Raw genomic sequence first — 72,089 nt, 5'->3', positions numbered from 1 at the left:
TAGTTAATGGTGTTGCTAATATCTAGCCTGCAAAGAGATATAATATTATTCAGTGCACAGGAAGTGATTAAATTAAAGGTAGAAGGTATTGATGTCTCCAGGCTCTCAGCTGGTACTGCAGGTTAGAAATAAAGCATGAAATGTTTGAGGCTGATAATTGTAACCCAGATAGTTTTACAGATTTTTATCCTCCTCTATGGCCTCTGTTTTTCAGCATGTTTTCTGATGGTTGCCTGAAGAATGTAAACACAAATGTGAAGGTTGTCATGAGTCAGTACGAGAGTGGGCTCCTGTCTTTTACAGAAAGACACTTCCCAAGCAGGCAAACATATCAGCAAGATCTCACAGCCTTGAATTTGTGAGTTTTTCAAGTAAATAGCAGGTAGTGACCAATTCAGTACCAAAATGATACAGCTCTGGGGAATATGATAAAACAGCATTCATGATGCAGATGATGTGTGATTACAGTTATGGTGATTACATTGACCTCTCCTGTATCTCATCCTGTGAGATGAAAATGTCTGTGTCACAATTCAAGGGAACATTTCTTTGCCAGAACCCAATGATTGCAGCCCTGGCACAGGGATCAGCTCTGCCCCAGCACTCCCAAACAGTGACTGCTTTGGCTGGCATTGACTGAAATGAGGCTGGGAAGAAAAGGGTGAGAGGATTATTCTGTTCACAGACATGTAACAGTAGACATTTAAATTACTATGGCTCTTCAACTCCCTTCCAGAGTTCGTTTTTGGGTATTGGGATGGTCTTTGTGGATGCAAAGGGAGTCAAGATGTGATGCAAGGAACCAGGTTAATTAATACATCTGTATTTCAAAGGCATCTATTGCCACTTTAAAATTTAATGGAGCCCAGATTCTTAAAGATCGAGGTATTCTTATTTATTCTTATTTTCCAGAATACAGGTTGAAGATTAAGTCTTATCTTGATTTGTAAAAACACATATGGATAACACAAACTTCACATACACACTTGACCTCTTTCAAAATAAGATATTTTATGAGTCTACCTGCAATATAGATGTGGTGTGTTTATGAAAACCAGATGTGGTGCATGTGTATGAGATGAAACCTTCAGTTATGCATTTATAGGCACCAGCAAAGATTGAACACTTTGTCACTGATGTCAATAGTACACTTTTGCAGCTTACTTGAGATTCAGGCTTTCCTGCTTGTGAGTTTCTACCAACTGAAGATTTTCCATGTTTCTGATTCCATGATTTACTAATGCCTGTGGGTGATGCTGAACCTGTTGCACTGTACCTGTAAAATATATGGCTGCTTGTACACACAAAATATCTGTTTCTTTACATGCTTTTTCAGTCTCATTTTCAAATTATGTCACATTGCAGAGTGGCTTAGAAAAACAGCCAAAATTCTGTAATTACTGTTTGCACCTCATAGTTTTGTTACTGGGGAAACTGGGGACTTTTACTATGCAAATGATGCTTTCAGACTTTGAGATATTTATTGTCAGTGCTGCACAAACTTATTTCAATTCCTTAATTTTTAAAGATGAAACTGGAATTTGAAAAAAATTAAAAAAAACCCCAGTAATGGGTATGCTGTGACAGAGGGCTGAAATACCTTGATGTAAAAAGCTAGAGTAACTACAGCAGGAAATTAACAAAAAGGCAGTAAAATGAACTTCAAAACATTTCAACATCAATAAGACTAACTGTCAGAAGGGAGAAAATCTGCATTAGCAATTTGCTGGACCAAGGCTTCAAATACAAATTGATATCTTGAAACTGATGGCTCCTGAAAGACAATGTGGACACTGAAAGAAAATGCTGAATGCCACCTTGATCAAGACCTGCACTAATCTTTCCTGATCCTCTCTTTTATGCTTCCCTCCCCACATTTTCTTTTTTTGCCTGCTACTGATTTCTTACACACCATGATGTGTTAGGAATCAAATCTCAAAGCTCAGCTTCTCTCTGATGTGTTTGATTGTGTGACAGAACAGGAACAGCAGTTTCAGAGCATCAAAGCTGGAGCCCTAACTTGCTGGTATCACTGAAGTCCAGGCAGACCCCCCTGCTGTCCTCCTTCAGCTGCTGTTAGAGGTCTGCAAAGGGCCATGTGCCAGTCAGACAGAGCAGAACTGGCTGTGGTCCTCCTAGATCTTACTGGGCTGACAAAATCTTTCCCAGGATGCTGACTTGACCCACAGCACAGTTTTCTGCTGATATTTGCTGGTACTCCTATTGCTGTCTACAGTGGCTTCTCCTTCTCCTCTGGAGGACTGAACAGAGGTGAGGGCTTTCACATTTTTTTCCCACATCCTTTTCTCAATATGTTCCCACAAAAAAGGTGTCTTGACTTTAATGCAAATCCCTTCCTAAGCCACTGCTCAAAGTGAGCTAAGTCATGGGTATTTGAGGGGATAAAAGAAAATAAGGAGTCATCTCATCTGGAATTATTATCAAAAGCAATGTGATTAGTATCCTCTTACCCTTGTTGTCTTCAGTATGGCTGCTTCCATCACAGCTAATCACCCTTGGAGTTCCTGCAAAAACCAAACCAGGAAAATAGGCATCTTTAAAGCTGTCACCTGGCTTATTTTATCTTTATTAGACTGCTTCAAAATTGATTCTTTCTCTCCATGAACTAAACAGCCTAAATGACTGGCTCTGTGCCTGGGATGCCTGCATTTAATGAGACGAATTCCGGTGTTTCTGACATTTTTTTGCCACGTAATGAAGACTCTCCTGACGGAGCAGAGACACCAGTACCTGTTTGTCACCCACACTGCCGTGAAGCACTGTGAGCAGGCAGTGGGAGGAAGTGATCACTCTCCATGCTATTTCTGGACCAAAAAGGCATGCCTTACTAGGAAAAGTGTAATGGGATTTTTATCTTATTAAGGGTGGATAGAAAGGGGTGACAGTCAGCCAGCAATGCCTAAACAGAGGATTTATATCTCTGTCAGCATCAGTCTGACATTTCTCACCTTCTATGCTCATCAGAAAAACACACATGCAGAGAAGTCAAAATTGTAGAAAATTTAAAACACAGCATGAAAAGAAACTGAATGCTTATGAGAATTTCTCAGAAACATGGTTTCTAGAATTACGATGCCTGTTGTTACCTATTCTTCCCTGTATCTGATGCAGTTCTCTGAAATATGGAATTACACTGTTTTTCACTAGATTTTCTCTCATATTTGCTGATTACTCATCAACAAAATTCCATTTCTGAGTGTAAGTAACAGGAAAAAAAGGTTTCCTTGAGGCTTTTGTGTTGCAGCTCACAAGCTGGTCCCAGCTGCTTGTGAATCATCACCCCCTGGCTGGACACAGCCCATCCCTGGCTCTTTGAGGAAGGCTTTGTAATTCCTTTGGGGAGGCAGATAGGAGAGAGCCTGCCACCTACCTGTAGGCAGGGATTTTCCTGGGATTTAGTCAGCCTGACAAATGGGACTTATAGGTTTTGTTATGTCCAATGCAAAATGTGCCCAAGAGGCTGCAGAGAGCTGCTGCACTACCTAATTAACACTAAGTGGAGTATTTTCCATGGATGGTCAGAGAATAATCACTCCCACAGTTTGTTCACAGGGAAAAGTCCTTAATGTTAGTGGTCTTGATTCCCAGCAGGCTCTGACTTTAGGTTGCCACAGTGAAAGGGAATGCTCTCGGTGTACTGGAATCAGTAGGTTTTAATAACATTCCAATTTTTAGGGACTTTTTTATTCCCAAAGTTTTTCAATCAGCCCCACATTCCAGTTTCACTAGTGCCTTATTGTGAATCAAGTGAAGTTTTCCTTCAGTGGAAAATGTCTCCTGGGTTTCAAATGAGGTATTCAAAAACAAGGAAGGTGAAATAGAAGCTTGGAAAAAATGTCATTTTACAAAAATATTTCTCTTTAGTGTCCTGAAAGTTGCAGCCAAAACCTAACTTGACAGAGAAATATATGACTGGATGTTTGATCAATAGCCTGAAGATGCTTTTCCTGAAGTTAATTCACCCAGACAGATTCTTTAGGGAATTCTCACACTCTGAAAGCTCCTGGGAGGTAAATTGTATTGATGAATCTTCAAATGCTAGTCACATTAAAATTATTTAGTTTAAATTTGTCCTCTCTCTTGTACCTTCTCTAATTGCCTACAGAGAGTAAATTGGATGCCATATCTGAGCATTGGTATGGTGAATGTCTGTGATGTAGATAATACAGAACAGATAGCATGGAAAACTCAGCCTGTGATTGGCACCCACATTCCAAGGCTAGAAGTACAGGGCTTAATTTAATAGGAATTGTGACACTAGATTAGTGACAGCAGGGATATTGTTCTGTTTCACATGTAGGAATTCCTGGCCTGCTACCAAAGGACAAATTAATATTCAGGAAAAACAACTGAGAAAGGAAGTGGTTGTTGCCTTTTGTTATTCCTGATTCCCTCAGTGTGTAAATGCAAAAGAGGAGAACCCTGCAGGTCCCTCTCACAGATGCTGAGTTCTGCTCTGGCTCTTGCTCCAGGATGGGGTCATTAACATGGGGAGGCAAGAGGAGCCATCAGGGAGCTCAGACATTCAGCCCCAAGATGTGCTCAGTGGTGAGGCAGGAAGAGCTATCTGAGCTAAAAGGTTTCTCAGATCAGATGAGTCAGACAACTAAAACTGAAATCTATCTGGAAGTGTGTCTGCTTCTGTTGATCACAGGAGAACATGTGCTGAAGCAAGTATTTTCAGTTCTGTGTCTAGACCAGCCATAGGTAACCAGTCATGATGAAAGGAACTCGAATCTCTCAATCTCAGAGGTAGTCTCCCATTTAAAAAAGTTGTTAGGCTCTGGCTCTTAAGGTTCCCTGATGCACCAGCAGGGAATAAAACCTTGCCACATGCAAGTGCAAGCCTCAAGGAATGCCAAGATGAGCTTCCCCAAACCAGAGGAGCAATGTGAGGTGAGGGACTTGGCAGGGCAGTAGTGGCTGAAAATAAAACCCCTGAAAGTGAGTTATGATCAGCTCCTGTTGTACTTTAGTTAGGCTTTTAATGGGAGTGTGTTGTTGCCTGTGTGTTGTTTTAGAACCTAGGAGTGCTAATCCTAGTGCTTTGTTCAGGGAATTCAAGTCACTCATAAAGGATTTAAAATATTGGAGTAGAAGATCTGTAGAGGATATTTTTGTAGTGATATATGTAAGTTGATAAAGGATGTTGTCATTTCAGGTAAATTCCCATTTGCATTTCCTTTATGACTGAGCATAACCTGTGGAGGAAGACAGATCTGGAAAGTTTTATAATTAGGGATCCCAAGCAAACTGGCACCCTCTCCATCCCCTGGGCAATCCCCTGGGGCTCACTCTCAAAAGTGAATATCCCACAGGATAGATTATTTCAGTGCTCCTTTGCAAGCTTTTCCTCACTGTGTGGACTTGGGAGCCTGGAAAGTAAAGAAATTGAAGGGTGGGAGGGACTCAGTGAGTGGAGCAGAGGAACCAAATTTAAAACATTAGGTCTTAAATTTACCTCTTGACAACCATGGCCACATCTGAGGGCAGGAAGCAGAGCCTTCAGCCCTGGTATAAGTATTTAATTTTCACATGCTCTCACATGGTGAATTTTGTTCCTCAGCAGATATCCAGAGGGAGATCTGGTTATTTATACATTTCAGTGAGGGTGTAGTGAACATGTGAAGTGCTTGGTGTGATATCCAGACAGCAAACTTTGGAAGCTGATGTGCAGTGGGGACAGTTGGCTTCAAAAATAATTGTGTCAACACCTGCTGTCATTTCTGTTGTGCAGCATGTATAGGGCTTGGACCTACACTGGCCCTCTTTTTGAGCCCTAAAGACAAGGCTGATGTGCAGAAACAGTTCACAGTCCCTGCCTGCCAAAAGATGTAGTCAAAAAGCCTTTGTTATAATTTTTGTCTGATTTTCCTCAGAAAAAGAAGCCAAATTTAGTAATGATAATTATTTTTGAGATTCTAACATTTTTGGACCCTGAATTTCAAAATGGGTAGGAAAGGAGATGTTGCTGACTGTATAAAGTGATGTACAAGGATAATATATAAAGATTGTCATGAGCCTGAAGATGAAATTTATCACAATTTAAATTCCTTTGCAGTTTATGTATACCACACTGCTGATAAGAAAGACCTATTTCCTCTCTGTTTTTACATATCAGTAACATTCAAGCATCAAGCATCTTTCAATTTTCTTGTTCAACTAACCATTAATATGGAATATGCTACTCAAGAAATTTGAAAGGATTCCCAAAGCCACCTGTAGGTGTGCTGTAATACAGTACCAAAATCCAAATGAATGGTTCCTACAGCAACTGCTGCTTGTATCACCTGTCACAACCCATTCAGTGATGCCTGAATCAGATACTGGTTACAGTTATGGCATTTTATGTTACAGCAATTTAAAATCCTAATACTTTCTCACCAAGGCTAAAATCACACACACTAAGTGGACTATTACCAGACTGTTGCTGTGCTGGGGTGCATTTAAAAGATTGTATCTGTCTGTAGCAAGGATGTTGACAATTCCTTCTAATAGCATTTGACAATTTATAATTGCTAAGTTCTTTCTGAATACCTTCTGTCATGCTCATGTAATCTCTGTCAGAGATTTCCAAACAAAATGATTCATAAAGAGCTATAATTAATTGGAAGAAAGCCAGCTATCTAAAACAAACACTTCCATTAGCATCTCCAGCAAGCCCAAAAATAGTCTCTAGAGATGCCACTGTCACAATGAAAAAGCTTTCAAAACAGTATAAAGATGTATGCTACACGTTAAAGGAATTATTCTGCCCAGTCCAAGACCTTGAGATCTCTTATTAATGAAATTTAAGGTGGACATGAACCTCTTGAGTCCAGAGGAAGTCATGAAGATGACCAGCAGGCTGGAGCACCTGTTCAAGAAGAAAGGCTGAGACAGTTGGGGTTGTTCAGCCTGGACAGGAGAAGGCTCCAGGGAGACTTTAGAGAAACTTCCAGTAACTAAAGTGGGCTACAAGAGATTTGGAGCATGTAATGATAGGGCAAGCATGTAAGCATGTTACTGGTATTAATTCAGGGTTAAAAAAACAACCTTTCAGCAATCAAAAGAATGTTTTATAGAAGAAACCCACAGGAAAACAGTACAGATAAATTAGATGGAAGATGCTCTTCAAGACTCCTTCAATTAAATCAAACATGCTTCATCAGTAAGTTTTCTAATCAATAATGATACCAAAAATGTACATAGTTCATCTTTTATTATAATGGGCCAAATTTCTACTTCATCAGCAAAAGCCATAAGCAGAAAGTTATGGCTTCCTGGTCCTTTGCCCAACAGTGGCTTGTGAGCTGGTCTGGGCAGCTTGACATTGCTCATAAGTAAGTGCATCTGCTGGCCAGAGTATCCTCTGGGAAATTCAGAGCTGTGGCTTAGCTAAGTGCACATTTTTATAACCACATTTCCTCTCTGCCCCTTCTTGCGCCCAACAGTGACCCTGCTTTTAGAGGAGATAAGAGGGAGTGGCAAAACCTCATTTATAACCTTATATATAAACTTAATAGCTTAACCTATTATACACAGAAGTGAAAAAGTCATCTTTATGTGGCTCACTTGTATTCTCCTTAGGGTAAAAGATTTTAAGTCTTTTTTTATAGTGTATTTAATCAGTTAAGATATATTAAGAGTTTTGTAATATAAACAATTAAGACAGTACTATAACACAATCTTGTACAGAGATGCTTTCATGACATGTTTTTTTGTTTTATAAAAACTTTAACAATATTTGCTACATTGAATATAAAGCAGTGAAAGGAGAACAAGCTTTATTTGTAGTGCATATGCTACCTATTAAAAATTTGAATTAAACAGATACTTTCTTCTCTGTTAGATTGAATTTGAAATTCCTCCCAAATTCTGTATGTGCATAGTGGAATTGAAGATCTATTTAAGATACTGATGGAAAATATATTACTTCTCTCCAGTTTTCTGATATACCAAAACTAATCAAGTTTTGTGGAAGATGCCTGCAGATATGTAATGTCATTTAGCATGATGCAGAAAGAATTGGATATAACTGATTGGCTAAAGAGGAAAGGTAGGTGATTATGGGAACTCTGTGAGGTGAAACATCCTGTCCTCAGTGAATTAAAAATGTGAACGCCTGTGTTGACCTGTAGGTGTGCACCTTCCTCCTGGAATGCCAAGAGGAAGTGCTAGCAGCAGTCCAGGGTGATGCTAGAGGAGACTGATTAGAAAGTCTGTTTTCACCGTTGTTGTCATTACATTACTGGGAAATGCAATCAAGCACCACCCCTTCCCATTTAAAGGGGGATGCTGGTCTGAAATGTAAGCATGGCAACCATCAAGGGCTAACACTGCTGGGGGAATGGATTTGTAGATGAGTCCTGCTGATTAGCAGGCCTGTAAACAAAGGTTCATTAAAAGTCTGTTTTGCCTCTGTGCTACTGGCAAATTCTCCTCTAGAACTAAGAAATGGAGTAAAAATCAAAGGAGATTTTAAAATTTGTAAGATCTGTGTTTCACCTCTTTCTGTACAGCTTTGAAGATACACTGTTTAGATAATGCAGGCAATAAAAACAACACAGCTTTAGCTCTGTGAACTGCTCCAAGGGAAGAGCTATACGCTATATGTTCACTCTCTCTGCATGCAATAACTCATCAGCTGCAGACTCCTTGTTTTTGCAGTCAACTTTAACCATTTCCTTGCCTGCTCCCTGCATGCAATAACACAGAACCCCTTTGGTAAAACTGTTTCTTCCTCTACAGGTACAACTGGAATATGTATGAATAATCTGTACACTGTGACCCAATTCTTTCCAATTCAAAATAAAAGCATTTCAGAGTAGGTAAACAAGATTCCTTCAGCAGCTTCAGGAGTGTTTGACTAGCTAACCTGGATGACTGTGGAAGTGTCAGAGTCCACTAGAGTATACTAAATGCATCCACCCTGATCTCTAAACTCCTCATTGCAATCCTGCACGGCAAGATGACTGATTTGCTGAGATTCATTCCCAGCCTATACTGTGCTTCCTTCTTGGTAGTAAATTAAAAGTGTCTGAAATCACTGTTGGTTTCTATGATAAGCTCTTAACTTCCATGTTGCAAAAGTTAGAAGAAGTATATTCCATTCACCTCTGGTTTTATCCTCGTGATAATACTGTCCTTTTTACCCTCTTCTGATATGGAAACCACAGACTTAGTGATATTGCCATGTGTAGTTCACTGATATGTTGGCATTGCAGCTGCCTTCCAAAAGCACAACACAGTTAGGTTTGCACTAAGCAGGGACCATCTCCCAGAGCTACTGCCAGGATGTTGTCAGATGAAATCTAAGGGATCTGTACATTTTCCTTGTGTTAGCAGGGAGAGATGGGCGCATGGAGACTGAGAACTCGTTAGCTTGATTATCTTAAATCTAAGATGCATCTTTCTCTCTTTCTCACTTTCCTGAGACCTAAGAAGGCATAGAGTGTAACTCACCCAAAGATATAAGTCCTTCGATTTTCAGAAATTTGGGATGTATCTTTGTAAGGGATCTCTGAGAGGGAGCTTCAGGTCAACATCTCTGTCCAAGGAGTACATGGTATTTCTGAGAAATGCAATGAAAATGAGAAATGGAATGAAAATGAAAAATGGAATGAGGAGGTGTCTGCAGACAGAGCAGTATTTCCCACTAGCACAAACAGTGAAACTACTCTGATGTATATTATTACACTGTTACTGTTCCTCTTCATTACCTTGTCTTCTTTAGGGTTCTTCAGGATGACTGTCTTGCAGCTGTTGCTACACTGGTATCTCCTGCCAGAGCAAAAATCCCTACTGTGCCTGAATAGACTTTCCTTTTCCAGTGAGCAATTGTGCTGAAGTGGATTATCTTTCCAACACAAGAAATGTTACAATCCATTGACTTAGTTTTGCTTTGTTCTAGACGATTTTGCTTAGTCAATAAAAACATTTAGAAACTGTGACCTTCCTCTGTAGGATACCTTGGTTAGTGTTTTGATTTTAGCCTACTGATAAGAATAAAAAAAAAGATCTCCATACTTTTATAGGGAGATGGGAAGTAAGAAACAGTTTAAATCCTGCTCTTACCAACGGAAATTGAAAAGAGTAAGAATCTGATTCTTTTTATCTCAACTGATCCACTTTGTATCTGGACTACAGCAAGCTGAAATAATCAGTATCTTATGTCATCTTTTCCCCTAGCTGAAGCTGGTGAAGAATGATAAAGCAGCTGAATTCCTGCCCTGAAAGAGGAATTCATCTCTTCAGATGGCCCTTTACATACTGGTGTACTTTCCTCCTAACAGTGCCTGCACCACAGCTTGAAATTCTGGCAGTGACTGAAAACTACACATTAATGAACCTTTGATAAAAATTGTCGCCCAGATCCTGTTATTGATATTCAAAGAGCTAAAAACATGTCATGGACTATTTAATGGCAGTAGCTCTTCAATAATTAGGAGAAAATGTTAAATACACTGTGTAAAAACTCATCTGGTAGGAAATCACAGTCATGAAAGGGTTTTTTCAATAGCAGAGTATAATAAAGATGTAAGACCTAAGTGAAATGTTACTAGAACTATGATCTCTGATCTCTGTCTCCTGTGGCATCATTCACATCATTGTAGTTATTCTACTGAAGTGTGCTTTGTTTCATTTTTCTTTCTTCTCGTCTACAAAGGGGAAAAACCTCAACTAAAGGCCTCACTTCTGTAATGAGAAATGAAGTGTGCAAGCCCTTGTACTCTGAGATCCAAATGTATCAGACTGCAAAGTGAATTCACCTTTAGAAAACCAATTTAAATTCAAATTAAGGTCATATCTTATGAATTTAATATGCAACAGTTAGACTTTCTTCCATTGAAGTCTACTAATCACTCTGTGAAGAGTGAAAACAGAACCTTCCAAATGAAAGTGGTCATATAAGAGAGAAATCTGTTCCACTTTTTTTTAACAGAAATCAGTTTAGAACTTAGTTAAATATTTATATTAGCCCAACTTGAGTCCTTTCTTTGCCTTGCCTTGCCTTGCCTTGCCTTGCCTTGCCTTGCCTTGCCTTGCCTTCCCCTTCCCCTTCCTTGTTGAGACATAACAGATAATGAGATTAGGAAGACATTCTTTATATGAACTCTACAATTCTAGGAAATGTACCACAAAAGAAAACAAAGTCCATAAAACTATTGTTTCTCTTATAAATCCATGCAGCAAGCAGATACCTGCATATAGAAATAAATATTTTCTATCTTCTCAGATACAGTATGAGTGTACAGATACAGTGTTTGATGCATACACATTTATGCTAATGAAAATTTTAATTCATATGTATATATGTATATATACACACACAGGTTAATGAGAAACATGACAGCCATAACCCATCAGACAGATATGGCAGGTATCAATTTGCATTAGACTTTGCCCTAATGGTTTCTTGTCTCTCCATTAGATCAATTCCTTGCCCAGAAACATTTTGTCTTGTGTCAGTGAGCAGGGGAATGGCACGAGGGAGCAGCAGAGGTATCACCAGCACAGCAGAGGAGCCTCAGGCATGGAACTTTTCTCAACCTGACATTAGCAGCTGAAGTCTGATTCACTGAGTTTTGGCCTGTAGGAAGGACAGCAGAGTCAGTGATTCCTGGGGGATATCTGCCCTGAGAAGGGCTGAGCTCAGCAAGGCTGGTTCCATTGACTGGACCAGGCTTCACGCTGAGAAACAGAACGGCTGCTCTGGTCTGACCAGCCTCTCTCTGAATTAGAAGCTTGACTCCAATACTAATTTTAACCTTGAGAGAAGGTCAAAAAAAAGCTATAAAGGACAACAGCAGGACTAACATAGCCCATGGCATGCTTTCTTCCAGTCTTTCATATTTGGAGCTGTCCCTAATGAGGCAGATCACAAAGTAGATTGAATCCTCTCCCAGACTATGATTGTTTGAGGTTATCTTTTAAAAATCATTAAAAAAAAAAACATACTTAAGGATATAGCTATTCAGAAAAATACAGAAATATTTTGACTTGTAATACATAGTATACAATATATACAATACTGCTTGTATGCAGCTGCAGTTCACAGAGCTCCCCCACCCATAAAACAGGCAGAAACCAATTTCAAATCTGGAAACTATGAGTAGAAATAATTTACTGAAGAGTGTGATCTAATTAGCCATGCTAGAGGGGAATTGTAGTAGGTGAATGGTGTTCATCATAACAGTCCAGAGTACAGCTTCTCCTTCTCCCTTGCACCACTCCCACACGACCTCAGGGATGTCTGTGTGACTTTTGATCTCTGAAATGGCCCATGTGCCTATATTTTTACATCATTTAAATGGTCCACTGTTTATTTTCAAATAAAGCTTTGTAAGATTTGGGAATTCCTCTGAGGACTCAAACACTCTTTTTTCCCTTCTTATAAAGCAGGCAGAGCAGTTTCCCCATTGCTGTCTGTGACCTGTGCTCTTGTGTGTGCATGTGTTTACTTATGTAGTTTGGAGGTCATGGAAAATACAAATGTGAAAAAATTCTATTATGATGTACTTTCTCTAATTCATTCTGTTCCTTTGGTTGCTAGTATTACACTCTATACAAAAGTTGTTTTGGAAACAATATTTTCAAAGAATTCTGACACAGAATTCTGACACCTCTGTGTGTTAAGGATAACAATAGTCACCAACACAGGATTTATTTTTTAAGTGCCCTGAACTGAAGTAGGGCTGGTTCACTTTTTCTGTTTCCATTGTTATTTTCTCAAGCTTCAAATACACTTAAAAAAAATACCAAAAAATCCTTTTACTCACAAAATAGCTTTCAAAGTTCTTGAGGAAAGCAAGAAATAATTCACAGAAAGTCCTTGAAGCTTACAGAAACCTCTGAAACTCCAGGATGACTGAAACTCTGAGAGCTGAAATGGAAAAACAGAGGTTAAACCTTGATCTCTACAGAAACTTGCAAAGCATTTGGTTGCTTATTTCTTTAATTTATATAAAAATATATACTTTAAAAATATTTTAAAAGTATTTCAGATAATTTTATATAAAATATTTTTTCAATTTACAGAGTGTTTTTTATTATTTTCCCTTCTTTTGTTGATTTGAAGTGATAGTGTCAGCTAATTTTTGTCTTGCAAATATGAAGTTAAACGTTTTAACTATGCTTCAAACTCATCAGAGATTATGCCTGGAAATGCATGTTTATCTATGTTTACACACGGGGGCCATCCCATGAAAATCAGTGGGAAATATGTAAATATTATGCAAAGTTTGTCACCTTTTTCAGCTTTTATCAGAAATCCATTTCCTTTACCCCTTTTTTATACTAAAGGCTAAGAACAAATCAGCAAATTCAGTGGAAGTCCAAAATAAATCCCCCAGAATCCACTGGAATCATCTGGGATTTACACCAGTCTTCAGGAAATGGCAGCACTCTGCCAATGCCCCCGGCAGGGGAGCCCACATGCAGGGCTGCAGAGAGCTCAGGGGAAATCCAGGATGGAACTGAGCAGTCAGCTGGGAACTGGGTGCTGGGATGGGTCTGTGCCTCCAGCACAACCCTGGGGGCTGCTCCTGATGAGAAAAGGCAGCAGGCTGAGCTCAGAGCATCCTCTGCCTAAGGGAAATACTGCAACAGAAAATTTCCCTGCTAAACTGCATGAAAATAAAACCATCAATAAACTTGAAATACTTTAATGCAAGGTCGGCTTCACATTTTTTCTCCAGTCTGGCTATAAAGTGACATCAGCACTGAACTCAGACTTTATAGCTGTTCATTTGTCACCATGCCCAGAATTCCCCTACTAGGCAGAGTGTTTTATGTAGCCCAAACTAGATCCCCAAGGTGATGGGTGACTACGCATCATGGGTGTCTATCTGACAAGTGATTCAGATAACAGGGTGAGATTGAGGAGAGGAAAAACAGGATCACATCCTAAAAATTTCTGCTCCAAGAAAGAATCCAGCAAATTGTAACAGAGAGAAAAAATTTGCAGTGATCTAATATTCCTATTATGTTATGATTATCTGCAGAGCTCAAGCTCTGCAGTCTTTCCCTCTTTCTCTTACTCTAATTTATGCGGGCATTTCTATTATGCCTGTCAGCACAGCGTCTGAATGTCTTCTGAGCAAGAAGAAATAGTAACTTTTTTCTCCCATCAACAAAATATGGACTTTATCTCAGCTAGCTTGAATTCTTCTAAAAATGTCAGTGTGCCAAGAAGGGGAGCATGGAAATTTATCGTGGATACAACACCTCATTCCCCAGTCTGCTTTCTGCTCTATTTATGCATTGCTTTGAGTCTCTGTGACGATGGGAACGAGCTGATGTCTGTGGTATTTATAGGGTATTTATATAAGGAATGTTTCTTTAAGTATAGCAACAAGGTTAAGTGTGATGTAGCAACTCAAGAAGTGCTTTTGACAGCTGAGTACCCCCTTCCAGAAAAACATTGTCTGCTTTATTTTTATTGCAAATGCCACTTAAATGTAAGATTCTTAGCAGTACTCTTGCAGCACTAGTTCTGTCATACACAGAAAGACTGGTGACCAGAAGTGACGGAATAATCACAAGTCATTGTGTAACAGATGTTTTAGTCACATTTTATATGATGCAAAACTCATTTAAGAACAGTTCACAATAAGTTATGCTGCCTTGACAGTGCTCTGATTAAGGTTTTACCTCAGTCAGCCCCTGCTCTGCTGCTGGCCAGGGTAACAGGGTAGAGCCCTTTTACCTCCATTCACATTTCAAAGTGAATGAAGCTACAAACCATGTTTTGTTTGCATCTTCACTGAATAGAAAGACAGATAGAGAGGTAAAGTGTAAAGGTCCTTATAATTGTAAGGAAATATATTTTACACTTATGCTTCATATTAGTAATTCAAACTGCTATACTGTACACTTTAAGAATGAGACAGGAAGGAACTTGTTCACTTTGTGAGTTTTTTCTCAGAACAGTCCTTTAAAACCTTATTTGCATTGAAAATAGTTATTGAAAAGCTGAGTGTCATGTCAGGGTTCCTATTCTACTCAGAGGATGTAATTTTGCTTTGAAAATTGGTCTCTCATCTTGAACAAGCAAATAAGCATCCTGGTGGATGCTAATTAGATGAACTTTTGTATCCCAAGTAGAACTGCTGAGAGCAATTTTGATGGACTGAATTTGCATCTGAATATGCTTTCAACTGGATCTAAAACACATTGTAAAATCAGATTGATCCAGAGTTCCTTCAATAGGAAAGATTCCAGTAATGTAATTTTATTTGGAAAGATTCAGAGAAAGACATTTGGATTTCTGTTTAGTTCCTAAGATTTTCTTTTGACTATCCAAACAATGTATCTTAAAAAGTCAGTATGAAAGTATTTCAGTTTTTCTAAAAGTAAACATTAAGAATGGTTCCAGCTTTTTGTTTCTGTGCTTTTGAGACTTATCTTCAAGGAAAAAAATCAGTAACACTGATTCCTATCAGAATAAACTCATACACTGAAATCCTGAAATTCTTTTGAAAAACAGCTTCCATTCTCAGATTTAATCTGTAGAGGGAGAAGCTTTGATTGCTTAAAATGTTTCCAGCTGCAATAGTCTAAATCAGGAATATAAAAATATTTTTGATAGATACTGCCTTTGCTAATGGCAGCACTGGGTATAATCACTGACAGGAATAGCACTGATTACTGGTATCAGGAAAAGCACTTCCAGCTCTGACTGTCTGTCTATCCTTCAGAGCCAGCTTCCATACCATTATGATTTATGCTGTGATCCCAGAACTGCTGTACCAGGGGTTTGGGGCACTAGAGTGTGTAACAGCCTGGACTTTCATTGTCTCCCTGCATCTGAGGCTGATGTTAAGGCAATTCTAAGTAGATTCAGAGAAACTATTTTTGGGAGAAGCTGTTGTTCACCATCCTTCCATGAACAGGCAGGATTGGTGTGCACTTTGAAAATCTGTTCCTCTGCATCCTAAACACCCCAGGCTACAGTAAAAGTGCATAATTACTTCATCTTGCCTTTAGACAAATGATATGCCAGTCTTTTGCAGTAAAAATACTTTTTTCTCAGCTCCATGGAGCTACAGATTGGTGCTATTGATGTACTGCTGTCATTCTTGTTCATCTGGACTCACAAAAAAAATCCAAAATTTTTTTTGAAGAGACTGTCAGGGAAGATGAAAGGAGCTGTACTGCCTCTAAAAACTCTTGTGAATTGTTGATTCTGCTTAGATTTAAAAGATTAGTTTCAACAGTGGTGGGCATTGCAATATAAGAACAGGTGGTGACCAGTGTTCTGTGGTAAGGGATCACACCAATGGAACAGAGAGTATCCAAGACATAACTCTTGTGTAGTTGTGAAGTCTAAAATAAAATCCTGTGTTAGTATGAGGCATTAATGCCAGCAATCCCTACAGGAAAGACACCTTAGTGAACATACAGAGAGTCTCCTGTACTTAAAAGCAGCAATGGTAAAATTATTGTGCTTCACTGAAATGGGGAGAATGAGCAAGAGATGCCTCCCTCCCTTGAGCAGACTCCTCTAAGTCAAAGTTATTTTTCTAAGGAATTTCCAGCATGACTGACCTTGTCCAGTGCTAGACCTGGAGGAAGCCCTGATGGAGGTATTTGGTGTCTACCCTTGTTCCATGTCTCAGAATAAACACAGCTGAATCAGTCCTTTAAAATTAGCAGCCAGAGGCCAAGGTGGAGGAGTCATTCTGTGGAAGCCTTCTCCTGTGTTGGGCTGCAAAGATCAGCTGCAGGACCGCTCTGCAACCTGGACTTTCCTGAGAGTGGCCGCCCAGAGATGGCCCATGGCCCCTGAGATGGCTCAGTTCCCAGCCCCAGCCTCCCTGCTCTGATGGAGATTTCAAGAGATGGAGTGTAACACCACTCCTGAGGAGCTGAGCTGCTTTTACTGCCTCCCACAGCACCTGTGTGAACTCCGGAGAAATGAGGAGGTAGGAGAAATGTCTTTCCTATGTTTTGGTGTTTCCTTTTGAAAGGAGATATTTCTTCAGTCACCACCTTTACTATTCCCCTGTGCTCCTGTGCTGTGAGCTGTCTCTTTGTAGCCAAAAGGATGCTGAATTTATCAGATGCTCTGTTCAGCCACTAAGTCTGTACTGTGATGAATGTTGCCGTGGGCAGACGATGTAATGGCAGGGAACCTTTGAAGAGCTTGCAAGGGACAACTGTGTCATCCTGACATCTCCAAAGCCTGTCAGTTTCCAGGAATAAAGATCACCCATATCCATTCCCCACCCTTCCAGACAAAGCTCTGGCCTGTGCTGCTTTCTGAAGGAGAGCCCCACATCTCTCACAGTGGTTACATAAAGACCTGATGCACACAAAGGCAGGCCTGTGTTTACAGCGGCAGCTAGACAAACTCATAAACAATACCTCTCCCAAAAGCACAAGTTCTTACAAAATCCCAGTCTTCAGCGAGCTGGAAGATAAACATGAATCTGTGTTTTTCTTTTAAATAGAAAATTCTAGAGCAAATGATAGCTTTATCACTTTAAATGCCTACTTCATAATTTTGGGGGATAAAGTTTGAATCCTTATTATAGGCTACTACAAGCACAAGAAACATTATGCTGCAGCTAAGAAAAGATTTCAGATGATTATGAGTTTAAAACTTCATGTTGTATATGCTGCTGCATTAGCAGCCTCCTAACTGTGCTGTATTTTTTGTAGCTGCAGAAAATGGCATGTTGCACTTGAATTGTTTGGGACAAAATATATATTGCATACAGATGGAGAGACTGGGAATTCTTACCCCCAGGAGAGCGCTGTGAAATTGAATATATCAAAAGCAACCCTTAAACTTTTCATATGCTCATAAAAAATATGCTTGCATATATGCACACATGCACATTTTGGCACATCACTGTTCTGACTTATGTCCAGTGACAGAGTTTCATCATGTAGGCCAAGAGTGCTTCAGCCATTTCTTTTCCAGAGAGACCTGGCTGAACATCTTCACCTCACTTGTAGCCAGCTAGCCTGCAGAGAGGTCAAAGTTAGGGTTACAGAATTTCCAGGGACTGTATAATCAACACTAGGTATAGCCAGCTATAATAAGATGATTGTAGTCAACAAAATTATCCAGGTCATCTTGCCCCTATGAAAAATGGGAAAATAGAAATACTCTCCAGATGGTCCAAAAGCTTTTGGATTGCTTGTCACAAGGTATGAGGGGAAACATTATCCTAATGATGTACTTGAGCTTCTTTTTGTGGTGGTCAGCTGGTGTTGGTGACCTGGCCTTCTCCTCAAATAACAAAATACAACAAAACAATACAACAAAAAGGGTTACTGGAAAATGTTCATGCAGATCTCTGGGAAAATGAACTGGAGATGTGAATCAGTCTCACTGAAGGCTGCAAGCTTCTCTGGGAAATGCTGTATTTGACAAAAGCAAATTTGACCCTCAGTACATGGCATTTTTTCCTCTCATCAAGCAAAATTGCCAAAGTATAAAAGGTTTCCCTGAAAATCATTTTCCTCAGAGGAAGAAAGTGAAGCTAATGAACCTGGGAAAGGAAAACTCAGTGTTAGCATTACAGAATCTCTCCTATTTATGAGGAGCCCTCTGTTTCAGCCTGCCAGATTGAACAGTCATTATTAATCCCATTTCACAGTACTGATTACATTAAAATTATTCTTTTGTATTGTACAATACTATATAACAGTGAAACCTTGAGGTGGTAGAAGCTAAACAGGGGGACTAACAGGAAGAATCTATTACTCTATAAGCTAAAAATATCTGGCTTGTGGCAGCTTCCACCTGAGCAGGAAAGATCCACTTGCTAATAAGCTATCCAGAGAGAGGGAGGAGGAGAGAGAGAACAGGCTGAACCTTCTACAAGATGCCAAGTGGAAGTTTTTTTCCTGGCTAACATATTTTCAGTCATGACAACTCTCACTCAATTCCAGATGAAAGCAGCTGCTTCCCTAGAATGGGCTGCAGCTTTCCCAACTTTCCTCTCTTGGTCTCACGTCTGTCAGAATTAGCCATAAAAACTTGCATTGAAAACATTTATGTAAACCTTTTTTGGTTGGCTATGAAATATTCTTGCAATAATCTTTAAAGATAGCCCACAGTTTTTTTGCCTCAGAAATGTGTTCTCTGTAATCCCTCCTTTTTCAATATTGTCTTGACCACCACCAGGGTGCAGCTCTTTTACTTATTTTGATTGTATATATAAATTCCAAGATACTGTTGTTATTCTCTTCCATTAAGTGTATGTTATTTGATTTTAGCATTCAGTTAATGGAAATGGGAACCCATGAGGTATATTCAGACTCTTGGCAATTTTTCTTATTTTCACAAATTCTATTATTTACCATTCTTGTTGCAGAACCCATTTATGAAGAAAGTAACATTTCACATTCCAGTTCTATCAAGTACTAAATACTCCCAGCAAAGTGCTCGAGTCCTTCCACAGAGGACCAAATAGCAAGGTCTCTTTGGGTATCAGATTCTCCTTGAAGGAGGTGTCTGGATTCTCACTTATGTTTAGGAAAGTCAATCTCTGCAGCAAAACCTTTGCTGCAGGATTTCCTATTGACTGCCCTGAGCTCCTTCTGCTGCATGCTGGCTCTTGGTAGCTCATGCTCACTTGCTGAGCTGAACTTTTCCCTCTTACTTTGTAGGGAACTTCACCACTATCCTCAGGGGAGTGAATTTTACTTCAAAAGCTACTTCTCTGTATCTAAATCCCTTTACCTTGTGTTAACTGCAGCATTCCCCAGCACCCAGGTCTGGGTGTCTGTCTGAACTACCTGGATATGAGAGCCCTCACCTTACTTGGTTTCTTAAGAACCAAGAAATCAAAAAGCAAGGGCTACCTTTGAATATGCCATATTTTAAAATCAATGAGTCTCTTTGCATTTTGCTTTCTGCTTCTTACTCCTTCTCAATCCATCTGCTGGATCTGTACCAGCAGACAGAACCACATGACTTGCACTACAGGATGAAATGACTTTAAATGGCAATGTGGCACTAGTACAGCAATAACATCTCAGCAGCAGACAGTGTGAGATTAATGTCACAATTAGCAAGTGGATGTTTGATATCTTAACCTCAAGGATTCACTAGGCTTGTAAATCTGTAGGGGCTCAGCTGGGTTCTCAGTTACAGACCACAGAAATAATGTAAACAGGCATTTACTGAGGCCTCGTGGAACTAGAAAGTCTGTGTTTGCTGGAACAGTCTTCATAAAAAACAGAAATCCTGTTATAATATAAACACGAATGTATATGTATATAAACATTGTTTTATGGAATAAAACTTAAGAAACCTAAATTCAGTAAGCAGAAGTTAAAAGCAACTGCATATTAAATATTGAAAGGAGAAAGCAGCAGCTCCTTCATAGTTGTGAACATATAGATGGCAAGCAAATATTTTGGGCATAATTCTTCACTGTTCTTGTCAACCTGAACAAAAATATAAAGGAGAACATCAAAATACCTGCACCTGTACAGCCTCTGAGCTGGGAGAGCTGAGGCATGGCAAGCAGACCAGACTCTGAGAGTTTTCTGGGTGCCACTTGTCAGCTGGTGCCCACAGAGCCCACTGTGTCCCTAAATCAAACAAAACCCAGACATCTGGCAGGGTCTAGCCCTTAATGATGGGGTTACTACTGCTCTCTGCTGGTGCAGAGTCACACAGGGAAACTGCTGAACCAAACCAGCTCTGAAAACGAGTGCTGCTGCCTAGAGCTGTGAAAAGAGTGGGCATTCCCCTTCAGGCAGGTTCTGACATTTTCAGCCTTTGTTTTTCTTTCTGATTTTAATTCTCAAAGAGCCAATATAAAAACTACTAATTGCTGTTCTATTATAACGTACAATGAGAATCAATTTTAAGAAGAACTCCTAAACAAGGTTATATTGGCTTTTCAAAAATAGCACAATAAGGAATATAAAAAATTGTTAAATCAAAGTAATCATGAGGAAATGTATCACCTATAGTACACCATGTTGTTGATATTATGCAGAAAAATCCACTAACATTTAATTCTGACCAAAACTCAGTATCGTGACATCTATATGGTGGGTGTATCTTGCAAGCCAAATAACTGCCTATTTTACAGGGGAAAAAACTCACTTAAGAGAGACATTAAGGCTTCATTTTAGCAAATTTCTACTTCTAATTGGAATGAACATGATGTCCCCTTAAGCTGCAGCTCTTTAACACAGCCTCAATCGACATATACAACTTGTAAAACTTGCAAAAATATCCTCAGATTTACTGTGTTCTTTGCTCTCATAAACTAAATAGAGTGTCAGTCTATCTCATTCCTCCTTAAACGTCTTGCTATCACAAAACCACCCACTGAACAGTCCTGCTAGGTAGAAAATTGTAGGTTAGTGTCTTTTGAGTAAGATCTCATGTGAATGCCTCTCATAGCTGAATGTTTTCATTTTACAGTTCCCTGCTCCTGTGTGGACAGAATTTTCACTCAAGGGTAAACAGAGCCAACAGGTTTGATAAATGCATGTTCAGCATGTAAGTGCCCTTTGATCTTAGGCCTCAGAGGATCCTCATATGAGCTACTTCAGAATTTGTGATTTGTTTTTAATGGGTTGTAGCAAGGATAAGAAGCTTTCACAATGCTCATCCTCAGAGTGTCAGTGTCTTGTGATTTATGTGCCATTCCTATGTTTTTAATGTTACAGAAAAGGTCTATATTTATGACAGATTTCCTATGATATTACAGAAAGTGGTTTCAGAGCATGTACTGCATCACATAGGCACACATTGTAAGAAGGGTATGGTACCTGAGTGTCTTGCTATTCTCTTTCACATTAATCAGATTTAAATGTCCCAGTGGATGAAAGAATGGACTGAAGAGATTTTAACTCCATCTGTTAGGATAAGTGGCTGACTCAGAGTTGAGAATGAGCATGACCTTTCCTCATCAGTATTCTCTTAGGGCCAATGTAGAGAATCTTGTAATCCTCAGTGAGGAAAAGTAAACCTTTGGTGTTTCTTGAGTGGCCATTCTGGCCACTTGGTCACCAGTACAGCTGTAGTGCATGGAGCAGGTTTCACACAGTTGGAGACACCTTTTCTTCATCATTCTCAGCTTATGGGATCAACTTAGGTCCTAGCTAAGGCAAAAATTGCAGTTAGGTTTAGCATTGGAATGGCTTCTATTATTTCTAGGGCAGACACATTCCTGGGAAAAAATTCAGAAACCTCTGGCTATCTTTTCTCTGGAAGTCATGTTTCATGTTCCATCTAATCTCAAAAATTTGTTTTCCTTGTGAAGAATTCTTTTCAACCACAAAGTGTGTACATAGCAAAAAAAGGATAAAAAGTCACTATGTACTAAACTCACATGGCAGATATCACAGTCTTCACTCTTCCTGTCCTCCACTACAGCCTGTTCACCATGATCCTCCTCACCCCTCACTTTTTGGCCCTTCCAGGGAATTCAGGCCAAGTTCAGGTTGCTGCAGGGCTATGCAGGGTCAGGCTTCAGTGCAGGTTTGGCCCTGCTGACCACGGGTGGGTGTCTGAATCCAGGAGCTCACTGACTCCACAGGGTACGTTCAGAAATACTTAATGACCTTAAAGGATTAGCCAGGATCGAGAGGGAAGTGATCCTGCTTGGTCTCTGGGGCAGCTCAGCCCAAGCAGGTGCAGGTGAGCTGGGTTTTACCCCATACAGTAAGAGCTGCCACCCTTGGGCCCTTCCTCCCTGTGTGTGTCTGGAGGAAGGAATTGTGAGCCTGCACATCTGGGGATGGCTTGGCTGCTGCTCCTGCCTGTCCTGGGGCTGTGGGTGACAGCAGCAGCCCCTGGAATGGGATTATTTGGGATACAGGCACAGGGTGAGATGCCTGCAGCACGGCTGCACACAGCACTGGGTGCAGGCACCCATCCCAGCCCAGCTCACTGTGGTGTCACGGGGTCACAGAGCTGCTGACCGGGCTGCAGGAGATCCGAGCTCCCCGACCTGTGCTGCTCCCCCAGCGTGTCCCCCAGTGTCCTGGGGACCTGGTGGCACTGCCTGCAGCCTCTTCTCTCCGAGGATCACGAGCTGAAAGCTCACTCCTGTCACGGGGCACACTTAGGCCTCCCAAACCTCGTCCACATGAGCTGGAAACCCAATCTGAGCAGTCTTAGCTGTATGAGCTTTGTGGCTGTGGTGTAAAACCTGCTTGATTTCTCAGGCTTTTGATGAAGAATATGTTTGACATTTACTTACTCATGGATTTTTTCTTAGAGACCTTGGCTTTTATTATGCCATCAAGGGATCAGGAATTAATGTTGATGTCACCATAGTTCAACTTATTCATTTCAAATTAGATTTATTGCTGGAAATGAATCCAGAATCCTTACCACTGGAAACAAACAAGGAATTAATCAAGTGAAGCGCTACAAATGAGGCTGCAGTAGAAATCCCAGCAATGCAAAATGTATTTTGGCTCTTCACATCCCACTTCTTTTGGGAGACCTAGAGACCCTGATGGCCCTGCTCATGCAGACAGCTTGCAGGATGCTGCTGTTCAGTGGCCAAGTTCCCTGTTCTAATTAAATTAACTAAAACACAGGGAGTTTATGGTGAAAATTATGTTGAAATATATTAAAAAATAAAAAAGACAAAGGCAGAAAGAAACCCTTTATCAAGGATTCTGTTTTAAAAGTAGGTGTTATTTCAAGGCCAAATTTCAAGTTTCAGTTGAATATTTTTAGAACTCTGTCATGCTCTAACTTCAGCTGGCAAATAAGTGTCACACAGCTGCTTGCTCTCACACACACCAAAACCTGCATTGAGATGGGGAAGAGAATGAGGAAAAGGTAAAGTCTGTGGGTTGATACTAGAACAGTTTAATAACTGAAAGTAAAATATAATAATAATAATAGCAATAATAGTAACAATAATAATAATAAGGAGAATGATAAAGAGAGAGAGGAATAAAACCTAATAAAACCAAGGGATGCTCAGTGTGGATGCTCACTACCTGCTAACCCATTCCCTGTCTGTCCCTGAGCATCATCAAACCCTCCTGGCCAATCACCCCCAGTCACTTTCCTGGGCATGATGTTCTGTGCTATGGAATGTCCCTCTGGCCAGTTCAGGTCAGCTGTCCTCGTGTCCATGTGTGCATCTTGTGGCATCTCTCACTGGCAGAGATGCTGAAAAGTCTTGGATGCAGGATCAGCGCTACTGAGCAAAAACTAAACCATCAACGTGCTATCATTATTCTTGCACTAAATGCAACACTCAGCACTGTGGCAGCTACTTGGAAGAAAATTAACTCTATCCAGGCTGAAACCAGGAAAAAGTCCCATTCTATTTAAAATAGTTTAATATTTCCTGTAGTTAGTCACAATGAACCAACAGGAGTTAAGGGAGAGCAGTTCTGCATTAGCAAGATCTTTGTGTAGAGAGAGGTGCTCTGTGCCAGAATCCCAAGGATGTGCTTTTGCCATGAGAACTTTGGGTTTACATCTGCTCTGCAGTGGTAGAAGTTACTGCTGCCATTCCTGCTGAGTAGCAAGATTATTAATCACATTTTAAGAAAGTCTGATATTTAATTATAAACCAAAAATGTTTCAACTTGCCTTTGTGACTTATGCAGAAACTGACAGTCATATAATTTTTATTTTTTTTTCTCCTTAGGGATTTACAAAACTTGCCTCCATCTTACTGTGTTTAATTTTTCTCAAATTGGGAATTTTGTCACTTTTGTATGTGTGCAGTTTTTATGCATATGTCCCTTAGCTCTCCTAACAAAACAGTATAATTAAACATTCAGATTTGCACTGCTTTTCATCACCCACCATCTAAATATGGGGAGGTTTGCTTTTGTTGAATAAATGGCATGTCACCTTCAGTTGTTTGTGTAACACAAATACAAAACAGATTGTAAATTATGTATTGATATTGTGTAAAGGTATAGTTTTCTTTAGGCTTCAATTACAAATAGGTCAGTTATATATTAACTTTTTTCATCCTATCACTAGAAGACTCAGGATACTGAGGTGTCCCCAGTTTCCTGAGAAGTGCTGATTTCTTGCTCTGGTGGAAGATTTTGCTGCCTATGGCATCAGGGATGGAACTAGGTGTTCTTTAGGGTCTCTTCCAAAGAATTCTATGAGTCTATGATATTGATTTAAGTAGGAATGCAACTTTGATTCCAATAGGATTTATCAGCAGCTGTCATCTTTGTAGAGCAGGAACAACTTTTTTTAATCTTCTTGTATCTGGAAGGTCTGTGTTGCTCTGCAATGCTTAGGCTGTACCCAACTAATGGTAGAGCCAATGGTAATGATGCTAATGGGTGCCTAACTGATATTGATTCTTACCTAGAGGGGCTTTTTTATTTCAGCCAGCACATCAGATGAAGAGAGGAAAGTGGAGTGAAGCTCTGAGCAAGGGAATTAAGGGTTAGAAAAGCCCACAGTCTTTCAGATTTTCTTTGATTATTATGTCTGTGACTGCATCAAAAACAAATTTGACATTCTGGGTGTCTGTGGCACAGGTCAAGTGACAATATATCTCTTTATCTTGTTTCCTTATGTTCAAGTCTAGAAATTGTTTCTTGATGTAATTTGCAGCATCTTCAAATGTGTTTTGTCCTAGTGGAAAGAAAAGTAAAAGCAAAAGAAGACACATTTTGACTGGCAGGTCCTCACAACTGCAAAGAGACAAGAAATATTTTCTGCTTTTTTTTTTCTTTTCTTTTCTTTCTATTATAATTAACTTCATGCATTAGGTATGAATTTTTTTATCTAAACTAGTTTTTCTCTTGCAATTTCTGACACATATTCTCTTGCATATGAGATGAGTTGAATTCTGGCCATGTCTGTCTCATACCATTCTTTCATGAGAAGATGCTTGGATAAGAGGCTTAATATTTAAAAGCTTATATATTGATGACCTGAGTCAAAGTCTCAGTCTTTAATGCATGGACTACACTAAACATCTAAATGTGCTTTCTCCCAGACACTCCAAACTTACCATTATACTCAGGAAAGCAGATATTCAGGTGAACTTTTGTTATTTTCTCTTGAAAGAGGTCTTTTTTGTTTAGGAACAGCACAATGGAAGTGGCTGCAAAGCACTTATGGTTGCAGATGCTGTTGAACAGATGAAGGCTTTCATGCATTCTGTTCTGTTGAGGTGCAAAAGATAAACATAAGACTGACAAATCTCATCCCCATATGTCATTTTACTGCAATGTTCTTTACTGGAAAGAACCAATACAGTGTAAAAGCCTTTAAATGGTTATCAGAGAATGGGAATGTACCATCAGAGAGTACATTAAAACTTAGAAGCAAAAAGGGCTTTTTGTCTGTTCTGACTCACCACTTCTTTATCTTCCACCAGAACCATGTCATAGGCACTGAGTGCAGCACAGAATATGATGCAAGTAACTCCTTCAAAGCAGTGAATCCACTTTTTCCTCTCTGATCGTTGTCCACCCACATCAAACATCCTTTGCAGAAAAAATAACATATGTACAGTGTAAAGCACTAATAAGGATGTAGTCATGCTTTTAATGCACAGAGTTCAAATGGAGATGAAAAATACCCAGTTTTCCCAAATATTGGTCTGTTTCTACCCCAAGAGGTCAAGGAGTGCTTTGTTACTCATGGTTTCGTAGTGGGTATAAAATGAAATAAAAAGGCTTAAATACCTGCATTTAGGATTAATTGTACTTTGATGTGGCACTTTGTGTTGAGGAAGTGGGGCTCAGTGAAGGACTAAGACTTGCAGGCTAGGATTTATTTAGGGCAGAGTTCTGAGACATTGACAGCAGACCCTCAAGCTTGGTGTCATTTAACCTATTCATGGTTTTGGTTGCCCTTTGTACAGTGGGAATTGTAGGGCTCTCCTTCTCTGCAATAATTTCCTTCCATCTTTGCCAGGAATTGCTACTGCCTTTGGGTAGTGTCACATGAACTTTCTATGGACTCTCTGTGGGATCCAAAGCCAGCTGGGCACACCTAGCTGGGAGCTAGTTAGGGCCCTTAGCCCTAGCTCCCAAGACTCACACTTGGATTTGCAGTTCTTCAGTGACAAGGGCTAGGGCTTCCTTTTCACTGTTCTTCTGAAACAAAAGGTGCCAAACTTGAAGTTTTTTTTAAGTGCATTAGAAAGCAGGGAAAAAAATAAAACAAAATTCAAATTTATCCTGCCCTTAGGTTTTCTGTTTCCTAGTGTGCATTATGACTTTTCCCTTTGTTCTCGGTTGTTGAACTTAGTACCGTAAAAAGTAATCCCCTGTTGGGTTACCCCTTCCTTCAAGAATATGCATTAGATCTCTGGATGCTGCAGTATCTGAAAATTAAACACAACTCAACAACTCTTATAGCAACAAATACAATGGGATTCAGTAAGAAAAAATCATGTCAGTAGTAAACAGAATAAGAATAATTTGTTACTGAAACATTGTTTTTTGCAGTATCTGAATCCTTTGTTTCCTTCACCATCAGCAGTGCAGTTGGTGTTTAAAAAAGGTTATTTTTTGTAATTTTTCATCCTTCTAAGAAAAAAATTAAACCCTTTCCAATGCTCATAATGTTTCTTCATCTGAAGAGCAGTATTTTTTTTTTTCTGGTACTTTTCATCTCTTTTTTTATTGGGTGTCTATAAAAGTAAATTATTTTGGAAATCGGGAAATTGTTGTGGAACAAGATTTTGATAATAGTAATGGCATTCTTTCAAGCATATCTTCACTGAGTTCAGAAGGTCTGCTGAGGAGTGGGGTCAACACAAATAAAGTGACAAATAAAGTCAACACAAATAAAGAGACTTTTGTCTCTGATTAGTACTCAAAAGTCTCCTATAATTACATGCCTTTCTTGATTTGTGGTGTATAACTGAAATAAGGGTTATGGCAGGAAAAACATATTTAAAAGCTTCAAAATTTAATCTTCAGAAAAGTTTAGTTTCGCCAGAGGTAATGTTAATGGGCAGATTAGCATCTTCTAACCTTAATTTGCTTCCCTTCTCTCAGTCCTGAACTTAACACTTGCACATGTAAAACCAAAGTCCCTCCATAAATGATAGAAAATTAGATTATCTTATTTTACTCAGATAGTCAAAGTTAGTCTAGAAATCTCTATATTCTCCCAGAATTTCTCTTGAAAAGCTTAGCTGAAGATACAGAGTTAGCTATAAACTCATTCAGTGGTACACACAGAGGCCTGAAGATTGAAATAAAGCTTGACTGATTTCAGTCAAACTCTTCCTAGCACACCAATAGAAAGGACACTAGATGACATATCATAGATCATAGATCATAGATCATAGATCATAGATCATAGATCATAGATCAGATCTTTTCTGAAAAATGTTTAAATATGTTCTAAGTCAACATTATTGAAATAAATTGAAAAGCACATGGAAGCTAAATTGCACTAAACCAGCAAAGTAACCACTAAACAAGCAGCAAATAAAAATCAATGTTTTCTGTGCAACTGTAATTCAGTTCCCTGGAGCAGTACTGGGATTTAGCCTTTTACTGCACAGATACAAAATATTTTCTGTCTCATTCAATTCAGTGAAGGGACAAGTGTTTAGTAAATGAGACATCTGTTCATGGGCTTCTTGTATCCATGTGTGGCTTGTGACCTGATCCCCATCAGTGCATCAGCCAGAACTCACTCTGAAGGTGTAAGTGCTCCTCTCTTTTGAGATGTTTCTATGGTATTTACCTAACTTGGTGCAGACACATCAGGATCCTCCAGCTGTTTTGCTTTGCTATGGAAATGCAAAGTACCTGGCAGGTTAACATGGATTTATAATTATTCTGCACCACTTCAGCAGCTCAAACCCCTCAGACTCCTTTGTAGAGATTTTACCTGATATTACTCAACTGCCTAAAGCCACCAATGAATTTGCTCACATGACACTACAGTGATGCACAGAAGAGAGGGTAAAAACAGTGGGTTTGTGTTTGTGATATCATTAAGAGCATTTCTCTTTTTGCAGACACTCAAGTAACTAAATTCCCAGTTGTGCTGCATTTCAGCTATACCCAAACACTAATGCTGATATTCTCATATCAGGACTGATGGCATCCATGTCAATGAGGATTTCCCTCTGGTGGTTTCTTTCTCCACCCTGAATTTCTTTCTTTCATGAACTATGACTGTAACTGAAGGCATTCAAGTTTCCAGTGTTCAAAGCTGTCTGGAAATATGTTAATCAGAGAAAAATAAGATGATGTCTATGACATTGCACTGTATCATTTGCTGGAAACTCATGAATTTTCATGAATGACCAGAATATTGATAGATGATAATAAGTTATTTGTAAGACATCTACCTCAGGATCTCATTTTGTATGTGCAGTCTCTGTTGTGTTAAAGCATCTGAGTGGTAGCATAGATGGTTTGGGGAATGCTTAATTGGCACATGAGGAGAAAGAAAGAAGCCAAATGAAAAATGTAAAAGTTATAATCCTCATGCTTTATAAATCTGTCTGTCTCTACAGGCAGTTTCTTGTCTAGACTGCATTCCTCAATATGTGTCCCAGCCTTTAAATTAAGAATTAAATGGATTTCAGTCCACAGAGAAAAGCATTATAGAACTCTGAAATGATAATAATTCATTCAAACTGTTTTCATGTGCAATTAGATGTTTTTAATTGGTTCACCAAGCATAACTAAATCTTGAATATCTGAAAGTGAAAAACATTCAGTCAAATTTCTCAGAGGCATTATTTTCAAAATTTTTTTCTGAACCTTTTGGTTATCATCTTAAATGAGCATGAAGACATGCTTGATAATGCTGAAATTTCTCATGGGACAGAATTTTATATTTTTTTTAGCCAACTGTAGTGCATTCCAGTGCTAAAAGCAGCTATTTCCACTCTCAAAAGAAGAGTGAAAGGTTGAGAGTGCATGTAAATTGGTAGACATCAAATGTTCTTTGCATGCTCTTAAGGATATTTAAGTAACCAAATTTCATAAATGTCACAATTACTCAAATGGCAGGATATAGCTAAAGCTTTTTAGACATTTACATATGTAAAAATGTCCTTTTAGAACCTAGTATTCTGTGACCTGTTTATAATGGTCCATTATATGCTCAAAGTTGGAGTACTGATGATAAAACCTCTTTCTTTTTTCAGCTGTGTAAACTGTTAAATTAAACTAGATTAAATGATATCACAATATCACCTGTGTCAACAAGGTGATAACAAATCAATACCTGTGAAAGAAAATACTTAAGATAAACCCCAAGAAGTCTGCAAAATATGGCATTCATACCTGAAGTTTAAATCCTTGAAAGAAAACTGAGTCTCTATAATGCCGGTGGTCTGCACTCGGGAGTGCAGGACATCTTGCTCAGTAGGGACATAGTCTGGCATTGCCAACCTGTCCAAATCATCGAGGTAACTAGGGAGAGTAAGGAAGAAATGGTGGTTGGTGAATTCAAAAAGTGAAATGTCCATTACATAATCACTCCACACTGAGGCACTTTTAAGTACATTATGCAAATTACACATTTAAATACAGTACTTTGGTTTTTGTTCAACTGAGTTCCACAATTCAGAGATTTTTTATTTTTTTTTCTTGTACATAGAAGTGCAATTCAATTGCACATAATAAAAGATCTTTCTGAGAATTGCAGCAAAGGAAAATCCTAATTTTCCTTAGGGATGCTTGAAAACCACCTTGTCACCAAAGGGGTTTTGACAATTTTTCTCTCAGTGAGTGGGAATTGCTACCTCAAGGGAAGAATCAGAAGCATCCTGCAGAAACAGATGCATAAGGAATCACCTCAGCTTGTCAGACTGGTTGCAACAGTATTTTCCTTCCTAAGTGAAAGGGAAGGAATAGTATTTTGGAGGAATTCCCTTTGAAGGCTGTTTTCCCTGTAGATCTCTCAATTTACAACAACAAGATACATGGTGATTTAAAAAAATATATATATATATTTTTTTTAAAAAAACAAAAGCTTCAATAAAACTGAGGATCCCCTGGGTTAGTGTTCTGATGAGCCCTTGAAAAACTGTGGATTATCTGCTTTTACTTCTGGTATACAGAGACAAAACTGCATGATATGGGAACCCAAATCAGATCTTTGAAACATGTTTTTGTCCAACACTTCTGTCTCTTCTAGGGGCAGACAACTTTCTTTAAATGACTGTGCAGAACCTCTGAATCCTACTGGCTGGTCTGGGAATCTGTGTAGAGGGGCTTTGAGCTGTCAAAAGGAGAAGAAAAGGTGATGCCTGAGTAGCTTCTTGCATTTTAGCCACAAATATTTAAATAAAGACCAAAGCAAGAAACCACACAACAGCTGGAGCATTTTCAGTGTCCAGTTGGCACCTTCCTATTTGTAGTCTCATGTCTCTGACAAACAAAACACTATGTCTCTAATGTCTGTTAGGCTCCATGCCTTCTTTTTTCCTCTCTACACTAAGTCTGCCCTGCTCAGTTCTGGTGCTCAGTTTAACCAGAATCTTCTAAAAGAAACCTCACAGATCATCATCTTTGTGTGCAATATTTGATAGATCTGTGTGGTAGTTTCACAGTTAATTTAAAAAAAAATAATTAAAAAATAGAATAATGAAAGAAAATAAAAATTAAAAAAGCTTGAATCTTTCACTTGGGTATTTCCAAGTAATGTCTGGAAGTGGGATTTCTTATTTTAAGTCAAATAAACTTCATCCAGTCTGCAAGGGATGTTGAACCTGATCTGAGTAATTCAATGTTTTCCCATTATTTGAGGCCAGGAAACAATCTGTTGGGAAAAGAAAAAAGAAACTATATATCTCTGTTTCTCTGAATAGGGGGCCTGAGGCAAGCTCAGCTCACCTTTGTGGAAGGCAGAAACAAAAGGTGTTTTGTTGTCTGTAAAGCATGTAAGCACTGAAATAAACACTTGAATATAAAATAAAATTCTGATAGTTCTTAGCCACAAATGCCTAAATTCAATTGAACACAGGCAGCTGTAATTGCAGAAAAAATTAGACCAAGTCAATTTTCTAGTTAAAGGAGCAGGAGGCAATTTCAGGCTCTTCCTCGAGCCGTAGGCAGCTCCAGGGAGAGACTGCAGACCATCACTGGGAAAGGAGGGAATGACAACAGGTAGGTCAGTAAATGCTGGTCTTTCCTTGGCTTGGATGAGGTGACAGGACTCCTGTCCCAAGAGGAAAATGACTGAGCTAGCAAAATGCACCATGTAGTACTGGTAGCTGTACAATGGCATGTAAAGTCACAATTTATAATCCCAACCTTGCCCCTTCCACAGCCATCATTCCATTTTAAAACAGAATTAGTTACAAGTGAGTTTAAGAGAGAAATTCCAGCCAAGTTGGACAAAGAGGAAATTTTTCTATTATTCATGCATGCCAATTTTTTTTTCAATTAAAGCACACAAAGGAAAAGCAGTGATGAAACTTCATTAGCATGAATTAACAGTGAAATATCTCAGGGAAGATAACCTCAAAAAGCCAGTTTACACAGTATTAATCAATAGTCTTTGTAGGATTTGATTCACAGGTGCTGAGAAACAGGGTTGTGGGTTTAAAAGAAATTTAACTGCAGCATTAGATGGTTGATTGACTGTAGCTGCCTTTGAACTTATCATTAGAAACCCAGCAGCAAGGGCAAATATTAAGTTGATTTTAATGGTTCAGAGCCAAAGGCTAGAATTTCAGAAGCATCAGGTACCAAAAGATGAAGACAGAGAAGCAAGATTTTCAAGAAATTAGCAGAAATGTTAAAGCAGATGAAAAACATCACTGTAGTTGTTTTTAATGTAAGTCTAGAAATAAATGATAACTACAAATACAATTTATATTAATTCCCTTAAATATTGAAGCCTATTGCAAGTTACAACAGGACACAAACAGTAACACTGAAAGGAAATTAATTCAGGTTCTTCTATCTACTTTGTAGACAAGAAGACCTAATTTGCCAGGCAGAGTGTACACCAAACAATGTTAACTGGTAAACAGTGTTTAGCTGTTTTTTTGTTGTTGGTTTGTTTTTTTTTTAATTTAAGAGGCAGTTTTCCTTTTACTTGTTATGACTAGCTTGTTATGGGCTTTTAGTGGGTAAGGCAGTGGAGCCTGTCAGCTTACATTAGAAAAAAATTTCTCTGTACCATTCTTATAAAAATAGAAAGCTGCTATAAAATACTGTCAAATCAGGCACAAATCAACATAGGCAGCATTTTCTTTGTTTAGGGCTCTTGCAAAAGGTCTTTATTCTTGTTTGGAAGATATAAAGTGATGAAGAATTTTTAATATTTTTTCCTGCATATTCCCTGCACTATATCTACAATTATTGAACTGTGGATGCCTTCAGGTTGCCTCCTGAAGCCCAACATTCAGCCATGCCTTTCTTTTCCTGCCTGCAGAAGGGGACACCCAACACCTCGGAAAGCTGCACCCTGCAGGTGCCCTCAGGCTGTAGGAGGAGCTCCAGGAGTGGGAAAACCTCCACCTCCAGGTCTCAGAAGATGGATCTCGGCTGGAACAAACCTCTGCCCCAGATCTGGACAGGCTGGAGCACTCTCAGAAGACTCTGACCCAGCGACACCTCCCTTCGTGGCCGAGTATGAGCTGAGTGAGAAGGCAGCTGGGCTGCAGCCTGCAGGAACAGCTGCAGGAACAGGCCAGGGACTCCTGAAAAGTCTAAAGTCACTGGCTACATCTGAGGTGAGATGTGCCCCAGCTGGATGGTGATCCTTTGTAGGGTTGAGCAGCCCTAGTCAGCCCCCAGCTTATGCGTCTGGCAGCTCAGGGCTCAGAGAGAGAGCTGGGGCTGTCAGGCTGGAGACTGGCGCAGACGAGGGGGAATGGTCCAGGGAACGCCTGTGCATACAGCCCGCTTAGTTTAGAGGAAAGTTTGTATAGTTTCTGCTGGATTTATACTTAGCATCTTGCAACATATACAAAGTATCACTCTGGAAAAAACCTAAACTGCTTCCAGTCACCTTTCCCTCATTCTGTCAATCCTAGAAATACTCAGAGGGGGAATATACTTTCTTTCTTGTTTACCATTTGTAAAGTTTTTCCACTCTGTAAGTTTTTTACCAAAAACTTACTGAAACAAATTGTTTCTGAAACCTTGTTTTCACTTGTTTCCTCCAATTAACCATTTCTGTTATTTTATAAACCTTAGCAACCCCCTCGCTTTTTCAGGTTAATGAGACATGATTTTCACAGGCCATTCTGCGTGGGGGCAGTCATTGTGGCAGCAGCATCCAGCTGTGCAGCATCCAGCTGTGCAGCATCCAGCTGTGCAGCAGCCAGCTGTGCAGCATGCAGCTGTGCAGCAGCCAGCTGTGCAGCATCCAGCTGTGCAGCATCCAGCTGTGCAGCAGCCAGCTGTGCAGCAGCTGGTGTCACCTACTAGGCTGCCGAGTCGCTGAGCTGGTACTCGGCCGCCCTGGCGAAGCAGGCCTGGGTCCCCCCGTCACGCCACAGTTGTTTGATGAGCTCAACCAGTTCAGAAGACATGCTGCCATCCTCCAGAGTTGTTGCCATGGAACACAGCTTCCTCTCGTCTTCCTAAAGAGAAATTTCAGTAAATATTGTGCAAGCGTGCTGTGCCCCTTCACCTCCTTGAAGATGTGCTTGGTTTATAATGAGTTGCAAGGGCAAAAATTCTCATTTTCACTGTTTTGTTTTTTTTTTCTGGTTGCTGTACTGGCCTGTGCATGTAAACATCCTTTTACAGGCTCGCTTCCCTTTAGGTAGCACCAAGGTTAGGCTGAAATTGTGATACACAGTTTTCATCTTTTTACTGTTTTGTTTTGGCTCAGTTTCATCTTGCCATAAGCATCCACAAATAGTCCAGCTTGGACGGAAGGCTTTTATATCAAGAGAGAGAAATAGGGTATCAAAAATTAAGTTTAAAAGTTTTTTAAACTTTTTACATTTAAATTTAAAATTTATTATAACTATATCAATGCAGAAATCTATATTTAAAAGTGTTTTTGAATGTTATGGTAAGAAAAATATTCTTTAGACCCCAATAAGAAATGTGACAAAATAAATATGATTAGTAAATGAATTTCCCATATGTGGGGAAGAAGAAACCTGTACAGAATAAAATCCCAAATATTTTAAATATATTATTCTGTAATTTCTTCCTTTCATAGTCAAATAAAAATATTTTAAATAATCTATTTCATTAAAAAAATATTTATTTTCAGGACTTAACACCTTAGGAATTTACTGTAAATTAAGAGCATTATTAATATAGTCGCTTACCGTAAATAAAGAGCATGATTAAAATAGTCATTTGATACACTGCCACAGCAAGGGATAATTATAAAACATAATTCCTTCCTAGTCATAGAAGTAGACAACTCAAGTGACTTGCAGTCAATAGTTGCAAAAGTATAAATGGATTCTGAGAGACTCTGTTTTGGCAGGGAGTATGTTTTATTCAAAACCAGGAAGCATGTTCACAAAAATTTTAAACAAATTTATTTTAGGAATGTTCTATATCTTTATGTCTCAAGAGGAACTGCAGTTTATGGAAACTTTATAAAAGTCAGAGACAGATCAAAAATTGAACACTGAATTTTTTTCTGAAAGAGAAATTGAGTAGGCACGGAGAAAAAAAAAAAAAAAAAAAAGAGAAATTGAGTAGGCACGGAGAAAAATCCCAAAAACTGGGGAAATAACCACTAGAAAATTGCCTTCAGTGGAACAAGGGAGGAGGACAGCAGGATAATTGCCCTTCTACATCAAACAGCAGCAGCTCCATTTCCACCCCCATGCCCTCCTGCAGTGATGGGATCAGCAGAAGCGAGTCACGCTCTCGTGTGTGCCCGCATTTGTCTCCAGGGTGCACACTTGCTCAGCTGCAAGATAAGAGTTGGAATATTCTCTGCTTCAAGATATGACATATCACGGAATGATTACAGCTATCCACCTACTAGGCTGTAGGTTTCATGGTCTACAATGAGAAGCCTTGAGTTCAGAGTCTCTAGGTGTAGAGGGTAAATGTTCATTGATTATTATGCAAAAGGGAGAACGTGTGGATTTGGGTGCTTATGTAATAAAGGAAGATAGCAGCAGATTGAATTTATCATAAACCTGATTTCTACAATGCTTTTTTTTTTCTCTCTCTGGCATTTCCAAAGACTTCAGATGATTTTCAAAAACAGATTGGAATGATGTTTTAGAAAGAAACAATTACCTCGCTCCCCAGAACAGATGTTCTGTAAATTAAGTGCTAAGGCCTTTTCTGTACCAGTGAGATGTATTTGCAGGCAGACCTGGAACGTGGATAAGCACTTTTCTTTTGGGACCAAGATAATCCCAGTCCTTGAATTAGAAGACTTTGAGCATCTAAATCTGGACCAGAACACACAGCAAGGACAAAGTCCAGCTGAAATCAAAACTTATATAAAAACAACTCAAGCTTACCAAAGGTTTATGATTTTATGTAAGCTAAGATTTTGGAGGGTTTTGGGAGAAAAGACAATGTTTACTGGCAATTCAAATAAATGTGACCAAAATTTCTATTTTCTCCAAAAATCACATCCAGGTTGCTCTTCTGTCATTCTGGGGGAAAAGAAGACAGGCACTTGCAAATGTTCTGTTCAACTGTGTTCCTAGAACCTAATCTGCAAAGACAGCAAGAATGAGCTGACTGTGCTATAAATGATAAACTTACAAAAGCTATATTTTATGCAGTGGGTTACAGATAATGCTAAGAAATGGACTGGGCTATTTAACACATTCTCCATGCTGTGAAGTCCCTTCAAAAGGGTGTCTATGAATCTGGCGTAGAGTGAACCTGTACAGATAACTCAGAAAATTTGTCAGGGTTGAGAAAAGAGAATGAAATACTGGGCCACAGAACATATCTCAGTACCAGGTGGCAGAGTCTGCAGATGTCATGGGCTGAGGCAGGCAGGATTTGTGGCCAATGCTGCAAGGTCCAGCTGTAGCCATGGCTTGGGCCATGCAGGGTGGTTGATGGCTCCTTATGCAGTACAGCACATTAATATTGTCCTGTTTTGTGTGTGCTGCTTTTGGGCCTTGTTACATTTGTTTGAATGACTTGCATTAATGGAAAATATTTAATTTCTATTTTGACAAATGCCACTCTGAGCTTTAGTAACCTCTGAAGATTTTGTATATCCTTTTTTAGGTCAAAGTACCACATGTCGTTATAATGAAATGTAGACTTCTGGAACAAGTAAGGCTCTTTCAGATAAGCAGATGTTATTCCCTCCAAGATAAACCTCTAGGGATTAGGCAGAATTTGCCAAAACTGGAATCAACTGATATTCTGACAGGCATTTGAGCAATTCTCAGCAAGATCTGAATTACAAGCTAAGTCATTAGATTTAAGAGAATCTACAGATTTTCTTATGTAGAAGAGAATTAAGCATGGAGAAGAAAAGCTTTTCCTTTATTTCTGTCCTTGAAAATTCAGTGTGATTGGCAGAAGACAACAGGTCTTCTTGCTGTGGCTTTGCCTCCACGTGCTTGTGCAGAGGATTATTGACAGTGTCAGGAATGTTGGGCTCCACTCCCCTGTGGTGCCAGAGTGCCAGTACTGTGTCCACACAGCAGGGAGGTCTCTGCTCCTGGAGCAATGACACATTGAAATGCTCCCAACATGTCTACATGACCTTTCCTTACAAGGCTGAACCCCAAGGTTTGGTCATAAAAGGAAAATATTTTTTACATTTCCCAATAGCAATAAGTAAGTGTCTAAGCAGCTAAGAAAATGTTCCTTGTTTTTTGTTTGGTTTTTTCCTTTTTCTGCTTTTTTAAAATGTCTTTTCAACTTGAACATTTCTTTTCTAGCAATCAAAATGTGAGTATATGCAAAGGTTAGACCTCAGGCATCAGTTCTGAGAAAATAAGGGAGGACATTTTGTCACATGTAACTCACATGGTACTCAGTTTCAACAGTCATAAAGAAAATATTGGATCCTCTTTCTTCTACTAGTCTCTACTATTTATTACCAAAAAAAAAAAAAGTGTTCTAATGCCTATTTCAAGAAAAAAGGTGTCAATACTCACAGTTCTAGCAGGATTTTCGTAACTGATTCCTAACTTAGTCATTGCTTTCACAATAGCCAGGATAGACTGCACTGCATTACTGTAAACAATAGGTCTGAACTCCATGCGTTCCTCGTAGGTGAAACCATCTTTATGGATGATCCTGGTGAAAAAATAAACAACACAAAGCTTATGGGATGCTTTAAAAAGAAAAAAGAAAAAAACAAAGAAGAAAATGTAATGAAAAGTTAGGTCAGGTGCTTTTGTGGTCAGTGTGAGAAAGAATTGAATCCATATGGCCCTTGGAAAAGCATTTTTCAATGCTTGATCTGCCTGTTCTGCTAGAACAGCAAAAGAGAAGTTTTTGTCTATGTGGGGTTAACTGTCTGCACCCAGTCTGAGTGGATAGATGCTGGTTTTTCCCCTTGGGGAATAATCTAAAACAAAGTATTAGTCTAGAACAGGGACCAGGCCTATCTCTGGAGATACAGGGCAAGATACATTTCCATACCTAGATCTGTAATTTCACTATTAACAACAATATTTGTTATGGGCTGTCATTGCTTGTTCAGTCATTCTGATTTTTATCCAGAATCTTACCTAGATAGAAAAAATATTGGAAAAAATGTTTCAACACTGGGAGGCACTTATCAAAAAATCAAGAAAAAGAAATGTTAGTATTTCTTTGTGCATCTTCCAGTTATAGCAATGACTTATTATCTCCAGGCTTTGGAGACATGCATTTTACTCCAGAGGATAAAGAGCCTTAGTAATCAATTTCAGTAATCTAATTCTGACAGAGGAATTAGAATTTCATAATCCTCCTTGACTGGAGAATGGCATGTGGCTAAAATTCTCCAAATTAGTGTACAGATTATATCATGGCTTGGAGGAATCTTTTTCCATGAGTTCTGAAAAAGATGAAATCTTCACTGACTTTGGCCTGGTGTGCTCTCAATGAACAGACACCAAACTGCTTTGGCTGCTGGAACCAAGGCTCTATTCTTCCTCACCTCATCTGGTCAGAGATGAAGGCTATTTAATACAGAATTTCTGGGCTTTGGGGTTTGGTGTTTTACCCAATCTTGCCTGAGATACACTCTGGACAGAGTTACCTAAGTGGCCAAGCCAGCCCTGTAAAAAAATATTACTCTCACATACACTCACACAAAACCCAGATGTGTCTTAACATCTGTTTAATTATGGATGTCAGAAAACTCAGAAGTTGCATTCTATAGGAATAACATCTGTAGGAAAAAAAAGGCTCTCTAAAATGTTTTCCCAATCACTTCTAGATCAGACAACTCTATGAACACTCCTTTGAAGCTTTGTTGTTTGTTTTTTTTTTCTGAATGCTGTTTTCATCATGAATTCAAACAAATTCTGCAAGATTCAAAGGAGTCCTGTTGAACTTGGAAGAAAGGAAAAAAGAGGAGCTCGTGGAGCAGAGACCCTCCATTTTATGGATGCAATCTTCTGAGGCTTTTATTCACAAAAGCAGGGCTATCATCAGATAGGTGCCTTTGATTCAATCTCAACAGGCACAATGAGTTACCAAATATTTTGCTTCCTGCTTTTCATTCACTGAAGTATTTGTAGAAACTTCATACTGCTAAATAAGAGCACAGCACAGAGATACACAACTTGGTTTTAAAAAACTTAGATTGCACATTGAAGTTAGAAGCACAGAGCTTAAGAGATTTTTTATTTAGTAACTCTCATAACCATCCTCATCTTTTTATGCTGCAAAGGCCTTGCAGCATATCTGTATTGTGAGCTTCAGAAGATATTTTCTAAAGCTTAGTGGAGAGATATAACTTTGATTGAGACTGAAAAAAATGTGATTTATTAATTAGAAAAATATGTTATTAGTCATAAAATTATTATGATTTTTCTGGAAATGGTATTTTCAGCAAAATGATATTTTTTGTAAGCATTTATCAGTATTCTTTAGAAAATGCTGCACTTCATTGAAAAAAATTAACTGATATTGTGGGTTTTAACTAAAAAATCCCTTTGAAATGTCCTTGCTTGTGACAGAATGATGACATTTTATACGAAAAAATACAATTTTTGTGAACAATTTTCCTGTAAAATAATTCATATTTGTGATCAATTTGACAGCTCAAAAATGCAAAAGTCTTTAAATATAACTCTCAGCTTTGCAGTGTTCTCCCCCTCCTCCATGCTGTTAAATCTTATCAGCCTTCTTAGAGTTCTCACTTCAGAGGAAGAACTTTAATCTGCTCCTGTTTGGGGAAGCTTTGAGCACAATGCACCTCACTGGTTTGCTGAGTAGGGAGGGTCTCCAGGATGGAACTCAAAACAGAAATAAATTTATCTACTATTTAACTGGAAAAAAAAAAGTATTTGGTGGATAGTTCTGAATCTGCTGTATTATGAGTTGCTGAAATAGTTGAAATTGTTCTTATGACATAATAATTTTTACTTAACTCTTTAAAATACATTGGTGAAGATAATAAATAGGAGGGGAACTTAAGCTCAGAATAGTATTACCCATTGCAGGCTGCTTGATTTTTACACAGGAAGAGATTGATGCTTACAAAGTGGGATCAAATAAAAACAGCTGCAATCCCCTTGTACTTTTTCTGTATTTGGACAAGTTTAGGAATCAGGCCTGGACATCTTTATGAAAATAAGACTAAACACAACAGCAATATTTTATCAGGTTGTGCAGTAAAGGAGGACCTTTGTTATCAGTGTAAGTATGGACCCTTGAACTTTGGTGGATTATTAATTTAAACCAGATACATAATTAGCATTTTGGTAGCCTTTAAAACAAAAAAAAACATGTATGAATTTAGTTGTAACCTGCTTTACTAGATATGAAAATACTATCAAACTAAAATGTAAATCAGCACACACAGGCAGAGAGATTTGACCTTCCTCTTCCAAGGCAAGTGAAGCTCCTGACTTCAATCTGTGAGGCACCTTATACACTTTGAGCAAACAACCACAAGTATTCTTGCAGTAGATTTATGATGCACTCACAGTATCTCTGTAACCAGATAATCGGTCCAAATTCAAACAGGGATTTGTGCATATGAACTTGTACAGCATCTTTTGGTTTTTTTTTCCAGGTTGATTAATGTATAAAAACTTTTTGTGTTGATAATGTTCTTACTAACAGGAGTTCTTACATCAGTCCCTACCCATTGCATCATGGGTAGCAGCTGCTCATTCTGCAGGCAGCTAAATATATTCTCCCCTGGCCTGTGGGATACCTTTTTAACCTCAGCAGGAGCTCTGGAGACCAAGAATGATCTATAGAGGCCAATTTGGGGAAAAAAACCAATCAACCAACCAAGAAAACAACCAACACCACCAAAATAACCCCATCCCCCCAAAAAAACAGGAAGAAAACCTTCTCTGTTCTATGGTAAAATGTGAATATTTTCATACTTGCTCTTGAAATACAGTGAAGTCAAATGAAATTAATAGGAGAGATGATTCACAACAAGTGTAATTTAACTGTGGAACTACTTGCTGTAGAATGTTGTGAATGTGGATGTTGTTTGCATTGGTTCAAGATCCAGGGATAGACATGGATTAACTGAGGGCTGCTATAGACACAGAGTGGTGCTGTCTTGGTTTCAGGATGGCTCCCAAGCCACAGATCATCAGATACTGCCAGGGTACCCAGCACAAGTGTGTTGGCTTGGCTGCTCTGATGGTCTTCTGCAAACATCCTCCACTGGCATCTGCTGGAGATGGGGTGTGCCAGGTGGATCAGCCAGCACTGCTTTGTCTCACACAGGCTCACTCCCACTGCAGCATTCCCACCAAAGCCAAGGAAGCAGATTCTCGTCTCCGTGCATGGGACCAGTGCATGATTTGGTCTGTCAGATTTGACTACCAATCCACCTGTGTGCCTCAGACATTTTGTAATTTTCTTTATATTATGTTTGAATGGAAACTTGATTTGAATGATGTTTCTTTGCATTTTATTCAAATAAGCATAAACATTGTAATAAGGGTTTAGCTAGACAGCTTATACTACAAATACCAAATTCAACAGCTGATATGCATATTCAGATACTTACTTCATTTGCTTTACAATAGTGCTCTTTCCTGACTCTCCAGCACCTGCAGAAAGGGGAATGTTGAGAAGATATGATTGATAGATGAATAAGAAGCAAGTATTAAAAATAACTCTCTGGAACACAGAATTTTCTATCTACGAAGAGAAGTGCAGATGTCTTAGTTTCTCATTGTACTAAATATAAACCCTCTCAAATGTCCATTTGGATTTAAAAATAACAAAGTCTAGGTAAAAGTATTAATATTGAAAAGGAAAGGGACACTTGAAGTGAATGTTTAGTCAATTAAAGAAAATTACAGAATTTTTAATTAGCAAGTAAATAAAATATGGATATTTTGCTTTCATCTCTGGCAGATGGGCAGGAAAACATGAACAAAGTACAGGCTCTGATAGTGTCCCATTTATTACCTGATTTATAGCTGCTCCATTGATGTGTATTATGACCTGTAAGCCAAGTAAACCAGCTCCACGCCCTTCAGCCAGCTTCCATGAGCAACTGGAAAACATGTGACCTGGCAGCAGATGAGCAAAAGTCTTGACACTGTGTTTTTGCATCAGTTCTTCTGCCACATGGTCTTCTGCCATGAAGTATTGTGGCTGAAAATGGGAAACCTGCAGAACAGTGGGCCAGCTCCACCCTGGGAATGATTATGCAGGAAAACCCCACGGCTGCTGAGAAGGTGCAGGCATTTGCTTACACACCCAGTTGAAGAAACCAGGCCATAGGTCTGGCCAGATTATGTACTACTAATTGGGCCTTTTATCTCATGGAAAGTGAGTAATCACAATGCAAAGTGTCTTCACTGCAAATCAACACCAGTGACTATCATCTTCGGTCAATGAGAGTGATGAGGGTTGACAAGAGCTGACAAAGAAGAGATGGATTTTGAAAGCACCTGAAGAGAGGATTTAACTTTGGGAATCCAGGGGACAGGATTCATAGCATCCGAGAATATGCTGGTCCTCACAAGACACCCCAAGACTCACACCCTGTGCCTGAGAGCATTGTCCAAACACTTCTTGGACTCTGTCAGGCTGGTGCTGTGACCACTTCTCTGGTGAGCCTGTTCTGGTGCCCAGCCACCCTCTGGGTGAAGAAACTTTTCCCAATATCCAGTCTAAAGTTCCCCTGACACAACTTCATGCACTTCCTTTGAGTTCTGAACCAGGCTGAGGATGGAGGCTGGTGGAACCCCATCAGTGACAGGTCCCCAGCCTGGTGTCCCCCCATTCACTGTGACCTTTGTGCCTGACCCGTGAGCCCATTGCTCATCCACTGTGTAACTCCAGCTGTGCACACTTTATCTAGAAGGATCTTGTGAGAGAAAGTATCAAAAGCTCTGCTGAAGTACAAAAAGATTAATCACTGCTTTTCTCCTTGTAGATCGCTGTTTACCTCATGGTATGGTGTCAAATACTTCTGACAAAACCAAAATCCAAGGCCTAAGTTTTTTAAACAAGGTCTTCTCAGTAATTGGAACAAATTGATTCCCTTTCAAACAGATTTTGTAAAGATAACAGCATTCAAATGAAAGGGATTAATTTACTCAAATGAATCACAAAAGACAGCAAACCATACTCAAAGCATTTTCGGAAACCCATGATGTGAATGGTAGAAGGTGTGAGAGAAAAACAAGCCCATGCAAAATGGGCTGATGCTGCCATCTGTCACAGTTTGGAAAAAATACAAATTTGTTGTAGATCATGTATTATCCTTTCAGTGACCTTCTGAAGAACTTGGTAAAGCCCTGTCAGCAGAGTAGTGTTTGCTACACTTTTTGTAGGGAAGCCTGTACTGAGAATTCATACATTCGCTTCATGGAAAGATGCCAGGAAATATAATATAGACATTAACTTCTCTTCCAGGTCTAAAAGATGGTGTTAAAATAGAGTGAGAGGCATAATTTATATCTTTTGGATGTATTTTTCTACCTCTGTTCATCTTTAATTTTCAATCCAATAATGCTTTTATCTAAACAACAGATAACAACTTTCAGACTTTTGCTTCACCATGGAGTATCATCTTAGTTGTAGCAGCATTTTCACTCCAGGAAGTGGGTCAGGATTAATTTTCTTTGCACCTAATTTTTTTATTCCTTCCCTTCACCATGTACCCTCCTCCTTTGGCCAGTCCCTGGTGCAGAAGACCAGGGATAGGGTTGTATTTCCACCTTCTGTAGTGGATTTCTTCTTGCAGAAATAGTGGCAAAAGTGCATCACAGAAGACCTGGTGTGACTACACAGGGAGCTGAAGGCATCTTCCTTAAGCCCAGATTTTCTGAATCATAGACAAAAACTTAGGAGAAACAGTCTTGTTCTGAAGCTCAGAAAGAACTTAATTAAACTGAGTTTTAAAAAACTCTGTCAACTGTGATGATTTATAGCTCCAGCAGACAGGTACTAGTGATAATAAGTCATTGCCATATTTTATATTTCACATATTTAAGATCTTAAATCTTAACTTAAATTTACTTCTCATTTCTGTCTCTATTTCCTTAACATGGGTAACTGCACAGTGAACACTGGCACAAGAGTCTCAGTCAATGCCTGAAACTCCGGCACAGTTCCTGGGAGGTGAAAGATGTCCCCACTGCCAGTAACATCAACATTTCTTCCCAAAGATCACCTCCACCATGCCACATTCACCTTCAGTGAGGTGCTGAGCTCTGGCTGGCTGTGACCTGCATCTCTCCTTGCTTTGGGTATTCCAGAACTGCATCCCACCCTGTGCCAAGCCTACTGTGGTTCTGGGCATCCTGGGACTGAAGAGCAGGCTCAGGAGGAGTGGTCATACAGCAAGGCTGCAAAGGAGCTGTCCCCCAGCATCTTGACACAGATCTCCCTCCAGCTCTAGGAGTCATGTAGACAGAGCAGAAATAGGAAAAAACCCAGAGGTGTCTTGAAACCCAGTGAGAGTCTCACAAATCCAAGTGGAAACAGAACCCAGCCCCTCAGCTGGGGTTTGACATTTTTGTTTTTGTAAGCAGAATTTCTTTGAATAGTTGTGGAGAGTATTAGCTTTCAAAATTAGCATCTGCTCCGAAATTCTTATATATTAAAGTTATTTTGTGTCTCAGATAAAGAATTATTATCGCTTTATAGTTATTATTCCTGTGGAAGGAAATGTTTAATTTTGAAAAGTTTCCAGAATTAAACATAAGGAAATAAAAAAACCCTGCTGAATACTTTGTTTAAAACCTGTCAGAAAACCCACTGACAATGACATAAATCAGCAAAAAACAGAAGAAAATATTCAAATAAAATTAGAAAATGTTTCCCACCCCTCCCTGAGGTTTGTCTGTGCCATTCAGAGCTCTGGATGTTGTGAACTGGAATGGAAATCATATCTTCCTGGTCATCTTATGAGACTCAACAAACTAAGTCTATAAGAGAAAGAAACTTGAGGAAAAAAATTCTAAGATACAACCCTCTTGAGAGAACAGTCTTTAAATACTGGCCCACCCTCCAAAAAAGAAAATCAGTATATTCCCAACAATGGGATTATTGGGCTGTCTTTGTGCCCAAAGCCTATGTTTGCAGAACAGGAAGTTAAGCTCCTGTACTACAGTAACTGATTAATTTAACTGGTGTTATGTATTTATACTATAAATTTCTACATTCAGACTACCTACCAGAGACCTTTCATAGTCAGTGGAGATAAATATTTGTTACAAAAACTAAATCAAACAGCTTCAATTTCTGCTCCCCTGAAGCAGATGTTTAAATTAAATTGTGTAAGTTTTTCCCCAAAAAGGAGTAAAGTGAGATGAGGATGACCAGTTCTGTGGTCATTGCAGATAATGAGACATGGAGTAATACTTTGAAAATAAATAATTTAAAATGTTAATGATTGTTTAGACTGAACTTAAGTTCTTATTTCTGTGAAACATCACTGTGAGCATCAGCTGTTTTGGTGGTATTTGGAATGTGCACTGCACTTGGCACACCTATAAATTGAAAGCTGGCATCCTGCCAGGCATACAAACTACATGTGATGTGGCAGGCCAGGTACGGCCCTGATACAAAGGAAAACAATCACCTTGGAATTTGCTCCAGACCCATAAAACAACCTGCTCTTTTTCAAGTATAAATATGTAGAGACCAGATTCTTGGAAATGTTGGGGGATGGGATGGCTTTGATAGCATGGGAACACCCAGCACAGAGAACTTTATGCTCTTGGCTGCTGGCCAGCTTGTGAGGAACGTCAGAAAGTGACACCATTTCCATCCTCACCCATACAAACTTTAAATCATAGTGTGTCTGCCTGGGTCACAGAACTTGACACAAAAAAACATTGTGTCTTTTCTTCTGAATACAATTTCTATTTTTTGTAAAGGGATCTACTGGAGGCTGTAGAGACAACATGCTATAATTTAAATATTCCTCTCAGAAAAGAGTCAGAATACACAGTTTTTTTCACATTTTAGGTGTAAGGAAAAAAAGTGATTACACTGAAAAGCTTATGATATACATCTCAATTTTTTTCTTAGTACTTTCTACCAACCTGCCTATTGGAAAAAGAAACGATGATATCTGGTCTGAAGTATAAAGGCAACATAAAGTCTGGCTGAAGAGAAAGCTAGGACTATGTAGCACTAGGCTGGCTTGAGTAGAGCTGCCCTTGATTTATGAAGTCTAAAATTTGTGTAATTTCTGATATAATCTCAGAGGTGTGGAAAGATAACAGGTACAAATCAGAACATGGTAGATTTATTTAATCCTTTCCTATCTGGCCCTTTCACACAGCCCCTATGGAAGACATGATATTGTGCCCCCTCTGCACATTGCTTCAGCATCTCTGGTTCCAGATGTTTGAGAGACACTTTCACTCTTGTGGTGCAATAGGCTCCAGATACACAGTTTATTCACTTCTCATTTTTTTAAAAACAAGAAAATTTAGGTCATTAATTTTTTTAAAATTTTTTTTTTGTCTGTTCATTATGTGTTTTACGAAGAGTCTCTGACCTGCTCAGGAGAAAAAAAAGCCTTCTGAAACATTATCCACTGACAAATTTCAATTTTTATCATGTGTGACATGAGTAAAGGAAGATACTGTAAAAATCTATAAAGAAGTATTTCAGATCCAAACAACAATCTTGTCTCATGAAAAGAGTGCTTCCATAGCTAATGAAACTGAAATATGTTCAGGTTGGAAAGAAACATAATAGAAGTCTTTTCCATATAGCTTGCATTGAATTTCAAAGTATTTTACTAAAAGTATCTCAAGTATATTAATAGTTTCAGAAGAAGACTGATTATATAGGAAACATTTAAAACTAAATTCCTTAATACTAAATACATACATATGTTCAGTAAATTCACCAATTTACTTGGTGTCCTGCTGTAAACCAGCTTTCAGTAATACTGTAAGGGCATAAAACCTTGAAGATAAAACTGCTTAACTTATATAAATTCCTCTTTATCTGGAAAATTCCTCTTTATCCTATACATTCCTCTTAAAGGATTTCTTACTTTTTCCTCATGGATAAGGTTGGATAAGGTCAAAGACAGAATGCTGAATTAGATAGATCTCAGTTTCCCAATTTCTTTTTGTAAAACTATATATAAATTATTTTAAATTTATGGAATGTTAAATTAAAAGATTGTTCTGGGGTTTTTTGACCAACTTAAACTTTCCTCATTAAGAGCAATATTTTATATTACTGTGGCACAGAAAATCTGTATTCTTAATCGGACTGAAAAGCTTTGTACCATCCAAATACTGATGGTACATAAAGAGTACCAAAAACTGCTGTTTTCCTATTATTATTTGACAAACCTGCTTGTTCTTCCCTTATTTATTTTGAATGATAATTGTTTGATTTTTAACAGATATAAATAGACCTTTTTCATAAGACACAAAAAACCAGAGTTGATTTACTTTAGATAAAGGATCTAGTTGTCTGAACAAACATCAGTTTAAAAGCATTTGCAAGAACTGCTGTTACAAGAAAGGCAAAAAGAGAAACACTCTAATGATTAAAGACTGTTTTTCTATTCACTGGGAGAAACGCTGTTAACTTTTACAAGAGGTTGTTAGAAGAAAAATATTAAGACAATGGTGGTGTTAATGTGCTCTTGGATATTCCTTGTAAACTACAGAGCACCATGGGAATAAAAAGACAAGAATAAAGCTGTATCAAGAAAAATAATGTCTTTTCTTTTGTAATTATAACCTCTGTCTTCTAATAAATTGATCACAGTGGGGATTAGAAGTAGTAGTTTTTGAGAATATTATCTCTATTCATCTGAGAACTTTTCATTCCACTCTCCATTATACATCAAAAAAGCCATTCTAAATCACTTTCTGTGTCCTTAAAAAATGGAATGAAACACTTTGCAAGACAAACAATATCAATATCTTGTGACACGTGTGGATTTTTTACCACTTATCTTAATCCTCCTGCAAATTAATGCATGAAGATCCATGAAAAAAAGAGATGTCTGCTATGTTCCGTGCAAGTTTGTAACATAACATTTATTCTAAATGCAAGTTCTCATTTCTCAAATATATTCAAAGTCAAGGATTTATAACATTTAAAATTTAATACATGCAGCAACATGGCCATTTCCAGCCTATTCCTTGTGTCTTCATGAGTGGCCACAACCAGAAAATATTTTAAACATATATTACAGAATATTCTTCAAATAAATTAGTGAGACCTGAGAAATTCACTGTACTGAAATGTAATTCCAGAGGAAAGACAATCCCTCAATGGAAAAGCATTATGAGCAATTTTTATTCTATTTACCCAACAGCAGCAGTTTGACTGTCCTGGCTTCCCTCTCTGCATCTTCCTGGAGTTTCTTTTCCAGTTCTCTGGATCTCCTGGCCGACTCCTTGCTCTCTGAACTGGCTCCACTGCCCATCTTGAGACAGTAAAAATTCTCTTTCTGCAGCTGATTTACTTCTTATCAGCTTTAATTCAGGAGGACAACCATCAGTGCTTAAGGAAAATTTTAAAATCCCTTTCGACCTCTCTGGTCAGCATTCAAATCCAATGGTCCTTTTTCACCTGCCACATGACCTGGAGATGCTGTAGGCAGACATTTACATAGGAACACAAAAAAGAAGTGTTGTGATGTCATACAACTGGAGTTACCCATTCAAGAGCAAACCAAGGTATGCATATATCTCTCTTCTGGTTCAGGGAGGTTTGCTTCACACACTCCAAAAAAAATGTGCAAAATGTCTTGAAACAGGATTGGAAATAACTATAGAGTAAAATTTTCAGCTTGTGTAGCAGTATGCATGCCCTGAAGCAAAAACCCCAGCACTTCCATTTTTAAATTTTCATCTTTCTCAGTGCTTATAGCTCTAAATATATGTATCTTATATTTTCAAATGACATAATTTGAATTATTTTGATTTATTATTTTTGATTTATTAACTAGCATGTGGAATGCTTGCTGCATTTTCATATTATGGTAAGTACATTTATTTTCTTGGAATGGTAAAGTACACCTTACAGTAACTTGTAATAATTTTGCGCAGACATTCCTTCATTAATATCATAATCTTAGCCATTTTTAAAAATTATTTTATTAGCAATTATCAGTTTTGGCTGAAAGCACCACACCTTTTCTTAAAAAAAGGGCACAGGCCAGATTCTCCCCATGGATGTTATATTTTCAATTAGTTTCTTCATAGTGCAGAAATATTTTCATTTCATTTCATTTTCAGTTTCAGTTTCTTCATAATATTACAGAAATGTTTTATGTGATATAATGAAAATATCACTTGGCACGTGGTGTCAGCAGTATATTGAGAAAATATATCTACTGCAATAGTGTGGCAGTGAAAAAGTATACAATTACTGCCAGAATTAAAAGATAAAAAATACTTTTTTTTGCCCTTTCTCTTCAGATTAAGGATTTAAATTAAATAAATCTCACCAATGTGAAAGACTATTATTCATTCTAGACTTATATTAGATCACTTCATAAGGTGAAGTTCTTTTGGTTATGTAAAAAGCATAAACATGAAATTACATTACAATTCTACAATCATTCACTAATACTAGCTAATAAAGCTCTAACTTCACAGTATGTAAATATATAAGGTTCAGCATGAAAATAATGTTTAAGGGTAAAATAAGCATGCAGGTTGTTTTGATTAATGTTAGAAGTATTTTTAGGTCAGAAGACAGATGAGGAGGAGGGCCAGAGGGAAGCTCATCCCATCCCAGTGGAAAGAAACCTCCCCACAGCAGTGAGGAGCCCAGGTGCAACAGGAAGGCAACTGCTACTGCCTGGGGAAGGTGAGAGTGAGCAGAACAAATATCACCAGAACAAATACCACCAGTGCACTCATCAGCTCTGAGCTACTGGTGCTGCAGAGAGCTGTCTTCTGACAAAAGACAGGTCCTTTGCTGTGCTCATCCCCTTCAGCACTGACTTCTCAGGACTGATTTTCGACCCCAGTGCAGTGAAGACACAAAGCTGTGTCTTGTCAGCACGTTCTTCAGCCAGCAGCACACCAAGCCATGCAGCTCTCGGTCTCCTTGCACCAAAATGAACAATCAGTGCTTGTTAATGCCTCAATTTTTTGCATATATATTCACAATGCAAGGAAATTCTCTGTTTTGTTAAGCTTATATTCCTACTTTGTTTATTGTTTAAAACAGGCCATCATAAGATATTTACACAGCCATAGTAGTAACTGATTTGTTTAAAAAATGAAAATAAGCAACTTTGGAAGTGTGATATCAGGGCCAGGTGTCTGTTTATCAGAACTGTAGGCAAGTACAGTGTTCCTATGGATTTCAGGGGGGTTGAGAAGTAAGCATTTCTGAAAACTAACAGAACTAAATATTAACTGATATCACAAATCCTGGAGATGAACATCATCTCCAAATTACAGGCCCAATTCACTACTGAGTTGTTCTACACATTTGCTAGTACAACTCTGTTAATTTTGCATTTAATTTTTGTGGTATCAAACTGGAAGAGGGTAAGGGTAAACCATTCAGTTCACTGGACAGGTGTAAATGAATCTTCATATAGATAATTTTTCCTAGATGGAAAATAATGGAAAATCAATGTCCATCCCAAAATATAAGTTTCCTAACATTCTCTGTTATTATGGCTATGTACAGGAATTGGCTTTAAGTAAGTAGATGTCTAAATCAAGCAGATAAAGAGAATGTGCATAAATAAAGATAAAATCTATTATTCCATAACCATGCAGTGTCTATATTATCCATTTTATTTACTCAGCTCTACCTTCAAACTCTTAATAGTTTACTGAAAAAAGCCCCACAACAATATTTCTATTTCTTTAGAGAGTAAACAGGATTTTGCTTTAGACATCCCCTTCCTCCTCATCATCACTAACAATGTTTCGATTGAGAAAATTTCTGCTGATGATTATTAAGCCAGAACCAATAGAGAATGTCTTACAGGGTTCAGTTTATTCTAAAATGTTTTTCAATATCTTTTCTTGAGCTCTTCTAGGTGCAATAATAAAAATATGGTCTCACCTTGCTTCTCTTCTATTGTTTCAATCACCTTAATTTGGTATAGAGATCTATGAAGGTAAGTCTGGAAAATGCTCCTTTGAAATGAAGTTATGCTTTGTAAAGAATATAGGTTTTGGGGCTGGAGTTGTTTCTGGTGATTCACTCTAGGTGGTGCTGATTAAATATAGAGTGTTCACTAAAGCATTCTGCAGCTGTACCAGCTCTCAGACTGACTGAAAGGCTGTTTCAAAATCTCTTCAAAATCCTTGGATGGGGCATTTCAGATTCCAGTTGCAAATTTTTATTTTGTATTAAAGTTTTACTGCTCTGAGATTTTTTTGGCAAATTATATAGATTCTCCTGGTAACAGAATTCTCAAGTAACTTAGGTTTTAATTTTCAATTTCATCTGAAAGTACTAAATATGTCCTAGCCAAAGAAAGAGGAATAGCTAAGGAAAGTCATACCTTTTAAATTTTGTCTCTTACTTTCTTTCTAGGACTTTCAGAATTCATTAATATTTTCCACTTTTTCACTAAAATGAATGTTTTGACTTTTCCCTGGTAAAATTTAGTGGAATGACATGGATAAAAAAGGATGAAGTTTTAGAAATAATAGATTTCTCTAAATTTAGGAACTTTTAATACAAATCTTTCTGTATGCTTCTAAATAAAGGAAGCTTGAAAAATCTCCAGTACAATGCCTTTTACAATCAGAGGAAACTGTTCATCTCTTTTGTCTGGCTATTGAATTTCTTGCAATGTGCCTCCCAATTACACCCTGGCAACATTTCTGTGGGAAAAAGACCCACTGAAACCCATCCAGACTTTAGTGATTTCCAATGTGCAAAGATACCTGCTCAGTGACAGATATTTTAGCTTTCGAGACCTGTTCTGAGCCTTATCTGTGGCACTGGGCAGCTGTCACTGGGTCAGAATGTCTGTGGAGCTGAGGTGGTGTCCCCAGGCAGGGCTGTGCTGTGTCCCCTGCTCAGGCTGCAGTGTCACCTGCACTGCCTGCCTGCTGACACCCTCCTGGCAGCTTTGCACAGGAATGTAAGATGCACCCAGAGGAAGCCTCATAATTCAGCAATGAAAAGCCCTGGGAAACTTTAAGTTTGCATTTATTTCTACTTAGAGCTGAGGGTTAGACTAGAGACCACAGGAAGTCCCTCCCAACAAAAATAGTTCTTTTTTTTTCTTAGAGAAATTTCAACTAGCTTTACCTTAGCTGTAATTTATAAAGTTTGGGCTTTATAAATATATTGGGCTTAAAATATATATATGGGCTACTGAGGCCTTTGTTTTACTTCTTTTTTTTGCCCTCAATGTAAACAAAAACATAGGACCTGATTTTTATTTTTTTTTTAATTTGCTCTGCTTCTTCCTAAGCTTTCTGTTTCCCTTTTCAGCACAGGATATAAATATGAAAAACTAAGTGAAATCTAAGATTTTTGTGTCATTTCAGCCCCTCACCACCCAATTTGTCATCTTCTCTCTAGGAAACCTTACCAAATAGCAGTAGAAAAAAAAGAAAATCTTGGCTCTTAGCTCTATCTTAGTACAGAGATGATACTGCAAAATTTGCAAAGCCATTTAGTTCTATGAGAAAGGTAAAAGGAATGGTCATTAATTTCTACTGCTCACAGAGGTGAAAAAAAAAGGGATAGAAACAGCATTACAGATGTCTAAAGAAAATGTTTTTAAAACAATAGAGTTCTTACATTTTCAATCCTATCAAACATTTTTCCTCAAGTATTGATATAAGCAGAAATACCTTTCCCTTTTTGTGAAAATCTTAGTCCCACTATGACAGAGGTGAGCTGCTGTGGCTTCAGTACACTCATTATCCTTCATTCTGTAATTGCAGCTTATGCTGATTCAATGGAATGCAACACTGTGTGAGAAAAAAGTTACTGAGCACTAGGGGGGACTGACTGGTTGAGATTGGTGCAGGTAAGAGCCACTGAGCTCTGACAAGTTTGCCACTACTTCAGCTGAAACATTGCCTGCGTTACCAGGAGTCCTACGCCAATTTTTGACAGTAGATGTGTGGCTGAGCTGCCGTGTGCAGATTAAGAACTGCTCATTCCAAAAGTCTGAAACTTGATATATATATATATTTGGCTGACCTGTGGGAAAAAAAACAACACCCAGTGCAAAGCTATAAAAGCCCAAACCCTTCAGTGTCTCTTGAACCAATATTCAGTCTGCGCTTACAGGATGCCTGGGAAGGGTTTGACAGAGCTGCACTGAGCTTGGCAACCTCCCCTGACTTCTCACATCAGAACAGCAAATATTTCAGGCCAGACCTTTCTACAAAGATTAACAAATGATCTCTCTGCTATGGTAAGTTTAATTTTTCTTGTGGTTTATTGCTGATTCACACAAGAAAATGGAAAAGAAAGGCCAGGAGTTAGCGAATTGTAAAATGGTTTCAGATCTTTGAACTCATGTACTTCCCACTGGATTGTCCAAGACTCTCTCCTGCTTACTCCTGTAAGAGATGCACCTGGTATGTTCAGAAAGGGGAAAAAAAGAAAAAGGGAATCTTAATGGGAAAATGGGTGATGCCTGCTGTCTCTGATGAAAGAATTAAGTTTCTAGTACAAGGTGAACAATCAAAAAGTACATTAAAAAAAGAAAAAAAGAGCTTAAAACAATGAGGAAATATTTTGTCAACATCCCACTCTGAACAATTCCAATTCCCTGTAGAGCCATATATTGACTCATCAAGTCCCATTGTTCCTTGATAGCCAGAAATTAATAAAGAGTAAATGCAAACACAATTCTGATTTGACTCGTAGAATCTTTTAAACAACAAATATTTTAACCTTTGCTTTTGTTGCCAAACAAACATGAAACACAAATTATGGAAAAAAATAAAGACATATTTTCCCAGCCCTTATCTTTTATTTGGCAGACTTTTCCCAGCTAAAAAACTTGTGATTTCAATCCCCTCATCAGAATCCATGCAGCTCTGTACTGACACAGCTGTGTAGTGGCTGGATAAAATATGATTTCTAAATGCTGACAAGGATGCAAGTGTGTAGTTTCAGAGATTGGAGTGATTTCCAGGATGTCAACTATTCTGTGTGGAAGGTGTTCACCAGATTTTCATAAGAGCTGTTGCCATATTTCAACAATACCTGTAGAAACAACTGTAGAAGAGCTTATTCTGCCGCTGAGCTAACGCACTTCAATCTGTTTTATTTAGCATGGATTCTTATATTACATACTTATGGAAGCTGACTGACATCTGCTGTGTTATATTTGTTCTTTCATTCACATTCCAGGACATAATAACTAAATAAGATCCTTAATTTGATAGGTTTTTAGAGAGGATTTTTTAAACAAATTTTAATTATTTTAATATTTTTTAAAGATTAATATCATTGTAAGCCTATGTTAAATATTTAAAAGGATAAAGCATGGCACCTAAATGTGGTAAGGTAATATCTATAATATTGAAATAATCCTGGGAAAACTCTTCAAATCTTTATCTTGCTCAGTGTAACTTCTGAAAGAAAAGTTATTTCTTCAGAGAAGAAAAGTTGTCTCTTATTATCTTTGTGGTTTGCAACTATTTTAGCCTCTGATTCAGTTCTATACATTGCCTTCCTCCATGGTCAGATCTCCCTAACTTTTTAAGGTCTTTAGCTGAATACCTGAAGTGTTTTCTCTCTTGCTGGTATCCTGCAATACTGTGAGATGGTGACATGGTATACCTCATCCCAAACCATGCAGCATATGAAGGTAATATTGGGAATTTTAACTCTTTGGGGATGTTTTTTATATTCTTCCATTCTAGTTGTGAAGCAGTGTTCTAATTAATACAACTCTAGCTGACACTTCCCCTAGAAAAATATGCATTGTCCTGTGAAGAATTCAAGGGAAAAGGGAAATTATCTCATTCTTCTCAGCTCCCACTGCTCTCAGAGAAATTTTAAACAGCTGAACATTTCTTCCTGAGCTAGGCCGGCCTCCACCCCAAAATGTTCCGTTCTTAGATAGGGAAGGAAAAACAAAAACAAAATGTTTTTCTTACTCTCCTGAATGGATTGAGCCCAGATCAGGCCCCCTGGGTATTTGGGAAGGAAGATCCTACGTACATATGTTAAGAACTCCACCCACGTTCAATAAGTTGATGGGAAGAATGTAAATCTCCGAAAACTCAGGTCTCATAAGAGTTGAGGTCAGGACTTCAGTGCAAAGGAAAGGGAAGGGCCTACAAGACTAGTCAGACATTTTGTGAATGCCAGTAGTGTCTAAGTGTTGTTCCTTAAGAAATCACAGACAGGAGTGGGTCTATGCCTTCAACAAAGGATCAAAGAAATGTAATTGTGTAATTATAAAATGACATGTTGAGATGGGGAACACTACCATACCTTCAGTCAGCATATTAGTCTATGCCTTCAGGGATGATGTTTTTTGCTTCTCAAAATCAGACAATCTTTTCCAGAATTAAATATCTCTCCTGTTTTATTCTCTAAGTGCTCTTAGTTCTAGTCTTTCAAGATCTTGTTTTCTTGGCAGCTACAGATGTTTTGTGAAAATGTCTCTTTAATTTCTTCCCTTTCTTTCATGTCTCAAAGTTAGCTTTATTTAAGCCTTCCTCTAACTGAAGTGCAGAGCAGAATCTGCCAGTTTTTTGTACAATATCTGTTTCATATTTGCTTGTTTGAGTAATTTTCTCAATACAGATTCTGCGAGATAAGGCTGCAGGTGTTTAAGACACTCTGTAGGATAACTTGAGTTACTCCATGTTGTAGTGTTCAATATCTGAAATGTTTTGTTTGTTCTGGAAATTGATGTTGTCTTTTTGTATTTATTACTAAATCTGTTGTGGTAGCACTTTCATGGGATGCAGGGTGACATTTTCTTCAGAAGTCATTGCAGTGCCTGTCTCTTATTTTAACGTGCTGTGCAGCTGGCAAGCTGTGTTACTGATATTTCACACAGCTCTGTCAGACTATTTATCTGCGTGCCCTCTGCCGCTCCAGAGTCACCCTGATGAAAAGTCAGCTCAGTGGGCTGAGCTCAGTGGGCTGAGCTGCTGGTCAGATGCCAGGCCCTGCCCTGTGTGATTCCAGCTCACAAACCTGCCATGGTCCTGCTGGTTAAGCAGTCACGGCTCGTGCTTCAGTGTGCTGCTCTGCTTGGGTCTTGTATTTCATTTGTATCTGATCACTTCTTAAATCTCTCTGAAGCACAGATGCTGCAGGGCTGGACTCCTGTGTTTGTGATCAAACAAACATACACTCAGATGTATGTATCCAATCCCATGCTCTGTTCAGATTTCCATTTGCAGTTAAACTGTTCCTTACAGGCATGGTTCAGCCATGCATGCTGCTTTTCCACATGACCTGCTGTCACAGAATATCTTGTGGCATGTGACAAAAAGAAAAATGCCTTCTTACTCAGTATTTGCCCCCTGCCCTCAGTTATACATTGAATTTATAGGCATCAGCTGTATCAGTAAACTCAAGTGTGCCTTGAGGCAGTTTTCCTGGAACTGGATTCTCTGTGCTTGTATGTCTCAGTCAATAGTCCCAATAAAGAATTTGATGTGCTTATGATATCCCCTGAACATTTCATACACTTGGCCAGACAATATTGGCACAACTAAAGGCAGATTGCTTACAACCTGCTTGGTTTGAAGAGTGACAGTTTATTAATACACCTGAGCTGGACTATGATAATTGTTCTCAGGTCCTATAGGTGTGAGTCACATGTTCTGGAGCTGACATGGCACCTCTGTTAGATAGCTGCAGCATCCTGCTTATTTTACAGCATCATCTATCCCAATCCATGTGTGTGGGCAATACCCATGTGACTCAGGAACACAAAACTTATTCAACAAAGTGGTCCTTCAGCGTTCTGTGGGCATCTGGCAGCTCCCTTCCACTCCTGCTGAAACCCTAAGTGCTATCAAGCGAAGAGCAGAGCAGCCTCTTCCTGCATTTCCCACCAGTTTATTATTCTCCTCTGGCTTGTGGAGAGTCCTCAAGGTTCACACCTGGAAAGTCCTATGTCCAGAAGAGAACAGGCAGTGATGTGCTCCCTGGTAATCTGTTGAAATTATTGGCCTGCCTGTATCCAGAACCAGCATTTTTTGCTCAAGGCTTTGATCAGCCACGTGCTCAGCATCCTCCCTGTGTCATCATCTTGGGAAATACGCTCCCACACAGAAGGTAAGGGTAAATTGTAAAATTGAGTTGCCAAAGAAAGGCAACAGAGCTGGGGAAGGGTCTGGGGCACAAGTTTACTGAGGAGCTGGGGATGATTATTCTGGAGAAAAGGAGGCTCAAGGGGGACATTATCACTCTCTACAACTGCCCAAAAGGAGGTTGTAAACAGGTGGAGGTTGGTCTCTTCTCCAAGGTAAAAAGTGTCAGAACAAGGCAAACTGGCCTTGGTCTGCACTGTGGGAGGTTTATATGTGTGTCATATAAACTGTAAATCAGTTTTAGATTTACAGTTCAGAAAAGGTGTACCTAAATTTGAATTCTATATATGTTTACTTATTCACTTCAATAATGAAAAATGTGTTGTAAATATTTCTAAATACATGATTTTGAACAAAAATATTGCACACACAATATCCTGTCAAGCAAATCTCAGAACTCCCTAACACGTTTACTTATTGACAGACAATAATAAACCAATTATCTTTTTGGTTTTTGATGAACATTAAATAGAATTCACCCCACTTACATGGAAAATACACACATGTATAAGATTAACATAAATTATTCAATAACAAAATGTAAATTTCCCTCTCTCTTTCTTTCTTTAATTTATCCTTCCATTCTCTCTTCCTTTTCACCCTAGCCCTTTATCCAAAACACACTGTTTAGTGCTTGTAGTAGGCCAGGGACTAACATACCAATTTCCATCCCAAGTGTGTAACTTACTGATAAAAGAGAGGTTTTGCAGTTTTTGTGTATATATACTATTTTATGTTATGTATACTCTTTATTTATAAATATTCAAAATCATTTATGGTTAATAAAACTCTTCTGTCACTGCTTTTACCATCTTGAAATGCATATTTTGACATGAGTTGCAACTGTCTGCAGATGCCTATAGTGTACAAGCTGACACCTGGACAAGTCACCTTCAGACATTTGTATAGACAATAAAAAATAATAGACAGTTCAGTTTTCTCTCATATTTGAAGTATGCAGTGCAGAGGTCTCATCTTTTGCTGCCAAAAGCCTTCAGCAAGAAAACTAAAACCTTTTTGTCTCACTTAAACTGTCACAAAAGTTCTTCTGAGCATTTTTCTCACTAGAAGAAAATCCTTTTCCTCAGCATCATCCTGGTTTTTTTCACTGTTCTAAATTCAGCAGCTCTCCAGGGAGAATTTTAGGAGTGTCCTTCTCCCATGCAAGTAGCTGGTGCAGAAGCTATGGATGAACTGATTTTCTCAAAGTTGTTGGACAGCTGACAATGTCAGCAATGTCTAGAATGACTCCAAGAGACAAAGGTCAGCTTCCCAGTTTAGGAAAACAGTGTGTAAAGATCTTGAAGTTAGAAGCTTTTCCAGACTTCAGTTCCTGGACACGTCTGACTTGTTAGTGGCAGTTTCCTGCAGAGGTTACTGGAGGCTGCCCTCAGTGGATGGTGTCTGCCACACCAGAGACATCTTGATAAACTCCAGGACCTGCTGGGAAAAAGGTCCATGTGAAATTCATGAGTACTCCAAAAAAAATATTTGGAAAAAAGACAGAAAGTTGTACAATGGCCAAAGCCAGTGATAATTTCCAACATGTTGTAACAGAAATGAAATGATACAGCAATTTTATTGATAAAATAACATATTTTGTTAAAATACTCCAGTGGTTGGTCTATGAACACAAACTGAAATGGTGATTAAGGGCAATGGGGGACAGGGAATGTCCCTGTGTTGACAGCTACATTCATCTTTTTGTTGACAAGAGATCTTTTGTGTGTAGGGTGGTTGGATTTTTTTCCCTATTCCTCAAGTAATACAACACATTTAATTTCCCTTTACCAGATTAATTGTATAGTTTAACCATTCATCTAAATGCCACTTTTACAAGGACAGATTTACATCAGATGTTATATCTAATTGGTAACTGGGAATGGAATCCATCTCTGGGATGAATTCTACCTGTTCTTATCTTGCAGTCTGAATAATAGAACATTTGTTCAGAACTCATGTGTTTCAAAATGAAAACAAAACAAACCAAACCCAACCCCAAAAAGACAGACCAACAGAAATAAAACAGAACTGTTTTCTCTAGCAGAAAAATAAATATAAATGAACAGCACAAGCAAAAAAAAAAAAAAAAGGCTACTGTGTATCTGAATTATGATCCACTATAGAAAAACCTCTGTTTTACTACAGGCTGAGTTCTGGATTGCTTTGTGTCTGTGTGGGTGTACATAGAAATCATATGGGGAAAAAAAAAAGAGATAAGGCTTTAGGAGGAGCAAAAAAGCCTCATTTCTTCAAATATACTGAGGGCAAGAAGAAAGTGGATATACAGACACCTTCTGAATATGATGCCTGTCTTAGAGTTACAGATCTGTCATAACAGGCATACCTGAAAGGAATTATAGCTGATAATATCCAAGTCAACATCGTCAAGGAGAGTTCTACCCAGAAATAACAGTACATGCCTAAAATACAAGCAGAGTTTCATAACACAAGGGAAGGTGCTTGGTTTCATTATATCCTTAGAGAAGCCTCTTAGAGCTAAGTGCAGAAGCTCATAATGGAGGTAAAAGTCTTCTTTCTCCTTGTTACACATTTTCTGGTTGAAAATACAGGCACATTCTAGACAAAAATTTTGTGTACATTCAAATTTCTACTTTATAAACAAACACCAGCTGAATGTAATGGGCAACTGACCTCTTATGATCTAACTTTTGCAAGAAATACATTGAATTTTTTTTAAGTGTTTATCTAGTGCAATATATGCAATCTGAAAGTATGACCATAAATTTATTTTATTTGTAACAGTTTTGACAGCTTAGATATGTTTTTCCATTATTAATTGATAAAGAATATGCAAGGGGATTATGGTGTTTAGGAAACAAATCTAAGACAAGTTGCATTGGGCATTAGAAAATAATGAGTTTATGAAAATAATGGTCACAGTGAAAATAAAAAATAGCACTGATTTTTTGAAGTTTGGAAGATAAAATAACAAGGAAATGAAATGCAAAAGTGTTCAAATAGCCTAAAAATACTAAACAAGCATTTTCAAGAGAAGGGAAATCAAATGTGCAGGTTAGAAAAAAAAAAAAGGTTATAATTTAAATCAGGAAATGTTTCTATTAGATCTTCTGAAAACTTTCTAACTGTAGTGGAAGTTTGGCACTGTAAGATGTTGTATGTGAAGTTTATGGAAATCATAGCCACAATAGTCATGTATCAGACACTGATATGGCAAACTAAATCCAGCATATTTAATGCAGAGAGACAGAATGCAACTTTTGAAGTTTTTCAAGTCCTAGGTACTATTACATTTCATTTCTCTTTTAATTCACGAGTCCTAGTGTGCCTTTACAAAATTTAGCTATCTCAGTGACTTCTTCCTCAAATAGTCTTTTTGGCTATCTACAAAGATCCTCATGATTGTTTCTCTTTCCTTCCTGAATGATACACTGAAATATTGTAACATATGCCTTAGTGTAGGCCAGATTAGAACACACCTCTTTATTTACTTTAAAGAAAATTACAAGGATTTGAGAAACTTTGTTTAGGCTGAAGGCTTTTCTCTAGAGCCTCCAAATACGTGGTCATTCCTTGCTTTTCACAGAATTCCAGGACTCAAAGGGGAGTCCTGAGTAAACAAAATAGTATTTAAAAAAAAAAAAAAAAGATAAGAAAGGAAAAACTGCACAGAATTTAGTCCAGATTAACTAGGAATTCCTAGTTACCTCAGTTTGCAGCTGCTGATTTCACCCAGATTCAAAATGACCATTCAAAATGACTCTGACCATATGGATTAGCCACCCCAATATGTGGTAGGGCTGACCTGGGCCTGTGAGGTGAGCCAGAGTGCTCAAGCTGGTTAGCAAGGTTCCTGCTGCAATCAGTGGTAGGAGCCTCCAGGGACTGCCTGAACTCTCCAAAGAGGTGTTGAGTGTGAAATTTAGCTCAGATTTTTCTACCAACAACAGAAAATGCTAAGAAGGAGGTCATAAAGTAAGATGTCTCTGTAGTCTAGCAGTTCAGTTCTCTGTAGTGGATAGGCACTCAAGAAAATACATATTTTTTCTTTATATCTAGTACTTGACAACTGGTAAAACCAGAATAAGGATGTTCTCCCCTCTTTTTGGAGAGTTAAACTCATCTTTTAAAGTCTGATTGAGGATGAGAGCTAAGTGGAAATATCTGTGGCTGCTCTGATGAAGATTATTTGAAGGACCTTATGGCATAAAATATAAATCTGAACCTGAGCACATTCAGGATTACATCAAGCTCGACAGTGAATACTGAAATTCTCTTAATTCTCCCCCAAATTCTTAATTGTTCTTCAGGTTTCTCACTGGCACCAAAATCGGTGATCTGAAACTTATCTTGTGTGTTTTTCACAATAGGAACATATAAGTTTGTGTAAGTCTTATCACCTTAGGAGAGATGAATGGATCTTTGCTTCAGAAATTCCTCAAGTGTTTTGGTTTATTAAGGATGTATTCAAGACTTGAAAACAGCTATTAAGATAATTGTTTAACTACTTTAAGCTACTTTAACTACTACCTGTTTCCTTCTTTTGTTGAGCATTTAATAAAAACTAGAACATTGCTTAGGTGGTGATAGAAAACAAAGGTCTTGGGCTGAAACCTCCTCATATTTAGGGAGGTGTGCTCATTTTATTGTTCCTGATCTTCCTTCCCCTCCATCTTTTATTGTTTCACTGATTGATAATTACAGAGCCTGCAGAGGGAGTTTTGCAAGACTGGATCTGTTCAAACAAGATTTCAGGGAAGTCCTATGTCTTGTTATCCAGTTGGAAATTATGCTCATAGTTGAGCACTATATTTTCCAGTTATTGGAAGTCCAGGCTTGTGCTGCATTTCTGCTCAGCTGTTCACAGAAAAAGGCCTGATACCCACTTGATGCATTTAAGTGCTATGGTAACACCAGGAATAAAAGCATGGATAGTGATGTGTGTCAGGGCCCCTAGTAACTCAGGGAACATAGGAACTGACTCCTTATACTGATGGCAATTAACTGATCACCAGGACATTTACAAGCATTAATGCATGCCTTCCTTCTACAAAAGCTTTCAGTAATTCCACTGGCAGTGTTTATAAAGTATATTGCTGTTCATCTTTTCCATTCTGCCTCAAACCAGAACCTTTTGTTGTATTGTTTCTTCATGAATGCTTAGATGCAGTAGTAATGCACATATCACTTTGTTCTAATTTTGAATGTATTGCTTCTTTTGCTACATATTTTCCTCGCCTTCTCTCCCTTAATTTAATGCTGTTACACCAGGAAGTGGTGAGATCCAAAGATAAAGCAGGACTGGACAGGGGACTTCCTGAATCCCTGTACTGATACTGGATCTGAAATGGGGGACCTGGTGCTTATGAGCATCCAGATAACATGAGGCTGAAGAGCAGTGTAAAAAGGAAAAAAGATAGAGAATTAATCAGTCCACCCTCTGCAGGCTGTGAGTCCCTCAGCTGCCCCACTTATGGGAGTTTCCCTTAAGAAGAAGGAGCACAAGGAAAGATAAGAATTTTAGATTACAGTACCCGTGAATGGATATCAGAGTTCTGGCCACCTCCTGTTTATCTCAGTTACACAAATCACAGCAGTCCCACCCCTCTTCTGCTGGACCATTATTCATACCCATTCAAACGATCTGAACATTCAAGTAACCAGCAAAAATATGTGGTTAACAGAGACTCAAGCTCAGTCTCATCCTGTGCTTTTGGTGTTTATCTGTGCTCAGACAGAGAAAATTCTAAAAATGTAAGTCAAATTACATGATGTGCTGGCAGTCTAGAAACCTTGTCTTCAGTCACAGAAGAATTATCCCTCTGCCAGCTGATGCTGTTGAGGAATTCAAGGAGTTTAGAGTAAACTCATACTAGATATTGAAAAAAGAATACTAGGAAATGTGTTAACTTCTTTTTTTGTTTTCCACAGGACCTCAGACAAACAATAAAGTCCAGATAAACAATCAAAGTTCGTTAGGCAGCCAAAACAGGAGAAGCCATCTCTGCAGCATGTGTTCCACTAGAGAGCCCCAATGCAGCAGCAGCAGCAGAAGAAGAAGAAGAAGAATTTGGGATTTTCTCATCATTCTGCTTATGGGTTCTCCACATCCTCCCCAGTGGTTTGTTCAGAGGAACTCAGTGTGGGGCCCTCCCAGTCAGGGATAATCATGAAGATAAAGGTGATACATGACTAAATTATTTTCAGGATACACCATGCAGGTCCTCTTAAGGACTTCCAGGGTTTAGTAATATGACATAAATATATGACCACACCTCAAGCCACAGCCCACCAATATAGCCCCCATCCCCAAGATGACAAAGTTTGTCTCTCTCTCTTTCTCCCACAAACCCTTTTTCATTCCCCATTTTGCCTCTTAGAGTTTTTTGCCTTAGATGTGAGATTTGAAGCAAAACCAAAAAGGGTGCTTGTTAGTGTTTTTCTGAAGGTGAAATCAGAATTTTACCAGAATTTATAACATATATGGCTGAGCTCTAAAATAAAAATACTGTTAAATTAAAATCACACAGTTCATAAAAAGATAGAAAGAAATGGGAAAGCAAATTCTGTATGCAAACTGGGAAGGAACTAGTGAAATCCTCAAGCCATGTTTTTTCACTTGTTTGGAAAAGTACTGAAACAGACACACAAAAGGACATAAATAAAAAATATATTTATAAACAAAGTTTTATGTTAGGGTGAGTTTTAGAAGTAGTCTCCCAGAGAAAAGATGAATTATGTCCTCTAATGGAAACCTGAAATTAAATGAAAAATCTGAAGCTACCCTTAGACAGGTAAGTTTAATGCAATCCTCTAGGGGAGATTTTAGAGAAAATAAGATTACACTGTCCTCATATCATGCTGTGCTGCATCTTCCCTTTTCTATGTTCTATAAAGCATTTCATAGGAAATAAAATGGAACCATAGGATTAATCTTTATTTGTTCTGGAGTCACATTTTTCCTTCAAGTTGTCTCTCAATGTTTTCCTAGATTTTAGCTTTACCTGGCACAGCAATTCCCACCCCTTGAACATAAGACAGAGCAAGCCTTGGAATTAATTCTGAATTTTGCTACTCCAAGAAATAGACCTGGCACAAGAGGTTGTCTGGGGCTGAGCAGCTCCCCCTAGAAGGAAGGAAGAGGAAGGTGGTGGGAAAATGGGTCAAGCTGGGCTTGCTGCTACTGCTCACTCCCAGGAGACAGGGAAATAAAGGATGGTGTCTGAGGGAGCTCCTCCTGCCCCTCTCCCCAGCACTACACACCAGCCCACACACCAGAGAGAGACAAAACAGCTTTGTAAAGCTGCAGTTACCATAAACCACAGCAGGGGAGAAAATGTTTGGGGTTTTTTTCTCTGTCTGCTTTTCTAAGCAGCTGCCTCCATTGCCCATGGGCAAATCAATCATCAATAGGAGTGAGTTAATATCCTGTACGACTGAAGGGTGATTTCTGACTCTGTTAGAGAGAAGAACGAGGCAATCTGGTTTCTCAGAACAACATCAACAGAAATGGCTGTGGGTAGCTTCTCAAGCTATCATCAGTTTATCTCAAGTACAACATATTTCTGGTAAGACAAGTCTCCATTTGAGGTGATTTAGCCTTCTCTATGTCAAGGTTTATTGGTATTAGTCCAATCTGTTGAGAGTTTCCTTTTGGGAAACTCATCAGGTATTTCTATAAAAACTACAAACCATTGTGTTGCTCCATTCGGAACATTTTGTACTGTGGAATCCCTGCCTAGAACTTGTTCCTGCTACACCTCATTTGAGTAGCTGGCTTCTAAAATGTCAAGACACCTCCTGTCTGTGCAAATTATCTTTTTTTCATTTCCCCCCCCCCCCATTTTTCTACAATTTCTTTTAGTTTTTACTCTTTTTATCTTATTGAACCTTTGGGTCCAATACCTGAGTTTGATTTTTATTTTTATAAGAAAGGGGTGTAAGGATTAACAGAGAGAAAATAAAAAGTTTATTGGTGTTTGCCCTTGAGCACAAGTACATGCTTCTGACTGCAGAAGTTGGTACCCAGGAATGGTCAGAAGGCCCCTTTTTCACAGAGAAATTTATGTCCTGTGTTGATGGATCATTGCTGTCACTGAAACAAAACACCACTGCACATTTTTCAGTCAGAATACACTTCCATCTCAGTCTTTTAAAACTTAAGTGGATTTTATTAAGTCTGAGTAATGCAGTCATGGCCACTGTCACGGACATGGCTGGTGTCCATAGCCATTCATTCATGGCTGGCATCCATCCACATTTTCAGAAATGCTTAAAAACCTTTGTAAATGTTGAATACATTTTACAAACTGACCTTGATTCTTGGAGGCTGTAAACAAAGTCAAGGAATTCCACTTCCCACAGATGATTATCTGTAGCCTTGCTGCTGATTCTCTTTATCTGTGAATACTGCTTCTAAAATTCTTTTGCCTGTTATGCACAACTGTTGGAGATTGCTCTCTAAAAAGAAATATATTGAGGGAATTTCCTGTAATGGACTAAACAACATCTCTGGCTGTTCCTTCTTATTAGTATTTCATAGTTGACATAGTAAATATTTTTATGTACTTTTTAAGATGCTTTGTGAAAGTCATGATTTCAAATGGTTCTCATCTTAATTTTTCATACTACTTCTTCACCTAAACAGTGGCTATAACTTCTGCTAGCAATACAATTTCATGTTTAAGTCTTTAAGTATTTTTGAGAGAGGCTACATGGATTTTACATAGTTGTCCTGATGTTTTTATTTTGAGGAACTGCTGCATTATGTTACTACAAACATCATGAAAATGATAAAAGAAATCAATGAACTGTGTTTAAATGATGCTATATGTATAAATTCTAACAAGCTTTGATGTTCTAGTTGTATAGAAACTGGATTTAAACTAATACAGGCTAATACTTAATATCAGCTCACTTCTGATTTATTTACATAGATCTGTACCATGAAAGCCAGCGAAGCAATTAGGAGTTCCTGGAAAACTCAGATACTTTCTCTGAGAATTTAATTTCTTATCAGTCTGCTTTTTTTTGAATTAAAAATGTATATTTGTGTTTGTTTTCAAAATAATTCTGTAACTTTGATGATATTGTAACTATTGACAGGTAAGCTTGTTATAATGTCTTCTTTTGAACTGACTGTTTAGGAACATTTTAATTTTCATGTTTCAGGTAATAATTCTTGAATTTAGTCTTTTAAGTCTCACTGGACTGAAGTTTTGAAACCTTATTTATAAGTAACAGAAATTGGAGAGTGAAAGAATACACTTTTTAACCCCTTTAAGTTACCAATTTGAATGTAATGACTTCATTAGATGCCTATGAATTTTTCTTCTTCTGCACTGTATCTGCAATTGTATGATGCTATGATTTGGTGAAAAAAAAAACAAACAACAAACCCCCAGAAAACCCATTTCAAAACACCAAACCCCCAATCCCATTCCCAGCTGTAAATGGACTTCCCAGATTTGGTTTTCTGTTACCTGTGTGGGACGTTGACCTCTCGGTTTCCAGAATGGTGCCCAGTGGAGCTGCTGCTCTCTGCAAAGTGCCAAGATTTGTGTCACACTCCCTCTGACCGGCAGCCACTCAGCCTTTTGCTGTCCAGAGTCTTCTGTCCAGCACAACCAGCAGCTTCTCTCTTCTCACTGAGTTTTTGTCATTTGCACAACTTTCCCTACTAATGACCCAGACCAAATGGATCAAAAAAGACACTAAAAGATTTGGTTTTCTCTTTGGAAGTGGGGGGAATATAGAATTTTTTCAGGGGAACAAAAAGCTTGTGGGAGGGGATATGTTATTGTTATGGGGTTTTTAGATGCTTTCTTTTATGGTTCTTACGCTTTATCGTTTCATTGTAACCTTTGAAAGCAGTCGTACACAAAATAAAAAAAATAAAAAATAAAAGGAGAATTCCTGTGACCTGTAATGAAAACAAAAAGATCCAAGCCAGGAAAGGAAAGTCTGAAAAGATACAGAAGGAAAACAGCAGTGCTTTTCTAAAGTAGAAAAAATGGAAGCCTAGTCTGGACTTTTTAATTACTGCTCCACTATATCATTCTACTCACTCCAGGGAATTTCTTCCAAATCTTCTCTGTATGGGTGTGGAATATCCTTTTGTGCCCTTAACAGTTAAGGAACAAGAATATCAGTGGGGCTGCTTCCAGGATGGAGCTGCAAAAGCAGCAGAAGCTATGTAATTATCCTTAACATGCTCATGTATATGTAATGAAAAGAGACACAGAGCACTCGGTTGTTTCTGTTTTCTCCCTCATTCTCTGTAACTAAATGCAACAGTGAATTTGAGAAATGTATTACACTAAAGGTGGATATAAGGGGGTTTAGGTTACTTTTAGTTAATTCTTTCTGTCACATGGTCTCACAGATAGCGCTTCAGAGGAGCAGTTATCCTGGTATCCCTGCATTTCCCACAGCTAGGGCTCAGCAAACCCCAGGTACATTACTAGAGCACAGGTCCTTACCCTAATTGCTCTGTGATTAAAAGCCACTTCCTGCTTACTTAATTCTAAAATGTGATTACTCTTCAAGATGCAGGAAGGCTCAAATTTAGACACAGTTGGAAACTGCACAATTTTTTTTTTCCCCTTAGTAAAACAACAAGGACAAACTGTTTATACAAATATTGACATACTGTTCCCAGCAGCACTACAAAATGCAGCTGGTCACTGGTTCACTATTGGGAGCAGTTCTGTGCTGCTCCCAGAAGCACAGCTAGAGACTTAGTTAAACCTGTTTCCACCAAGCACTTCACAGCCAGCCTGCTGCTTTAAAGCCCACTGCTGTCACTTACCATGCTTTCTTTAAAATTATAGCCATAGCTCCATTTTGTTGAGAATTTCAGTGTTTCTTTAAAAAATACTTATTTTAGAATAAAGGCTTCTTGTGCAATTGCTGGATCACACATTTCAAAACGTCTGACTCAGCAGTAAACTCATGGAACATCCCCCACAGTTCCCTGCAAACAGTGCTCACTGCAGTGACCCACCACAGCCCCTGGAAAATTCATGGAGGTGAAAAATTCATGGATCTGCCAAAAGCCTTTGCCAATGGCAGAAGGAAATTGAAGAATTGAGTTCTTCAGCCTCACACATTTGATATCAAATAATTCACTGTGATTTAGACTATTTCAGTGTATGTAGCAGAGTATAATCAGCTCTGCCCTACTCAAGGAAAAGGGATCTTTCTGGCCATGTTCCACTATGGAAAACAAGATATCTAAAATCAAAACTTTGTGTACTCTAATTGTGTTACTTTGCAAAGAAAACAGTACACTGAATTAATAATTTAAAAGACCTGTTAGAGCAGCTGATAATTTTCTGCTGCTGCAGAACAGTGGGAAAATGCTGATGCTAAAAAATTAAAAGCTTTCCAGTTTGCTATTAAGTAGGTGAAGAGCTCCAGGCTGCTCATCTTGTCTTGCTCTCAGCCTGACTTTTTCTGGCAGCATTTTGTGCTCATTTTTGCTATAGCAAAAACTTTTTTCAAATGTTTGTCAAACATATCTTTTAATTATATATATAAATTTGAATTCTATATATATTCTATATAATCATTCACGTCAGCAATGAAAAATGCATAAGTATTTCTAAATACATGATTTTGACCAAAAAGTAGCACACACACATTTTTTAGAGTGGCCTGTCAAAAAAAAATCTCAGAATTCCCTGCCACTTGTGCAGTTATTGACCAACAATAATAAACAATTCTCTTTCTTTTTGGCTCTTGATAAACATAAGTCAGAATTCACACCCCTTACATGGCAAATGTGTACATAATCAGATTTTCAGAAAGTATTCAGTAATAGAATATAAATAGCTTTTCTCCACATTAATGGTCTCACTTGTATATATCATTTTTTAATTTTTTTTATTTTTACTTAACCTTTTTATAGTTATGTAAAAATGTATTTTCCATTTATATACAACTTTAGTGTGTTTATTTTTATTTTATGTAATCAAAATATATTTTATATTTGCATATATCTTTGTATTTTCCATTTATCTTTTCCATTTATATGATAAAGTAGTAGGGATTATGTAATAACAACAGGCAATATTAGAAGGGCACCTTATTGCTTAACAGAACCACTATTCTTGATAAGCTTAGTTAAATATTAAAAAATATTTATTTTAGATTTTCCTTAATAGGTTAGTTTGTCTGACCTGAGATAAAAGAAAGGCACAGACAGCATGCTCTCTGTGCCTCTGTAAAATTTAACAATACCTAATTTTTCTTCATGTTGCAATATATTTAATGTCATCCCACTTGAAAAGGTGGGGGAGCACTGGTCACCCAGCAAAGGGAGGGAGTTGGAAGATTTGCTGTCAGTTCTGGCACCAGACATTTGGGCTCTGGACTAGAAAGTCCTGGCTGAAGCTGTGACACCCCTCTGAGGCTGAGCTGTGATTACCCAACCAACCACCCCATCCCCAGCACTTTGCAAGAAGCAGAATTTAATGTGACTGTTCTCAGGGACAGAACAATAGCTTGGGCTTCACTAAAGCATTTTTTGTTTGCATTAAAATGTGTCTTCAAATGCAGGCTGCTGGATTAGCACAGAAGTGAAAGTCCAGAGGCATTTGGAGATGACATGGTCTTGGCTAGATGCCAGTTTTGAAGCAATCCAGTGCAAGGGCACTGGTGAAAGATAACCATTTTTGCAGAGTTGCTCTAAGGTAGGACAAATTTACAGCAGAACACTGAGATGATACATGAAACAGAAAGGAGATACATGAGATTATGACAACACATGGGGACAAAATTAGCCAGCAGCTGTGTGCCACTCACATGAACTGAAATAAATGTGTAGTCACACTTCACTGCCCACAAAGTAGCAAACATGCTGTAAGACCCAGGAACTTTTTCAAAACCCTGAGAAAGGAAGAGAGCTACAATCAGGAGATCTGGTTCCACTAAGCTCTGACTGGCTTTCATGGCTCCCCTGCATTCACTGTCATAGCACAGTTGTACAGTGGACAGTCTTGGTGTGCTGGGTGCTCACCAGCAAGAGCTTCTGCTGAGGAAACACCAAACTGAAAGTTTTTAGTCTCTCTGTATGATCTATGACCTTTCTAACACAATTCTGACAGAATTAGATGCTCCTAAGGTGAAAGCCCCGTAAGGTTCAGGTCTGAAATTAAATGTGGGCAAATGGCATCAAAATTAGTGCATAAATCCTGATCACAACCTCATGCTCACATAGGAGGTTTTCAGTAGGAGGTGAAGTTAGTTTGTGCATACAATCTAGGAAATCCTTAGATTCTATTAGGGAAAATGTTCTAGTTCCAGTGCACTGTTTTCTTTGAAAACTTAGAGAATCCAGGTAAGTCTACGTTAGGAAAATCTCATTCCCGAAATGTAGAATTAGTCTTTATACTATAAAATTGCATGAACTTCCTTGATAGTATGAAATTGTATTAGCTTTGACTTTCTGACCACAAAAAACTGCTGGCAAATGTGTTTTTAAATACTAAGGGTAAATGTAACTGCAGTCTAGAAACTGCTTGAGAGGAAACTGTACAGTGAAAACCAAAACCTCAATAGTGGTTCATCCATGAGAAGAGAAGAGAGTCAGAGGCTGAACAGTTTTGAACAATAGAAAAAGTTTTTCTATTTAGTGGATGCAGGATAATTCAGCATTGGAAGACTATGGAAAATCTGTCCTTTGATATTTTCAAAGCATAGCCAGTGAAAGTTGCAGCTGGTGAAACTCTTGCTTTAAGCAGGAGATAGGATCTGGGACCTCTGGACATACCTTTTTCAGCTAACTCTTGTGGATCTTCATTCAGCTCAAGTTCAAATGAATGTCTGTTTCCTCGGTTTATCTAAAGATGTTACACTAAAGAAAAAGAGAAGGAATTTACATCAGGTATTACAGGATTGTCCTGTGGCTTGTATGACATCAACTTGCCACTGTTTTATGAGTTTGCAATGTGACCCTAGAACACACTTTGTACACACAAATGTAAGACACAACAGTAGTGAGAAGGTGCTACAAATTCATAGTGGCAACCTCTCCCTCCTTAAACCTAAGACAGTTTCACATGCCTAATGCTTGTGTGGAAAAAGTGCATCATTATGAATTGCTTTGCTTTATATTCTTACTTATTTCACTTTAGAATTTTTTTTATTATTTTTTTGTTTATGTTTGTTTCTTTTTTCCCTTCTATTTTATTTTCCCTATAAATGCTCTTACTTTCAGACAAGAGTTTTAAGAGTTCTGGGGACTCTCATTTTTAACTAAATCAAACTTAACTTTGCCTCCATTATGCAGCTGTATTTTACCTGACAAATTATTGCTGAGTCAGTTGAATCCTGAATTCCAGCATACTTGGGCTGAGCAATTTTAGCAGAGAGATTAGCCATGGCACCATGTGCAGGAGTTTGACCTTATGAAAA

At 38.4% G+C, this 72,089-nt stretch overlaps 1 protein-coding gene and 1 long non-coding RNA gene across 2 annotated transcripts in view; both read right to left on the bottom strand.

The window, feature by feature from the left end:
• Positions 1-23,895: 23,895 nt before the first annotated feature.
• LOC107204240 (guanine nucleotide-binding protein G(t) subunit alpha-3-like) lies at positions 23,896-49,142 on the bottom strand. The gene is made up of 8 exons (XM_015627094.3): positions 48,754-49,142; positions 42,002-42,044; positions 37,959-38,100; positions 34,315-34,472; positions 30,214-30,342; positions 26,301-26,430; positions 25,953-26,106; positions 23,896-25,570 (listed from the first exon to the last, which is right to left on the bottom strand). The coding sequence occupies exons 1-8, from the start codon at positions 48,869-48,871 to the stop codon at positions 25,380-25,382; spliced, it is 1,065 nt and encodes a 354-aa protein (XP_015482580.1). The 5' UTR covers positions 48,872-49,142; the 3' UTR covers positions 23,896-25,379.
• Positions 49,143-58,064: 8,922 nt separating this feature from the next.
• LOC117244495 overlaps positions 58,065-72,089 on the bottom strand; it is a 32,031-nt gene continuing 18,006 nt past the window's right edge. The window contains exons 2-4 of the long non-coding RNA XR_004497700.1: positions 71,446-71,529; positions 65,986-67,593; positions 58,065-59,129 (exon numbers count right to left, since the gene is read on the bottom strand). This is a non-coding gene — a long non-coding RNA (uncharacterized LOC117244495). The remainder of the gene's footprint in view (positions 59,130-65,985; positions 67,594-71,445; positions 71,530-72,089) is intronic.

This window comes from Parus major, chromosome 1A, assembly GCF_001522545.3.
Source record: "Parus major isolate Abel chromosome 1A, Parus_major1.1, whole genome shotgun sequence".
NCBI classification, from domain to species: Eukaryota; Metazoa; Chordata; class Aves; order Passeriformes; family Paridae; genus Parus; species Parus major.
Note: the sequence above shows the minus strand (reverse complement) of the source record. Positions and strands in the feature narration are given on the sequence as shown.

Bases quoted from the DNA above. Each gene is read 5' to 3' on its own strand.
- LOC107204240 (XM_015627094.3), bottom strand. From the start codon at position 48,871: ATGGGCAGTGGAGCCAGTTCAGAGAGCAAGGAGTCGGCCAGGAGATCC. The intron at 26,107-26,300 runs GTGAGTCAGAAC...GCACCTCAACAG, and splicing joins TGGTGGAAGATAAAGAAGTG to AACAGAATGCATGAAAGCCT. The intron at 25,571-25,952 runs GTAAGTTTGGAG...TCTTTCCACTAG, and splicing joins CTGCTTTCCTGAGTATAATG to GACAAAACACATTTGAAGAT.